This window comes from Canis lupus, chromosome 23, assembly GCF_011100685.1.
Source record: "Canis lupus familiaris isolate Mischka breed German Shepherd chromosome 23, alternate assembly UU_Cfam_GSD_1.0, whole genome shotgun sequence".
NCBI classification, from domain to species: Eukaryota; Metazoa; Chordata; class Mammalia; order Carnivora; family Canidae; genus Canis; species Canis lupus.
Window position 1 is genome coordinate 22853095 of NC_049244.1, and position 72089 is coordinate 22925183.

The 72089-nt window shown below is 34.7% G+C and overlaps 1 long non-coding RNA gene across 2 annotated transcripts; it reads right to left on the reverse strand.

Moving 5' to 3' along the window:
- Positions 1-21777: 21777 nt before the first annotated feature.
- On the reverse strand, positions 21778-47770 carry LOC119877420. Of its 2 annotated transcripts, none has more exons than XR_005376712.1 (3): positions 47419-47770; positions 26461-26511; positions 21778-22374 (listed from the first exon to the last, which is right to left on the reverse strand). It is a non-coding gene; the product is annotated as an uncharacterized LOC119877420 (long non-coding RNA). The 2 variants fall into 2 exon arrangements; XR_005376711.1 differs by lacking the exon at positions 21778-22374 and adding an exon at positions 22916-23271.
- Between the last annotated feature and the right edge of the window lie 24319 nt (positions 47771-72089).

Sequence of the window (72089 nt, forward strand, 5' to 3'; positions counted from 1 at the left end):
GCAGAGTTAGTTAAAAGAAACTCACATTTCAATTAATTATGCAAAGATTATAAGAACAAAGGTTAACTAGCAAAACTTCAGTGGTAACTCTGCAAGCAGATATATTCCCCAGAGTCCATTTAAAGTCTGGAAATACTTCAAATTTTATTTAACTAAAAGTCAAAATAGACAATTAGAGGTCCCAATTGCTCTCAGGCTGTGCTACATAATCACTTAGCTGTTGAGTACTTGAAATGTGACTAGTTCAAATTGAGATGTACTAGAAAGTCTAAAATACACATGAAATATTGAAGACAGCATAAAAAGAATGTAAAATACCTTGATAATAATTTTTACATTGATTATAAGTTCAAATTATATTTTGGACATATTAGGTTAAGTTAAATATAATAAAAATAATTTTATCTTTTTTTCCTTTTTAAAAACGTGGCTACTAAAACATTTAAATTAAATAGGAGGTTCATATGACATTCCTATTAAACAATACTCTGCTAAAAGATATACAGTGTGTTGCATTTGCTCTGGCAAATTTAGGGTTGGGGAAAGATATGTAATGACAAACACTTATGCAGGAAAGTCAACTTTGTCAAAAAATTATGAAAGAAAATAAGGGGTTGAGTTGGTTCAGTAGATTTCTAAGCATGTTATTTACAAATGAATAAAGAGTGCCCTCTCCAATCCATGTATCAGTGACTCTTGAATAAAAACAAACAAAACAAACTTTAAAAATACACACACATCCATATAACAGTTTGATATTCTCTCACCAATAGCACTCTTGGCCCTTACATACAGCGTTAAAGTCATTATGCTTCAGTTTCCTAGTATTTAAAATAGAAGAAATTGGGGCATCTAGGTGGCTCAGTTAGTGAAGCATCAGACTCTTGGTTCAGCCCAAGTCATGATCTCAAGGGTCATAAGATTGAGCCCTACATCAGGATCTGTGCTCAGTGGAGGAAGATTCTCTCCCTTTGGGCAATCCAGGTGGCTCAGCAGTTTAACGCTGCCTTTAGCTCAGGGCCTGAACCTGGAGACCTGGGATCGAGTCCCACCTCGGGCTCCCAGCATGGAGCTTGCTTGTGTCTCTGCCTCTCCGTGTGTCTCTCATGAATAAATAATTTAAAAAAAAAAAAAAAAGAAAATTCTCTCCCTTTGCACTCCCCTCAAATAAATAAACAAATCTTAATAAAACAAAGTAAAATAAAATGGAAAAAATTTGCTTTCCTTATATAATTATGGCAATCAAATGTGAAAACATGCATTAAAACATGTTAGGAAGTCATATGAGTGCTCTACAACTGTAAGAAAGAAAATATTTGCAAATTAGGAGATTTAATAACTGAACAGAAAATATTACAGCTCTTTCTAAATAATGTTTGAACCTACAGGTATTACATATAAATGATTTAATGGGCATTTAAGAAATTTTTTTCATTCTAAATCATGCCAAGGATTCAATTAGATTCTCATAATAATAATAAAATTACTACTTCTATCATAAATTTTTTTTAAATGTGATAACATATTTTTTGCATCAAATGTGTTCTATGTCCCTTCACACTCACTCTAAAGAGTGTAATACAGAGCCAGTCTCAGGAGCCAAGTCACTTACATTTGAGGTAAGCCTGGTATTTTAAAATTTATAAAACATACTGCCATATTCCATGAAAAATTGTTATATACATAAAATTTTGAATGGAAAACATGAAGTCATTAAAAATATATCTAAGGTCGGGATCCCTAGGTGGCGCAGCGGTTTAGCGCCTGCCTTTGGCCCAGGGCGTGATCCTGGAGACCCAGGATCGAATCCCACGTCAGGCTCCCAGTGCATGGAGCCTGCTTCTTCCTCTGCCTGTGTCTCTGCCTGTCTCTCTCACTGTGTGACTATCATAAATAAATTAAAAAAAAAAAAAAGCTTTAAAAAAAAATATATATATATATCTAAGGTCTTAGAGAATATATTCCACAACTTTTTTTGGGAAGCACAGTGGGTTTTATGTTTTTTTAAAATCTGTATATCTTCAAGGATTATTTCAGATTCTTGATTTCAAACAAATGTCAACTTATGTAACCTGTTTTTAATTTTGTCCTTAGTCACATTGGCATTATGTATATTCATTCAATGTAGACAATTACATTTCTGGTTATCTTATATTTTTGTTTCATATATCATTCTTTGGAAAAATTAAACCACTGTACATATATGAATGTGTCATTTTCCCCATCTGCTCTTCAAATTGCAAACAATTTTTAAAAAATAACCTTTGCTAACTGTGTAAGTTAAACTGGAATTTCATGAGACTTTTAATTGTGTTTTTTTAGCTATCAGAGGATCTAAACCTACTTTAATTGGCCACCTTAAACTTCTCTTTTCTCATTTTAGTCCATTTAATATATAAGGTGTCTATAATTTTATTATTGTTTTTAAATAGCTTTTATGTCAAAGATATCACTTCTTTTTCATCATATATGTTTAATATACTTATCCAAATATGTCCCATTTTGTAACTTATTTTAGCTATATCCTCAATTGTATATGTACTTTATATGTACTTTGCTGATGCTTAGCACTTCATCATGTAATTGAGAAATACATACCCCTTTGGTTTTGTTATGTCAGTCTGTATAATGCAGTGGTACAAAGAGGACTCTGCTGCTAAAATTCTTCAGTTTAAGTCCCATCCTTAATCTGCCGTATAATCATATATATATTGTTTAACTCATTTTAGCTTCAATTTTCTAATTTTAAAAGCAAGGGTAATGCTGATATCTCCACAATAGGTGCTAATATAGGCAAAAGTAGCATAACATTTTATACACAAAGATTACTCATCATGATAGTTATCATTATGATAACAATTGAATTCTTATGAACCCATGAATCAGTTTTTCATCTCTCCATTCTGTTGCATAGATATAATTGAGATTTAAAGTCTTGGGTTAATTTCACAATGAATGAAATCTTGCCATTTGCGGCAACGTAGATGGAGCTAAAGAGTATTATGCTAAGTGAAATAAGTCAAAGAAAGATAGATACTGTATGATTTTACTCGTGTGTGGATTTTTTTTTTATTTATTTATTTTATGATAGGCACGCAGAGAGAGAGAGAGGCAGAGACACAGGCAGAGGGAGAAGCAGGCTCCATGCACCGGGAGCCCAACGCGGGACTCGATCCCGCGTCTCCAGGATCGCGCCCTGGGCCAAAGGCAGGCGCCAAACCGCTGCGCCACCCAGGGATCCCTCTTGTGGGTGGATTTTAAGAAACAAAATAGATGAACATATGGGAAGGGGGGAGGGAAGAGAGAAGGAAAAGAACCATAAGAGACTCTTAACGATAGAGAACAAACTGAAGTTGATGGAGGAAGATGGGTGGCAGATGAGCTAAACTAGATGGGTGATAGGTATTAAGGAGGGCACTTGTTACGATGAGCACTAGGTGGTGTATGTAAGTGATGACTCACTGAATTCTACTCCTGAAACCAATATTGTATTGTTTGTTAACTAACTAGAATTTAAATGAAAATTTAAAAAGAGAAAAATATAATAAAGTTATGGGCTGGAAATCATTGCAGAAATGCAAGGGAAGACTACCAGCGTATCCTTGTCTCCACATCCAGAATATCTGACTCTATCTTACAGAGATGATATGATATTTTATAAATAAATAGATAAATATGCATATCTATAATTACAAGAACTTTCTGAGATTGAGGATTGGGTTTGCCCTTTTTATTCCAAGGAAATAGCAGTATATTAGGGGGAAGAAATTACAGTAGAACACATTATTGAGACCCATCTGCATTTCTGGAGACTGGTATTGCATTGGTGAACCTGTTGAAGGAAATGTTTTTGTTCTGTTTTGTTTCATTCTGATTTTCTTTAGATTCTAAAAGAGATTAATTGATTGGTACATTTTGGATCACATCCAAGTACTTTCTGGTATCTGAGAGGTATTCTTGTGGGATATAAATTTCTATCCGTGCTAAGTTTGAAATTCTCCATGTTGAACTTCCAAAATAGAGAGCATGTATTCTAAAAAAAATTGGACGATCATTCAATTAAGTCTTAACCTGAGTAACAGTACCTTGCCATTGTGTGCCAGTGATTCCCATTTATCACCTTTGATATCTCTCAAGTACTTTGTCTACAAAGTACTAAGGAGCTGTTCACAATGGAAAAAGCTTGAACCCTGGGATCAGATAGTGTGCAATTCATTTTCAGCTGAGTCATTTACTTACTGTGTGACTTTAGACAATATTTATGTTTTCTGACCTTTCATTTTTATATAAAAAGGAATCAAGGTACCTATATTATTGGACTGATGTGAGCACTAGAGAACATGCATGGCAAGAATGTAGCATGTTATTGCTAAATGAATGTTAGTAATATTAATATAAGGTTAATATTTTCATAAGTTAATTTTTCTCAATTGTTTTGAGAAATGTAATGGCTGTGGCAGAATAATCTGATTTTTTGGCTTTCAAATAAATCACGGTTCAATGATTTTAGAAGAGAATGGCATTTTTAAATTAATAACTCTAGGTTAAATTTTATCTATGGTACTGATTTTAGACAGGTTATTTAAACTTCCTAAATATTACTTTTATCATTTAAAAAATAATAGAAATATCTCATAAAGTTGTAAGATAACATGACACTCTTGATAGTGTTTTACATAGTAACTGTTTAAGGTCATCTGAACCTACTGTTTATATGAAGCAAAAATAACCATCGCAGGGCATTATTAATCCTATTGAGGACCTCAGTCATCATAAACTTGAATTTTTGAAAGATAGCCTAACGTTGTGCTTAACATAAGTATTGGATCTTTACTTAGTCTGCTAGATTTGGCTCTTAGGCAAATTAATATTTTCTTTCTCTCTCACTCTCTCATCATCTGCAAACTAAGAGTGAATGATAGAACAACCAGTTTCAGTGTATTAAAAACATTAAATCTAATAAAATATTGAGTCCCCGAGCACATTGCCAACCATGTAAGTATTCAAAAAATAAATAAAATTAAGCTGGAAATTGAGCTCTACATTATGAATTTTAAAAATATGTATATATTTATTTTTTATTTTTTAAGGATTTTATTTGAGAGAGAATGAGCACGAGAGACAGAGAGAGCATGAGTGGAATGAGGGACAGAGGGAGAAGCAGACTCTCCACAGAGCAAGAAGCCTAATTTGGGGCTCTATCCCAGGACTCTAGGATTATCACCTGAGCCAAAGGCAGATGCTTAACCAACTGAGCTACCCAGGTGCTCCACTAATTTGTTTTAATCATTCATGGTGACTTCAGTGAAAATAATGGATTAGAAGCTTTCAAAGTCTGTCCCTTTATAAATAAACAAAAACAAACCTAGGAACAAACCTAGGATTATCACCTGAGCCAAAGGCAGATGCTTAACCAACTGAGCTACCCAGGTGCTCCACTAATTTGTTTTAATCATTCATGGTGACTTCAGTGAAAATAATGGATTAGAAGCTTTCAAAGTCTGTCCCTTTATAAATAAACAAAAACAAACCTGTTTATTATTTTTAAAAATAAACAAAAACAAACCTCAATTTTTTAAAAATCTGGAAACTAACCAAAGGCTTACAGCAATATAAGAGCATTTAATCAAGAAAAATGGCTATCAGTAAGAGTATCAAGCTTCAGGGTATTTTAAATTGCACTAGCCCATCTCCCATTCCCCAGATAAGTGGTAGGTTTAAGAATAATGAATTGTGTTACCAGAACTATAGGAAAAAGAATGAATCTCATTTCCAATGAATTACCCCCATTTTTTTTTCTTTTTTTGCCTGATGGATACTTGGAAGATCCCACTCAAAAGGTTTCTCTTTACTTGACCTCACCCAAACTCACCTAGTGCTAAACATGCCTCCCTGGTGGGAACCACTAAGCAGATTGAGTGAACTTCAGTAGCCACCAATGAAAAAGATACAGACTTTATAGAATTTGCTTAGAAAATTACTAAATAAACAAGAACGACTACAACAAACAACAGCCATGGCAATCCTTGGAAAGAGATAGGATCTGTTTCCCAGAGTTGCCACATTATATTTGAAATATTCAATTTTCAAAAAAAAAAATTTTAATTTTCAACAAAAACTTATGATTTATACAGAGAAATAAAAATGTAAGGCCTATTCCCAGGGTGGCAGAGGGGAAGTCAATGGAAATTATCCCTGAGAAAACACAGACATTGGATTTAGATGAAGTCTTTAGATTAGCTATTTTAAATATTTCAAAGAGCTAAAGGAAATCACATCTAAAGAACTAAGGACAATATGAGAACATAAATAAAGAGACATAAAAAGAACCATCTAGATATTATGGAGCTGAAAAGTATTCAGAAATATGAAGCTGAAGTGAAAATTCACTAGAGCATTTCAACATCAGATTAGAGCATGCAGAAGAAAGAAGTGGTGAAGTTGAGACAGGTCAATTGAGGATCAAAAGAAGAAGAGGAAGAGGAAGAAGAAAACTAAGAACAACAAGAAGGACAAGAACAGGAGGAGAAGTAGAGGAAGAAGAGCAGGAGGAAGAAGGAGGAGGAGAGGGAGAAGAGTGAGGAAGAGGAGAATGAGGAAGAGGAGGAGGAGAAAGAGAGGAGGAAGAAGGAGAGGAAGAAGAAAAATCAACATAACCCTAGAAACCTGTTCAACATCATAAGCATAGAAACATATGCATATGGTCAAGAATTAGAAGAGATAATGGTTAAAATTTTCCCAAATTTGATGAAAGATATGAATCTACACGTCTAAAGAGTATAGTAACTCCAAGTAGGATAAACTCAAAGATCCTCTCTGAAACACATTATAATAATATTGGTAAAATAAAAAAGAGAATCTTGAAAGAACAGGAAAGAAGTGTCTTACTACATATAAGGGATCCTCAATAAACATAGCAGCTGATTTCATGTAAGAAATCACAAGGGCAAGAAGATTGTGAGATGACACAGTCAAAGTTTTAAAAGGAATGGTCAATTGAGAATCCTATTTCTGGCAAAACTGTTTTTCAAAAATAAAGGAAAATTTTTTAAATTGCAGATAAAAAAAACTAATATTTTTTGTTGCTAGCAGCTTTCCATTAGAATAAAATCTAAAGAAACCTTTCTGGCAGAAATGAATAACAACATTTAGACAGTAACCTGAATCCACATGAAAAGTTAGAGTATTGATAAAGATAACTACATAGGTAAATATAAAAGACAATGTAAATCTATTTTTGTTTATAACTTTAAAAAATATTTGATTATTTGATTTAAAAGGCAACTGCATAATGCAATATTTGTCAATCTAAGTTGACGTGCATGCAATATATAAAGATATAATTTGTGACAAAAGTATAAAGGAGGGAGGAAAGTAAAACTATATAGGAGCATGTTTTATACAATATTTAAATTATAGGATGCGGTAAAATCAGTGCTTAGAGGGAAATCTATAATTTTAAGTACCTACATTAGAAAAGAAACAAGACTTCAAATAAAAAACCTAACTCCTTAGGAAACCAGAAAAAGAAGAGCAAACTAAATTCAAAGCAAAGGAAGAAGAAAAAAATGATAAGAACAGAAAAAAACATCAGACAAGTAGCTGAAGAAAAAAAATAAGTGGCATATTTATTTTTGGCACAGTGTGGGCAAACAAGTGGTTGACTGAACATGATTTAATCTTCCACTTTTCACCTGTCTATTTTGGCACCATTCAGAGACATTCATAATGAATGTAAAGCAATAAGATTAAATGGGTCATGAAAGACAACAAAAGTCTTGCTTGCCTTTTTTCTTCTACTTAGAATATGTTTGCCTCTGAATATGTGTCATTTGCATTTCAGACTTAAGCACATCTGCCTCAAAGCCTTGGATAAATGGTTTATGATAGAGGTATACCTGAGACAGTTCCCTTGTATAAGATCAGAGAAATAATGTTGGTTAGTTTACTTCATTTACATTACTTAAAATAATTTCACTGAGAGTAACTGCTACTATATTTTCACAATTATTCTTATGTAAGTTCTAAATTTATATTAATAATCTGTTATAAAGCTTCTTTCATGTGTAAAGTATTTTTCACTTATTGAACACTCATAACCATATGATTTTACTAAAAGATGTCACACCCTTGGACTTCCACAAAGCATCAAAAGTAGTTCTCCAAAGTCCTCTAACTAGTATGAACTTTACCACAACCACGGAGAGCAAATATGCCACCTCTGTTCTTTAATTAATCATTCCAACTCTTCATGACTTATTAGCAGAGAGCTCACCTAGTCCCCATCAAGACTCATTTTCCTTGCCCTTTAATTATCCAGGATCCCAGGGTAAGCTTACCTAGTCCAAAGTTAAGTCAATTTTCTCCCGACAGTAAGAGTAGAAGGATCTGGAGACTGGCTTAAGTACTACTGCTGTTATTCTTGCAGCAGAATCCTACACAGTCCTTTGGAAATTTGTCCACAGGATAATACCAGGTCCATATGCTTACCATAGTTCCTAACGTGGTGCCACTTGTGTGCCCCAAATTATAGCTGTTATAGTTTGTACTCACATATATAGTTAGTATTCCCCAAAGCAAATTTCTTGTCAAGTATTTGGATTCAGATCAAGTGCCAGAGTAGCCACAGTTAAACCTACAGTAATTCAGGTTACTCAAGTTTAGATTTCTAAGATGATGTATTTCTAGGAAACTTATCATACGTGCTTGCCACCAACCTTGGCTGGAGCTCTGTACTTCACTAAAGTAAATCTCCCTAAAACTGAAATTACAAAACAAAAACTTATTCTTGATAGCTCTCAAATTCTTGGATTATATGTTTTGAAAGAGTAGAAACTAGCACTTGGGCTAGTATCATGCCTTTTAACAAAAGATCTGATTATTAAAATATTATTTTCATGTACCTTCTATGGCAAAAAATTTAAATAAAAATGCTCTCTTATATTAAATGAGAAAGAGGAAACATTGTTCATTTACTTCCAGGTAGAACCTGAGGTTCTTGGGCAAAGTCTTCCTTTTCATTCCCACTTAGCAAGTTTACATATGAGGGATCACAGGAGTTGTGACTGCGCATGCCACAGAAGGGTCCATCAAAAGCTAATCTCTATGCCTGAGGTTATTTAAAGGCTCCTAAACAAAAGTTACAATCTGTATAAACTGAAATCTCAACCTGCAAACATAAGAAATGCTGATATTTTAAAGACTTCCTTTGAAAGGAATCCTTCACTAAAAATTATTGCCTTGGCAGGTATAGTCTACCCCCTAGAAAAACATCATCCAAAAAACTAGAGAGCCATCAAAACAGTATTTTCATTCATAAGTCTTCAACATACCTCTCATTCCTTTGTTCTTTTAAATTGATTCATTTCCAATAAATGAATTTAGAGTGAGCTATATACCCAAGGATATAAAGAGGAATTGGACTTGTCCATAGATATGCACATTTCAGTAGATATGTCAACAAATGACTAGAAAACTATATAATACATGCTTTAATGGGACTATGAACCAAATACCAAGGAAACGCAGAGAGTGGCTGACTGCCTACAAGAAAGCATCAGAGCAGAAATAGAATTTGAGTTGCTCCTAAGCTAGGTGTGAGCCTGGCCAGACTCCACACCTGCCATGCTACTAATTAGCAGGATTGATTTATTTGATTATCTATGGTTTAGCACTGTCTCCTTACTTTCATACATCTCCCCTCTGGAAGGTAAAAGCTTTGCCAGAGAATAACTTTCTCAAATAATGATAAATTTATACTTGTGTTTTTATATTAGAACCTACAGATATGCTGTGAATATCCACTTACAAGGAGTACCAAATGATTCCTTAGGCAAAGATGAGGCAGTAAGTCACTCTAGGCAAAGGGCAATATATATATTTCTCTAAAAATACACATAAAGGCATTAAAAGAGGTAGAAGTTTCAGAAATAGATAAAATAATTCCACTGGATTTATTAATAGAGACACTGCCACTGCTCATTATAGAAGTTAAGGGTGGAGGAGAGGAGTTGTGAGCTGTCTAGAAAAATAGGTTGTGAGGTCCTTCTGTGTGTAGAGATAATAGAGACAAACATAAAAAAAGATTTTGTTCAAGAAAGATATATAGCCAAGTTTGAGTTTTAGAAAGATAATCATCTAGACGATAAGGGAACATTGAAGATGGACTAAAATGAGAAGGAATGATAACAGGAAGATCAGGTAGGACAGTCTCACAATGAGAAAGGTGGGAGGAAGAATTATTGATCAGATAAGAGCACTTGACCTACAAAGGCAACTGGATTTGAGATTCTATGATTGGACAACAAATGATTTGGGACTGATTCCCTGATATGGGGAGATGAAGGGAGAGTGTTTCATGAACAACTTGGAGGATAGTGGTTCCATAATCCAGGATAGGGAGCAAAAGATGGAGAGCAGATTGTGATGGATGGTGGAGAAGAAATTGTTGGATATGGTAAATGTTAAGTTCAGGGGCCAGAGTGAGACTTTGATGGTGCATAGTAGGCAACTAAAAATGTGAGTCTGGAGCTTTATGCAAAATTTGGAACTAAAAATCCAAACATAAATAGTTGCCAGTATAAATAGAGTAGTTACAGTCATGACTAAGAGAAAACAGAATTTGGAGTGAAATGCATAGTAGCCTAGGATGAATCTGGAGAACAATATTTAACTGGTGGCAGAGAAAGAAAACTCAAAGGAGGAAATTGGAGATATCTAGTTAGAGATGAAAGAAAACAAAATTCAAAATGAGTTTTCATTCATTAAGTCATTCTATAACATTTATTATATGCTTGCTACATGCCTGGTACCTCTAGAGTTGGAAATGAAAACATACACAAGGGAAACATATTTCCTGCTTGCATAGAGTTTACGTAAGAATGAAGAGATAAAAGTCATGAAATATTATAGAATTGAAAATAGTGAGATTTGCTAGTATGAAGGTCGTTGGTAACTTTAACTTTAGAGAGAATATCTATAATAAAGAGGAGGCCAAAATGCAGATTATATTGAGAGAGAGAAAAAAAGAAATGTGGCAATTGGATACAAGCACTTATTTCTATACCTTTCTGAAATGACATAACAAAAGTATAAACCCACTGGGACTGGAAGAAAAATGGGAGAATGATAGCAGTAGCATTTTTGTGGCTGAAAAGCATCCAAATGAGTAATTATGATTGAGATTGCTGAAGAGAACTGAAATCAAAGCTGATGGCTGCAGAGAGGCCAGTTACCTAGCCTCTAGATTCGACCAGATTTATAAGTTGCTCTAAATATATTGTAAAAGTCTTATCACTGGAAAAAATATAAAATAGTAAAAAGTATAGTTTCACTTGTTTATTCATATAATATTTACCAAGGACTAGGCAATATGCTTGGTAGGAAGAATACATAAAAGATACAATTTATGACAAAACATACAATCCAGAGAAATGTTTTCTTTTTTTTATAATAAATTTATTTTTTATTGGTGTTCAATTTACCAACATACAGAATAACACCCAGTGCTCATCCCGTCAAGTGCCCCCCTCAGTGCCCGTCACCCATTCACCCCCACCCCCTGCCCTCCTCCCCTTCCACCACCCCTAGTTCGTTTCCCAGAGTTAGGAGTCTTTATGTTCTGTCTCCCTTTCTGATATTTCCCACACATTTCTTCTCCCTTCCCTTATATTCCCTTTCACTATTATTTATATTCCCCAAATGAATGAGACCCTATAATATTTGTCCTTCTCCGATTGACTTACTTCACTCAGCATAATACCCTCCAGTTTCATCCACGTTGAAGCAAATGGTGGGTATTTGTCTAATGGCTGAGAAATGTTTTCTTTTTAAAATTATTATAATTAAGATGGGTCAGCCCAGGTGGCTCAGCGGTTTAGTGCCGCTTTCAGCTCAGGGCCTGATCTTGGAGACCCGGGATCAAGTCCCACATTCGGCTCCCTGCATGGAGCCTGCTTCTCCCTCTGCCTGTGTCTCTGCCTCTCTCTCTCTCTCTCTCTCTCTCTCTCTGTGTGTGTGTGTCTCTCATGAATAAATAAATAAAATCTTAAAAAAAGAATTCACTTTAAAAAAATTATTATAATTAAGAAATATAAGAAATCACTGAGAGTTAAACATTAAGAGATGTCACTGTAGCACATATAACTGTCTTATTCAATACAGTAGCCACTAGCCACATGTGGCCTTTGAATATTTGAATGTGGCTAGCAAATCTAAGAATGTAACTTTTAATTTAATTTAAATTTATTTATATTTAAAAACTTAATTGGCATAGAATATTTTTTGTTATACTACCTTATTATTTTGGTAGAGCTACATTTCATTTTAACTGTTGGATCATATAAGATATTACTGTTATATTATAATGCATATTTTGGAAACACTCATTAATTCTAGGATTATACATAAGTCTATCATCAATTTAGTTTGTATCTTGATTAAATCAATTTGAATATTTTTATGTATCAATGTAACACTGTAACGTATTTATTTTAATTTGAATATTTTATGAAGACAGCAAAAGTTGCAATGGTACCTGTGTAAACTGTAATTGACAATTAAGTTGAAATATTTGTTATTTTAATTATAACATAATTAAATTATTTTTAATTACAAAATACATATGGCTATTAAAATTAACTGCAGCAGAGCAAAATCTAAAGGTTGCTTCATTTGCAAAAACATTCTTAAGGATAATAAAGAGAGAACAGTGTTAAGTGGACATAATAAATTTGAAAAAAAATTTTATCTCAGTAGCCAAAAAAGAATTGAAGAAATTAGTCATTTAAAATAAAAATTAAGGTGCCCGAGAGACTCACAGTCAATTAAGCATCCAACTCTTGATTTTGGCTCAGTCACAATCTCAGGGTTATGAGATCAAGCCCCACATTGGGCTCCACACTGGGCATGGAGCCTGCTTAAAATTCTCTCTCCCTCTCTCTCATCCCTCCCCACTCTAAAAAACTGATAAAATAAAAATTAAATACTAAAAAAATTATAAATTATTTTTAACAGGTCTAAGATTATAACATTGACCGGCCATAAAACAACTTGGGTTCTTGTACACACACACACACACAAAGCTATTTTTAGATCAAGAGATGGTAAAATAAATTATTTCAGTTTTGAAAATTTACTGAGTCATGAGGAAAAGATTTTTATTTTTCAAACTTGAGAGATCTTTAGTGAAGCTACCAAACAATGGCCCATAGTACACTTTTCCAAGAACGTCAAAGATTGGTTGATTCAAAATTTGAAAAATTGCAATATCCTGGTTTTTTTTGTTTGTTTTTTTGTTTTTGTTTTTTTGCTTTAGATAAGTCATGCAAAACAAAACACTATCCAATTAAATATTTGGGCTCACATACTATCCAATTAAGTATTTGGGCTCAATGGACTTTCAAATTTATAAAGCAACATTGTCAATTTGCGATCTAAAATATCCACCTTAGGGCATCTTTACCTTTGAATATTTTGCATCTTTCAAAGAAGGATTTCAGCTGAATATAAAAAATAATTTTTTTAATCACAATGAACAGTACCCTATATTAGGTCAAAAACACGGATTTATTGAGATTTTTTTTTAAATTTTAAACCACATTTTGATTTTTTTAAAGATTTTATTTACTTATTCATGAGAAACGTAGAGATAAAGGCAGAGACATAGAGGTAGAAGTAGGCTCCTTGCAAGGAGCCATAAGTGGGACTCCATCCACAGACTAAGGATCATGCCCTGAGCTGAAGGCAGATTTTTAACCAACTGAGCCACCCAGGTGCCCCAATTTACTGAGATTTTAAAACATGACATTGATATTTCCCTTATTGCTTTATCCCACTATATAACACATGTTAAAAATATTTATGCTTTGGCTTTTGAAGTAGATGATCAAAAGTGTCATAAATACATGAACCATAGCCAATTTTTGGAAAATTTAAAGATATACAGACGATACATTTAATAATCTTTAGTGCTTTGTCAATGCTCATTGGTTAAGGCATGGAAGAGATTTAAAAATTTACTGCATTATAAAATCAAAATCAGAAGTTTCTGAAAACAAGAGAAATCCTTGATATTCAAGAATCAAAGATATATATAGCAATATGAATTAGTATTTATTTCACTGCCTATGAACAAATTAATGTATTAAATGTATTAGTATATTAATATTAATACACTATTAATATTAATTATGCATGTTTAGTTTTACTTTGTTAATGTAATATTAGAAAATGTTAAAATAAATAAGTGGCTCACATATTTCTATCAGATAGTTCAGATTCAAGAACCGCATATAATTAGAACACAAATAGCAAAATGATAATCATACTAATATTTAATATCTGATACCAAAAATTAGTTAAACACCATCTATGCCTAAAAGAATATTTTCATATGAGCAGAACTAAGAGAAAATTTTTTTAAAGTAGAAGAAAGACAAGTTGTTTCAAATAGAAAATAAACAGGAATTTTGAGGAAGGCTAGAGAGCAGAAAAGAGAAAGGAGAGGGGAGGCTCAAGACTATGTTGGCAGAAACTTTGAGACACTTTACGAAACAACCAAACTAATAATGAATATTTTGTTGTCTTCAATATGAACACTAAACATGAACACACACATGCCCAACATTACAAAAAATCTTCAGTGTTGTCTTTGGGAGAAATATTTTTGTGAGTGGTGTCTTTGGGAGAAATCAAATTTAACAATTTCACATCTAGACTTCAGCAAAGCATAGTGGGAAAGAAGATAATTCTTTCTCTATTCCAGTGGATACCACAGATCAGAGCAATAATTAGCTAGGAAAAACATAAACTACTCAGGATGCATAAAGAAAACAAAAAGGATATGGAGCCTCCATTACATGTAGTCACACAATTTTGTTTGCATCAAGAAAATCTTAATAACTCAGCTGACTTCTGTTACTCATTTCCAATTTATAATACTTTTCCATGTAAGAATTTCCACTTATTCACATGTTGACCTTCGTTACCATTATTTTTACTTACAATTGGCATATTTAACCAAAAGCAGAAGGTATTCGAGAAAAATATTTTCCCTGGAAACCAACTCCAGAAAACAATTTGAGTAAGAAGTTTGTAAAAAGTGAATGAGATTAGATTTATTTACTATAATAGAGATTGTTAGTTTTCACTGTAGAATATGCTTTTGTCTTCCATAGTAATAGCAGCCCTAATTTTATACAGGTATATGGCCTTCATGATAATGAGTGTATTTCTCAACCTCCCTTAGAGTCAGCTATGGTTGCCACTAGTTCTGACCAATGGGATCTGAGCCAATGTGATGTGTGCTCTTTTGAGAGCACACTCTCTCCTTCCCTTTGTGCCCTTCCCACGGGATGGCAAGTAGTACTGAATTAGAGAAGAACCCTGGAGATCGAAGGGCAGGGGTGAGATCTGGGTGAAAGATCTAATCTAGCTCCGAACCATTTATGCACATATTGTTACCTTTTTAAAAAATTGTTTTGTTGATTAAACTATTATTATTTTCACTCTTTGTTAGAAGAGCTCATCATAATCCTGCCATCCTACATTTCAGAAACAAGTGTAAAAGTTTGTTTTCTCATATATATTTCCACAATCTTTTCAGAAATTTCATATAATCAAATTTGTACATTTCTGTTAAGAATACAAATTGGGGGGTGGGAATAATCAGAGATAAGGCACTTATTTTAATATGGCTGGCAAAATAAGTACACAAGTGACTGATGTTTTTATAAGATAGTCTGCAAGGCTCTATCTAGGAGAATTTAATCAACTTGCCTAGTGTTTCCTCTCTAAACAGAAATTTTCTGTTGTGTAATTTACTTTATTAATATTTGCTTTTATTTATACTTATAATTCTGATAACTACCGCAATCAGCACTTGGTGTCTTCCATGAAAACACTCTATGACCACCCTAATTTCACCATATATACCTTCTCTCACCTAAAACCTCTCAGAGGCTTTCCTCAGGACTTTTAGTTTCCTGATATCATGGCTTCATATCAGCATACTACACGAAGAGATGAAAGCATGCACAGGCTTATTGTTTTATGTAACATATGAACATTACAGAATTAATTACTGATTAACTTGCCATTATACTTGCTAAGAGGAGGGAAATAATTCTTTATCACTCCTGAAAAAATGTCACCATAGTTATGATGCTCAAAATGTAACTCTCATATAGTTTAGAAGACTTTCATCAATATGCTATAAGGAGAAAGAAGAGAGAAGAAGGACAAAATCAGAGAGGTGTCAACTAGAATTTAATCTTCAGTCACTCATCCATCCATCCATTTTATCCATCCATCCATCCATCCATCCATTCATTCATAAATATTGGTGAACACCTAAAATGTGCAAAGAATTATTATATGGCCTCAATATTTGTATTCCTCCAAAATTCATACATTGAAAAAAAACAAAAAAAAACAAAAAAAACAAAATTCATACATTGAAACTCTAATTCCCAGTGTAATGTTGCTTGGAGATGGGATGTATGGAAGATACTTAGGTAATGAGGATGGAGCCCTTAAAAATGGGATTAGTGTTCTTTTAGAAGAGAGCTCACTTAGCCACCTCTATCATGTGAGGATACAGTTAGAAGTTGGTAGTTTGCAACCTGGAAAGGGACTTGGAAAGGGCCTCCACCAGAAAACAACCATGCTGGAACATGATCTTGGACTTCTGGCCTTAGAAACTGTGAGAAATAAATTTCTGTTGTATACAAGCTATCCATTCTGTCCTGTTCTGTTATAGCAGCCCAAATGGACTAATACAAACTGTTTAAGTGCTTGAGAAACAGCAGTGAAAAAAATAGTCTCTTCCCATATATAACTGATATTTTATCAGGGAGATATACATTTTTTAAAAAAGGACTATAAAAAGAAATGCATGATTTTATGAGAGCTTAACCATGACACTGACCAGATCTGGAGAGTTCTAAAACATTATCTAGAAAGATCAGTGTTTGAGCAGAGCTCTGAAGAAGGCAGTAAATTAGGAAAAAAATAGAAAAGGAGAGCATTTCAGGCAGAAGGAAGGTATGTATGAATGTCTGAAAATAGAAAGGACATAAAGTTTTTAAGGAACTTGAGTTGACTTTTATGACTGAAATTAGGAGAGCTAGGGAGAAGTTAGCACTAGATAAAGTTGGTAATGTAGGCAAAGGCCAGATCATACCTGGTCTTGGAGGCCATATTAATGATTTAGTATTTATTCTAAAGACAATAAAAAATATTTAAATCTTTGAGCACAGTGATGGTGGTATGTGTGTATTCACAGTGACAGAATTATATTTTGCTGTTTCAGCTTGGCTGTAGTGGGAAGAATGGATAAAAGAGAGGAGAGAAGATTTTAAGAATCAGTTAAGGACATCTGCCAGCTGAGAAATGATAGAAGTGTGAGCATGGATGTTGACAGTATAGGTGGAATAAAATGAAGAGATCCCATTTACTCAGAAGTGACAGAATTTTAGATATGGTAGAAAGGAGTGTTATAGATAACTCTGAAGTTCGAAGTTCTTCGTTTGCATAATCACATATAAAATATGGTCATTCACTAGAAAAGAACACATTAGAAGAGGTGTGGCCTTAGTAGGAAGATAATGAATCATACTTTGAATAAATTGAGTATGAAATTCCAGTAGGACACTGATGATGTAGTTATGAAGACAGAAATATATAGAGGTCTGAACTATTCAAAGAGGTCTAAGTAGAAGGAAAGAAAGAGATAAAGAGAGAGAACACTCCATGTGTAAATGGTAAACAGAGCCATTAATTTATCCATTTCACAAATATGTACTGAGGATCTATTATGTCTCAGGAACTATTCTACACACTGAGAATACATCAGTAAACAAAACTGACAAAAATTCCTGGGCTTATTAGCTCACATTCTATTATTAGCAGACATGTACATAATTGGTAAGTGTATTATATAATATGCTAAAGGCAGTATATACAATGGAGAAAAAATGCATGGAAGCTAAGCTTCAGAGTTCTGAGAGTGGGCACTACAATATTAAGTTGTCAGGGTGGAGATAACTGAGAAGATAGCATTTGAGCAATGACTTAAAATAAATGAGGTGCATATGTATTTAGAGAGTATTACAGAGGGAGCAACCAACACAAGATCTTAAGAGAAGACAGTTCAAGGAATAAAAGTCATTGTGGCTATTGCAAAATAATGAGTAGCAGAGTTGTAGCAAAGTCAGAACAGAGAAAGCAGTGGGTCTAAGCCATTGTAAGGATATTAGCATTTATTCTGAGTGAAGTAGGGAGTCACTGAAGGATCTGAATAGAAGATTCACTTGTATTTTTAAAAGACAACTCTGGGCATGATCTGGAGAATAAATGCTAAGGTGACCATTTGTCCCAGCTTCCTGCGACTGAGGGGTGTCCTGGGACATAAGACTTACCTTAAACCCAGCTAAGTCCCAGGAAAACCAGGGTGGTTGCTCAACTTAATAGTAGATGAGAAGATGAAGAATAGAAATGGGACAATGAGTTTTAAGGCTATTGCAGTAATATCAAGCAATTGTAGTGCTTAGAACCACAACGGTAGTCATAAAGATGACAAGATATGATCATTTCATACATTTATTCTGAAATTACTGTCAACTGGATTTGCTGACAGATTGAATAGCACGATATGAGAGGAGAAAAGTCAAGGATTACTCCAACTGAATAGAATGATGCTAGAAGGAGCAGTGACATGGGTGTGAGCATGGTGGTATAAGATGTTCCTCCTTTTGTCCCTATTTATTTTTTTAACACTGAATTAGATACCCACCTATTAACAAAAGCACCTTTGTGGGTGTTATGGCCATCTAGTGCCAGATGCCAAGGGACCTGGAAGGAGTCTTACCCATCTGTGTATCCAATAATAACCAGATAGACCTCCATAAAGGCTGCAGTATCAGCAGAGCCAGCAAACACGCCACAGCTCCTCACACAGTAGTACTGAAAAAACTTGGAGAGTGCCACCTGGGCAAATTATCATGGACAAAAGAAAATTTACAGAAATAACAGTTTTCCCCAAAAAATTTCAGCACACCATTGGAGCAGTAAAACAAATGGATAAGAAAACCAAAATCAAACCAAACAAAAAAACAAAACAAAACCCGAAGATAAGTTTAGTCACAGTGGTAAGAGGAACTTTCCCAGGGTCACTCCACCCTCACAAGGCAACATAGCATAGAGGTGAATTGTATTATGACAGCATTTTTCTATGTATTTATTGGCCGTTTGGATGTCTTCATTGAAAAAATATATTTTGTTCCTCTAGCCACTTTAAAATTAGGTTGCTTTTATTTTGGTCATTGCATTGTATGAATTCTTTATAAATTTTAGATATTAACCTCTTATCTAATATATAGTTTGCTTATATTTGCTCCCATTCCATATAGATTGCCTTTAAAAAAAAAATTTTTTTTTTTTTTTGGTGCAGAAGCTTTTTATTTTGATGTAGTTTTACTTACTGATTTTTGTTTTTGTTGCTTGAACTTTTGATGCCACATCCAATAAAAAAAAATAATTGCCCAGACCAGTTTCAGCTTATCCCCAGGTTTCTCCTAGGAGTTTTATGTTATCAGGTCTTCAATGCCAGATTTCAGGTTGTACTACAAAGCTGTGGTCATCAAGACAGTGTGGTACTGGCACAAAAGCAGACACATAGATCAATGGAACAGAATAGAGAACCCAGAAGTAGACCCTGAACTTTATGGTCAACTAATATTCGATAAAGGAGGACAGACTATCCACTGGAAGAAAGACAGTCTCTTCAATAAATGGTGCTGGGAAAATTGGACATCCACATGCAGAAGAATGAAACTTGACTTCTTTAATCTATGTTGTATTAATTTTTATGAGTGGTACAAAACAAGGGTCTAATTTCATTTTTCTGTGTGTGGTTATCCAGTTTTCCCAATCCCATTTGTTGAAGTAACTGTCTTTTCCTTATTGAGTGTGAATCTAAAAAAGCTGAACTTGTTAAAAACATAGAGTAGAATGGTGTTAATCAGAGGGTGAGGAGTGGGTAAATTAGAGAAATGCCTAAGGGTATAAACTTGGAAATAATAGATAGATAAGTCTTGGTGATCTAATGCATGCTATAATGATTATAAACATCAATAGTGTGCTATAAACTTCAAAGTTACTAAAAGACTAGATCTTAAGTGTTCCCACAACAAAAAAAGAAATGCTAATTAAGTGACATGATGGAGGTGTGTGTTAATGCTATGGTCCTAATCATACTATAATATATAATATATCAAATCAACATGTGCACCTTAAACATACATAATTTTATGTGTCGATTATATCTCAGTAAAAATAAAATGTGAAAAACAATGATTGAATTGCCATTAACTGAGATGAGCAAGGCTATCAACAGAAGTGAATATTTAGAGGGAAGTATTTATTTGGGCCATGTTGAGCTTGAAATGTGCATTGGACACCACATGAAGATATTAATTAGGTAGTCAGATATATAAATATGAAGTAGAGGGGTAAGGTCTCAGCTAGAAATCTACTTTGGGGACGTAGAAGCAAGAAAACCGTGTTTAAAGTCATAAGATTAGCTGAAATCTTATAGTTAAAGAAAATAAGGACTACCAGAGATCACTGGATTTATCGACATGGTGATTATTGGTAACTTTGCAAAGTCCTTTCAGTTCAGTGCTAAGTGAATCAGACTACAGTAGCTAGAGTAGGGAGTGGGATTTAATGAAACTAGAGACGGTGATGAATCAATACTTTTCAGTAAACTTTTCATTCATTCATTCATTCATTCATTCACTTAAAGTAGGCTCCACACCCAGCATGGAGCCCAACATGGGATTTGAACTCACAATCCCGAGATCAAGATCTGGATGCTTAACCAATAAAACCTTTTATTTTAGAATGTTTTTAGATTTACAGCAAAATTGCAAGATAGCAGAGTTCCAGAGTATTCCACACCTAATTTTTCTTATTGTTAACATTCTACATTAGAGAACACTGATCTCAGGCATCTCATTCTAAACAAAGAGACAATGGGTAGCCAGGCTTACATAGCTAGAGGGGAAACTGAGGTCAAAGGGTTTAGCTTTTTGAATCAATCGCTGATTCCTTTCACTGGTTTTGTCTCTCTGTCAGTTTGTTAAAGATGAAATGGACCTGATATATAAATGATTAGAATAATCCTGAAGACAGAGGATGACAAATGCTTTGAGATGTGACTTCTTAGAGTATAATTGACATTTTGATGGTTTTAGACAAACTGTTAAAAGCTATTTGGCTTAATGCACACCACATTGTCAAGATATTCTAGGGAAGTTCTAATGTGCCTTTCCTATTCTAAAAAATAAACACTGGCCTTATAACTGAAGTTATTATTACCAGCTTATGTCCACTATAATGGTACTTCTATGTACCAGGCTATACAGAGAAATTCAGTTTAAATCTTTTATCCCATATCTAAATGCTATATATTGACTGATAATCTCTTACGGCTTCCCACCAAAAGGTGACAGAACTTAAGGTGGAGGACTTCACAACTTTCTCTGATGACTTCACTTCAGCTCATCTTACTGTAGCACATTAAGAAGAGAGAAAAGTGAAATTCAGTATTTACTATAGTGACTAGAACATTTTGGCTCCTTCCAATGATGGAGAACATATCATTCAGTAACATTTGTGATTGCAAATATATGAAATGAATTAATATGTTAAAGAATTCAATTTGAATCAATATGATGTTTTAAGAAGTTTTCTCAAAGAGATTTGGAGCCAAAAAGTAAAGATTTTAAGAAAACTACCTGGGAGGAGAAATAAAAATGCACTAAAGTGCATTAGAAAAAGTTCAAACAAAAAAAAAAAAAAAAGAAAAAGTTCAAACAAATCTAGGAGGGCAGTTCATGGTCTGAGCTTTTGAGAGCAGTTGTCAAGGACAAAAGCAGAGTGCAAAGCAGAACTTGCTCTTGCTTCCTGCCTTACTCCATTTTTTTTCACATCAGGGAGCTGGGAGCATTCTCTCCTTCAAACTAATGCATAATTTCATTTTCTTTCTCTAAAACCAAGGCTGATGTACAACACAGCCAGGTTTCCCCCAGATAGAAGAACCATAGTGTAAGAAAAGGCACACTTAGGTAGATCAGGAGACTTCACATTGTTGTAATAAACAGCTTGTAAGGTACATGAAATCGGGGCCAAGCAACCTGGCAATGTCCTTATTTTCTGCTTCACTGCTCTTCTTTGATCGAACCCTTTTCCACATGTCTTGCCTCTTCTTTTATTCACCTTGTACCTGTATTACTGAATGCTGATGAGGTCTGACTTGGGTCAGCTCCAGCCTCTCATTTTCAGGTAATTTGCTTGGGCACTAAATACTGGCTGAAATTGCAAGAAAATTTGTAGGTTAAACATCACCCCCATGGATAGAGGAAAAAGATGCTACCCATGGGTGTAGAGTAGCTCTGCAAACCCTCTCAGTTGGAAAGAGCATACCTGGAATATCCAGAGGTTAGGAATGTAATGTGAGACTGACAAACACTCAAGTCAGATGTCACAGCTTTTGTCTTTCACTAACAGAACAAACTAAATTTAGAGAATAGCATGTACACTGTAGAAAAAAGCTCATGTCAACAAAAGGCTAAAAAATAAACAAACAGGCCTGCATGTTGCCTAGAATCTTGCTAAGTTTGCTCCATGTGATTCCACTTCAGGAGCATGAGTCATTTTATCTAGAAGAGGGGAGAATATTTCAGGACACAACATGGCAATATTACTCTTTGTTATTTCATGCAATTCCAAACACTTTAAGGACACCTGCACACTGGGGATATTTTTTCGATTTGCATTTTAGTTTATTTGCATGTTATCCTCTCTGCAGCCTCAGAGCATAGTCCCATCATTGACCTGTCCCATTGTAGCAGTGTCGGGCAATAGAGAGAGCCCTGGAGCAGGAGTCTACAGACTCCTGAGCAGGACACAGATGTTCCACTTAGCAGACACATACATCTGTGCAAGGCACACAATCATAGCTTGTAAACTGGGGATGAAACATTGGAAACATAACATTTCTTATGTTATTAGAAATCACCTGTTATTTTCACCTTCCATTTTGTTGAAAAGGAAGCTTCCTATAGAGATTATAATTTGTTGAAGGCTACACAAGGATGGAATGATTGGAAGAGTCTCAAAATCTGTTCCTTTTTCTTTAAAATGGGAATGATACCAGCTTCACTGGCTTCAAAAAATGTCACAGAGGAGGGATATAGGTGATAATATCTGTGAAGTATAAAACATGATACAAAAATAAGGAGGCGTTACATGTAGAGACCTGAGTGATTTTGAAAGAGGAAATGTCTCCACCAAGAAAAAGCACAAAACCTATCATTTACCCAGCTTCTCTACCCCAGGCCCCACCCCAAACTGTTCTGTCCTAGAGAGAGTTGCCTCTGTGAAGGTTAAAGCCTTCTTAGAGGCTTCCCACAACCAATGATTGATTGGTCAGTGTAGTGTATAAAGGTCTGACTCTCATCCCCAGCATGTAGAAAAAGTGAATAGCTATCTCAGTCATTTTCATCCATTAGGATGGTTAAAAATTTAATTGAGACTGCATCACAGCCCAAGCTTTCCTTATGCCCCATCTTTCCTCCTCCCCTTTCTGATCTAGGAGTATTGCTCTCAAGAGCATTCCCTAATAAATTTGCCATGCACTAACCTCTCTTCAAGTGACTGCCTGGGGAACCTGACCTGTAACACCAACATCTTTACCCAAAGACAAGGAGTATGTTTTATAAACATTGTTGCATTGGTTAAGGTGCATTTTTGTTCTGTGAATAAAACTAATTTTTATGATCCCACCATTGCAATTGGTATCTATAAAGGAGCTATGCACTCAAGGATGGTGACTAAATAGCTAAGTAGGCGAGCACCCCCTGATAAAATGTAGTTTGGAGAATGTGGCTCACTCCAGATGGTGTCAGTGTCCTTCTGCCTCCCATGTCTAAGGTCACCAGTCTAAGGTCACTGTTTCTAAGGACCTCTTGTGTCCTTCTGCCTCCCAAGTCTAAGGTCACCAGTCTAAGGTCACTGTGAAGTACACTTAAGTCTGGATTACAGGCTGGTCATAGGCTCAGGGTGCAATTCCAAATCCATTGCACTTTAATACTGTAAAAGTATCCAGATGAAACAGGACTTATTGTCCTCTCTCCCTATAATGGCCATTTTAAGAAAGAAGAAACTAAAACTTAAAAGAATTAAATAACACAAGGGCCTCCCCTTTTATTAAATAGCAGAGGTGGAACATGACTAAAGCTGTGTCTAAAATTCTTGGTGGAATATGAGTGAAATCATATGGTATTTGTCTTTCTCTGACTGATTTATTTTGTTTAGTATGGTACCCTCTAGTTCCATTCATGTTGCTGCAAATGGCAAGATTTCTTTCTTTTTGATGGCTGATTAGTATTCCATTGTGTCTATATCCCAGATGTTGTATTATTGCCCAATATTTTTTTTTTACTTTGCTTTTTGTGTTTTTGTGGTCCTGAATTGTTTTTAATGTCAAACATTGTTGTATATTTTTAATAATAAATTCTGATTCTATTGCATTAAAAAAATTCTTGGTGGATATTTCAATAAATATTCATGGGAAGACTTGTGTTTGGGGGCAGGGGCCTCATGTAGATGCAAGAAAGTGACCCCTCATGGTACAATGTGAGTGACATCATAACACCTATTGAGTGAGGACAACAGCTTTGAAAAAAAGAAGATTCTGGAGGAAACAGGTATATCCTGGACTATTCCAAAAAAAAAGAAAAGGAGCATAGCTATCTTAAAAAAAAAAAAAAAGGTTCCACTCCACCACTATCCCACCCCAGTGACCTCCTAGGTACCAGAGTAGAAAGAATTGAAGGAGGAACCGAAAAGTTTATTCAGGAATAAAGAAAAGAAGCCCCTGTATCTTGCTGAAGTTGAGGTGAAAGGACTCAGAAATAGCAAAATAAATGGTATCCCCAGAACTGTGTTTTTCTTCAAATTGAGTATGGGGTGGAAAAAGCTAGCTTTCTAGCTGATACCAATTGCTCTCACAATATCTTAGTCACATTTATCCATGCATCTTCAGTGAGCTGTGCCACATCAATATGCAGTCAAAAGCCCAGGACAAGGTCGGCTATGATAATAAATTGTTCTGCATAATGATGTTCCATGTCCATGCCCCCACTGACAGGACATCATATCACTGCTTTGTTAATCTGATTGCGAAGATTTTGTCAGGCTCTGCCAGGTGTGGAGAGCTGCTTCCTGAGCCTTGAGCCCTGATTAATCATATCCTGCACTGTCAGGTCTGGATCCTGAGCAGAGGAAAGACATGAATCTCTCCTTATAGGTTACAAACCCAAATGCCCAGCCTATTGTTGTTATACGGTAACACTGGCCCAGAGGCTCCAAATCTTTCAGTTTTTCAAGGAAATCCATATTGTCTGTAACCTATGGGTTGGATGCCATATGTTGGCCAAACAAAATAGATCTGCATATGGCACATAATCCTCAGATTACCTTATAATATATATAGTGCTCAGTTGTTATCAAACACTTCATTACTGTTGGTATCAGTAGAATCTTGGAAGGTAGGTAAGATAAATACCATTCCTATTTTATATGTGAGGAAAATGCGATTTATAGGAGTGAAGGGGCTTGCTTATAATTATATACCCAGGAAGAGGAAAGACTAAATGCTGGTTTGAGCCTGGACTCACGGTCTTTTCAGCAACCTGCCTTCTATATTAAATACACTGTTTCTCTATTAATGTCTTCTCCCTAGTAACTGCTTTCATTCTCTTGATCCCAGTCCCACTGATGCACTGCTTTGCTCAAATTAGTGGCTTCAATCTGTTAACATGGTGCTAGACTTACTGTTTGGCTTAACCTTCGGCTTCATTCTTGAAATCACAAGTCTTCTGGGTTTTGTCCTCTGGCCCTGTTCACTACTGCTCAAGCCTAGCCTAGCTGATGCCCAACTAAAAGTAATAGTTGATTACTGATTCTTGGTTTCAGCTCAGGTCATGATCTTGGGGTCCTGGGATTAAGCCCTGTGTGGGGCTCAGTGCAGAGTCTTCTTGTCCCTCTCCCTCTTCTCCTCCCTCTTGATTTCTCTCTCTCTAAAAATAAATAAAATCTTATTTTAAAAAGTAATATAGTGTGACACATGGCTTATTACATTGCTCATTATTTAAGTCAATGCCAGTGGAATACAGAAAAGTGAAATTTAAATGTGGGTTGACAATTCACTATTAGACAATTAAGGCTGGAATAGGGGATCAAAATTTATATATACTTTGACTCTTTACATGTTTATTTTCCTTTCCAGTTCTGATAAGCAGCCAAGTCTCACAAAGTAAATGCTAATTCTACCACTTCTGAGATGAGAAACGCTGAGCACTGCTATCAGAGAAAAATAATTTAAATGCCTACCTTGCACTTCACCTCTGTTGAAGAACCTTTATAGAAGTTTTCATGGGGTGCCTAAAGCAACAGAAGTACTATCATTAGAAATATACAAAAACCAGAAATGATATAGAAATGATTCATAATTTGTCCATCACCTATGCTTTGAAAATTGGAAGCTGAAAACCTCAAAACATTCTAGTAAGTGTCAAAGCTTAACCATAAGAGGTAGATGTTGACAAACAGCTGTGGTAATAACAAAAATATCTGCCATTTTCCTGAGCTTCTACATTGTGCAAGACTCTCTACTCAGAACTATGAAGATGATACCAACAATACTTATAACAGCCCTCCAAGTTAGGTTTTAGAATTTCAACATACTATGTTTGATAGAATTGTGATCTAGAGAGACCACACAATTAGAATGTAATGAATCCAGGATTTAAGCAAGGCCAACCGAGAAGGACCACATATAGCATAGAGGCTCTAAAGATGGTAACACTCATAAAAGCCACACGTGTTAAAAAAAAAAAAAAAAAAAAAAAAAAAAAAAAAAAAAAAGGACTCTGCAAGGGGCTTATTGATAGCCCAAGGCAAACACAGTTTTGAGATAAGTACAGACGTTTAAAGTAAATACAAATAAAGTAAGGGCTGTATTGTATGCCTCTGAAGCCAATCTATGGCTGCACTGAGCACCATGAATCTCTCTCCACAGTCTCCCTTTCCTCCATGTTTCACATTTTCTCTATTCTTTCAGGCAAGTGATTAATTTAATTTAGTTTTTTTTTTTTATTTCTCATCTTTTCTTTTCCTTAACACATTCCTTTTAGAAAACAAGTTTATTTGGCCAAATTTAGTAGGGATATGTCCCCATTCTACCCAGGGAGAGTAATGAACGCAATCAGGCAGAATGGAGACAGCATCAGTTCCAGAAGGAGAGCTGATGGCCCATAGGAAGATAGACACTGAAAAGACAAAATGAGAGACAGCTATGATTAGTTAAGAACTTCCTTCTGCAATTTTATTCTCTCCTTCATTTATTGTCCTTATAAAATCCCAAAGTTTCACTCAAATGTATACTCAAGAAATATCCACCTAACCTCTCAAATTGCTTAGATTTAGGAATTCAGAGGAAAGGGAAGAACTGTGTCATCTTTCTGTTACTATACTTTGAAGAGGTCCCACTTTATGTTTTTTTATGTATCCAAAAAATGTGCAGAGAAAGAACAAGCCTTCAATAAATTGTTATTTATTCCTAAAAGACAATTCTGATTTTACCCTATCTTAAATCAAGGTAGCCTACTACTTTGAAAATCAAATGGAACACATATACCCATAGGAACTTAAGAGCAACAAAACACAGAGATTGAGCCCCAGGCTCTCCACTCCTCAGAAACTAACACTTTCAAGCATGGGGAGGGGGGTGATCAGCATTTGTGTCAGGCTGGCTCTCTGTTATACCAATGTGTATAGAAAAACATGTGGCTTTACTTCAGCAGTTTTCTTGGCCAGAGAATTATTGCTTCCTTCACTTTGTAAATTTGCTGAGTCCTCAGGAAGGACAGCTTAAAAAAAAATCAATGCCAGGTGGTTCTAGAAGAAATGCTTACAAGGATTCTGATGTCATTTTACCTTGGGAGAGAGTGCAGGGGATGTAATATCATCACTGTTTATCAACAGAAATGAAACATCCTAATATCTACTCTTCTCCTTGAGATGACAATGAGAGGTTCCAGACAGAAATTAACACATCCCCCCCCCCCATTAGTAGTAACTTTTGTCATGAGAAGAACTTCCCTCAGTGGCTTCCCCAAATTACTCACACAAAGCAGACAACTCTGTTGTGAAGTACAGGTTGGCAAAATGAAATATACAATATAGGGACCCTAGTCTTTTTGTTATATATAAATTTATTTTTTATTGGTGTTCAATTTGCCAACATATAGAATAACACCCAGTGCTCATCCCCTCAAGTGCCCCCCTCAGTGCCCGTCACCCAGTCACCCCCACCCCCTGCCCACCTCCCCTTCCACCAACCCTAGGTTCGTTTCCCAGAGTTAAGAGTCTCTCATGTTATGTCTCCCTTTCTGATATTTCCTACTCATTTTTTCTCCTTTCCCCTTTATTCCCTTTCACTATTTTTATATTCCCCAAATGAATGAGACCCTATAATGTTTGTCCTTCTCCAATTGACTTATTTCACTCAGCATAATACCCTCCAGTTCCATCCACGTCGAAGCAAATGGTGGGTATTTGACATTTCTAATGGCTGAGGAATATTTCATTGTATACATAAACCACATCTTCTTTATCCATTCATCTTTCGATGGACACCAAGGCTCCTTCCACAGTTTGGCTATTGTGGACATTGCTGCTATAAACATTGGGTGCAGGTGTCCTGGAGTTTCATTGCATCTGTATCTTTGGGGTAAATCCTCAGCAGTGTAATTGCTGGGTTGTAGGGCAGGTCTATTTTTAACTCTTTGAGGAACCTCCACACAGTTTTCCAGAGTGGCTGCACTCACATTCCCACCAACAGTGCAGGAGGGTTTAGGGACTCTAGTCTTGAGATGCTCCTTAATTCATCTATTACTTTATTAGACAAATATTGGGGGGGGCAATTAATATGTAATAAGCACTGTGCTACATATTGGGATTCAAGTGATCATAACAATATAAATAATGACAACTTATTTATTAAATGCTTCATAACATTCAGTAAGCCATGAACCATGCCTTAAATTCACATTCATTTTCTTATTAACTGTCTCCAAAAAAAAGTACTGAGATACAAATATTACTTTATTGCATAGATTTAAAAACCTAAAGCTTAGAATAGGTAAACATCTTGCCAAAGGTCCCAAAGATAGAACTCGATGGTATCAGGATTCAAATCCATGACCTCATCTGGAGGTTTTCAAGAGATGTGGCATATCAGTAGATTCTGAATATTGTATTTTGTTAAAAAGGGAGAGTTGATCGGGCAGTTATCTTTAAAATAAACATATTAGTAAAGGTGATCACACATTAATTCAATTTATCTTTAGTTTTACTATAAGTAAAGGGAGTTGGGATCACTCACTTATCAAGAATACTCAGTGTGGCTATTAACCTAGTACTAGAAGTCCTAGCCTCAGCAATCAGGCAACAAAAAGAAATAAAAGGCATTCAAATTGGCAAAGAAGAAGTCAAATTCTCCTTCTTCGCAGATGACATGATACTGTACATAGAAAACCCAAAGACTCCACTCTAAGTTTTCTAGAACTCATACAGCAATTCAGCAGTGTGGCAGGACACAAAATCAATGCCCAGAAATCAGTAGTATTTCTATACATTAACAATGAGACTGAAGAAAGAGAAATTAAGGAGTCAATCCCATTTACAATTGCACCCAAAACCATAATATTCCTAGGAAGAAACCTAATCAGAGTGGTAAAGGATCTATACTCTAAAAACTACAGAACACTTCTGAAAGAAATTGAGGAAGACACAAAGAGACGGAAAGATATTCCATGCTCATGGATTGGAAGAATTAATATTGTGAAAATGTCAATGCTACCCAGGGCAATTTACACATTTCATGCAATCCCTATTAAAATATCATAGACTTTCTTCAGAGAGTTGGAACAAATCATCTTAAGATTTGTGTGGAATCAGAAAAGACCCCGAATAGCCAGGGGAATATTGAAAAAGAAAACCAGATTTGGGGGCATCACAATGCCGAATTTCAGGTTGTACTACAAAGTTGTGATCATCAAGACAGTGTGGTACTGGCACAAAAACAGATACATAGATCAATGGAACAGAAGAGAGAACCCAGAAGAAGGCCCTCAACTCTATGGTCAACTAATATTCGACAAAGCAGGAAAGACTATCCACTGGAAAAAGGACAGTCTCTTCAATAAATGGTGCTGGGAAAATTGGACAGCCACATGCAGAAGAATGAAACTGGACCATTCTCTTACACCATACCCAAAGAGAAACTCAAAATGGATGAAAGATCTAAATAGGAGACAAGAATCCATCAAAATCCTAGAGGAGAACACAGGCAACACCCTTTTTGAACTTGGCCACAGCAACTTCTCACAAGATACATCTATGAAGGCAAGGGAAACAAAAGCAAAAATGAACTATTGGGACTTAAGATAAAAAGCTTCTACACAGCCAAAGAAACAGTCAACAAAACTAAAAGACGACCTACAGAATGGGAGAAGATATTTGCAAATGACATATCAGATAAAGGGCTAGTATCCAAGATCTATAAAGAACTTATTAAACTCAACAGCAAAGAAACAAACAATCCAATCATTAAATGGGCAAAATACATGAACAGAAATTTCACAGAGGAAGACATACACATGGCCAACAAGCACATGAGAAAATGCTCCGTATCACTTGCCATCAGGGAAATACAAATCAAAACCACAATGAGATACCACCTCACACCAGTGAGAATGGTGAAAATTAGCAAGACAGAAAACAACACATATTGGAGAGGATGTGAGAAAGGGGAACCCTCTTGCACTGTTGGTGGGAATGTGAACTGGTACAGCCACTCTGGAAAACTGTGTGGAGGTTCCTCAAAGAGTTAAAAAGGGAACTGCCCTACGACCCAGCAATTGCACTGGTGGGTATTACCCCAAAGATACAGATGCAGTGAAACACTGGAACACCTGCACTGCAATGTTTATAGCAGCAATGTCCACAATAGCCAAACTGTGGAAGGAGCTTCAGTATCCATCAAAAGGTGAATGGATAAAGATGTGGTCTATATATACAATGGAATATTACTCAGCCATTAGAAATGACAAATACCACCATTTGCTTCGATGTGGATGGAACTGGAGGCTATTATGGTGAGTGAAGTCAGTCAACCGGAAAGGGACAAACATTATAGGGTCTCATTCATTTGGGGAATATAAAAAATAGTGAAAGAGAATAAAGGGGAAAGGAGTGAAAATGAGAGGCAAATATCAGAGAGGGTGATAGAACATGAAAGACTCCTAACTCTGGGAAACGAATAAGGGATAGTGGAAAGGGAGGTGGGCGGGGGGATGGGATGACTGGGCGATGGGCACTGAGGTAGGCACTTGATGGGATGAGCTCTGGGTGTTATGCTGTATGTTGGCATATTGAACTCCAATAAAAATATATATATACAAAAAAAAGAATACTCAGTGGGAATTGCTGGTTATAGAAAAGATAGAGATTCAAAGAATAACTGATATGGAGCAGACTTAGAAATCTTCATGTCACTAGTATAGAAGTTATTATTTTTAATATAGAACAAATATATTTATTTAAATTTAGTATAGCATAAAAATGTATTTATTTCAAATAAAAATTTGATTATAAATACATGTTTTAAAAAAGCTTACAAGTGAAATAATTTTCAGGTATAAAAAGAAATGAAATATGGATACATGTTACAACATGTGAAAACATTAAGCTAAATGAAAGAAGCCAATCACAAAAGACTAACAATTATGTGATTCCATTCATAAGAAATTTCCATAAAAGAAAAATCTGTAGAGAAAGAAAGTAGTTTAGTGGTTCTCTAAAACTGGGGTGACAAGTGAGGTGTTAGAGTACTAGGTAGAGAATTCAGAGTTTCTTCTAAGATGAAAATATTATAAAATTGACTGTGGTAATAGTTGCACATATCTGTGAATATGCTAAAAATCATGAAATTGTATGCTTTAAATAAATGAGTGACTTGTATATAAATTATATCTCGATAAAGCTATTTTTTAAAAAAAAGGCCAGTGTTGAAGCATAGAGCCCCATTCCTATCCTTTCCTTCTACAATGAGACCTCTGAGTCAATTCTACAGAGCTTTATGTTAAAAACAAAACAAAACCCAAAAAATTCACAACACTATTTTAAGCAATTTTATGAAAGACAGAACAGAAACCACTTCTCAAAATTTGTGAGGTAGAGCAGGAAAAACCTTATTTCTCTTCCTTATTCACTCTAGACCTAAAGAAGATTATTGATGAGTTAGTCATGCCATTAAATTAAATATACAATGGAATATTACTCAGTCATTAGAAATGACAACATGTAAACCATGTTGCTAAAGTTTGGAGCTTTCCCACTCATGATGGAAGGCATTAAAGTTCAGAGCTGATATGGAATATTCTCTTTATCCACTGTTCCCTTCAGTCATTTGAAGAGCAAAACGGGCTTGGAATTGTTTCCACGTAGGAGGTAATCCTTTTCTAGAAAGACTTAAAACAGCTCAATTTAACTCAAAGGCCTAAGAAAAAGTATTCTCTCCCCTCCTTTTCTTGGCTTGGTGTTTCATGGAATTATTTTTTTTACCTTTAAAGTAGTATGATATCATGTTATCTCCTTTTCACTTCTCAAAGATTTTAAAGATGGGGCTATGCCAATCTCTTTCAGTAGCCTGTTTCAATGTTATGTGTAAGACAAGCAAGGAAGTCTCTACAATGGTTAGTCAAGTCATCCCTACTGTGCTTATGCCAAATTGTTCTTTTTGTCATCCCCCAAAATAGAGAAATACATCTTACCTGCTCTAAGAGATCTTTATTTTCTACATTTCATATTAGAATGAAAGTGAAAAATAGAATCTTGCTAATGGGCCATGAAGCTTCCAACCTCCAATTTTATTCTGATGAAGCATAAGTAAAAGTAAAAACTCTTGGTACACTGAAAAACAAAACTACCATATAACCAAACGTCAGACTCTTGGCTGCATCACCATTAATTTAACACTAATTAATCACTGGGGTGTTAGGAAGGTTGCTTCATGTCAAATGAAGATTTCATCTCTTGATACAATTACTGTTTTACAAAAGAGAGGTGGTAATAAGATACTTTTTGCCTCACTACTGTCCATACCTGAGCCAAATCTGCATCAATAAGAATATTAAGTAGTTGTTCCTCATCTCCGGTGATGCTGATTTTGGAAAAAGAAAAACCCACTTTAAGATGAAGGAAGCTACTGAACTTCCAGGGAGATGTGTATATCCAGTCCTTCCAGATGGAAGAATGGGGTTACACTCTCTTAGGCAGCTGACTGCCACAAAACCAGATGAGCTCTTGGATCCTATCCAGAACATACTGTCCATTGCCCACATTCTGCAACATGTATTCAAGCCTTCTGCCCACTTTTAAGTTGGTCTTTTGGGGATAGTGATGTCTGCAAATGGTGGTAAAAGAATTTTAGTGGACATTCCCTCCCAAAATAATCAATTTGAACAATTATCTGCATGAAAATGCCATTACAAAGGTTAAGAATTCCCATGAGAGATTACAACACCTAAATCAAGTACAGAAATAAGAAGACACAAAGAGGAAAGTAGGAAAAATGGATTTACAGTACTCCCATCACACTTCCACTAAGCCTGAGCAGACCTACACGTGGAGACATTCTCCCTATGGGAGAAAGAGTGAAATGAGTACCTAATTTCATCATAGACCTCCTCCCCCATGAATGCTCCAGCACCAGGCCAACTCCTGTGGTTCTAGGTAGTTCCCAGTGGATTTAGGCCTCTGGATTACCCAGTAATCTGCTGGCTCCATTGGTCCTAGGTGGCTTCCATGGCCCGAGATGACTTCTATGACACCAGGTTCCTAGTTGGTCACCATGAACTCAGGCCCTTGGCCTACCTTGGCATCATCCCTGGGTGGTTCCTGGGGCAACAAGCTCAAAATCAGCCCCTGTGGATCCAGATCCCAGCTAGGCTCACTACCATAGGCCTTTGGCCCAACCTGGCAAGTTAACAGCCTAAAATTCAGTTACATGTATGGGGTTTTTTATATAAGAATCATGGTAACCAGAATACAAAAACCTAAAATAGATACAGAAAAAATAAAGAGAAGAGAATCAAAGAATACCACTATATGAAAAGGATCAATACGTAAAGAAAAACAGCAAAAAGGAAGAAAGGAACAATGGAACTACAAAACAGCCAAAAAAATTAAGATGGCATTAGTAAGTCCTTACCTATTAATAATTACTTTAGATGTAAATGGAATACATTCTCCTATCAAAAGGCATGAAGTGGCTGAATGGATTAAACAACAAGACCCAATCATATGCCAATATGATCAACAACAATGCCAATCAACAAAAGACTTCAACTACAAGGGACACACACAAATTGAAAGTGAAGAGATGGTAAAAAATATTCTGTGCAAATGGAAACTAATAGAACGCAGGGATAGCTATATGTTCAGGCAAACAGAAGACAAAAACTGTAACAAGAGACAAATAAGGTCATTATATAATGAAAATTGGGTCAATTCATCAAGAATATATAACAATTGTAAATAAATATGCATTGATTATTGGAACATCTAAAAAATATAAGAAAATACTCAAAGATCTGGAGGGAAATATAGACAACAACACAACAGTAGTTGGAAAGCTTTCAATATCTCAATTCCAGCAATGCAGAGATTAGCAAAAAATCAATAAACAAACATTGAATTTGAAGTATACTTTATGCAAAATTGATCTAGCAAATATAGAACATTTCATCTCCAAAGTATCTGAATACAATTTTTTTTTCAAGTAGACATGAAACATCCTCCAGGATATGGAGATTAAACAATATGTTATTGAATAACCAATAGATAAAAAAAAACCAAAATTTATTTATTTATTTATTTATTTATTTATTTATTTATTTAAATTTGAAAACAGTTATGTGCTTTATTTTTTTTTAATTTTTTATTGGAGTTCAATTTTCCAACATATAGCATAACAGCCAGTGCTCATCCCTCCAAGTGCCCCCCTCAGTGCCCATCACCCAGTCACCCCAACCCCCCACCCACCTCCTCTTCCACTACCCCTTGTTCATTTCCCAGAGTTAGGTGTCTCTCATGTTTTATCACCCTCACTAATATTTTCATTCATTTTCTCTCCTTTCCCTTAATTCCCTTTCACTCAAAAATTTTTTAATCTTGAGATAAAAATGAAAACAAAGCATATAAAACATAAAAGATGCAGCAAAAGCAGTTCTAAGAGGGAATTTTTATAGTGATAAACTTCTACCTTAAGAAAATGATGAAGATCTCAAATAAGCAACCGAACATTATGCCTAAATTTAGTAACTAAACCCAAATTTAGCAGAAGGAAGGAAATAAACAAAGAGCAAAAGTAAATGAAACAGAGACCAGAAAAGTAATGGAAAAGTTCAGTGAAAATAGAGATGGTTTTGTGAAAAGATTGTTGACAAACCTTTAACTAGACTAAGAATAAAAAAGACTCAAAATCAGAAATGAAAGAGAAGACATTATAATTGACACCACAAAATCAGAGGATCATAAAAAACTGTTATTGATTATAACACAACAAATTGGATAATGGAAGGAATGGATAAATCCTTAAAAAATACCATCTACCAAGACTGAATCATGAAAATGATCAGGCTAGTTACTAAAATGGAGATTAAATCAGTAATCAAAAATTCCCCAGGGGGAAAAAAAAATCCCAGAAGCAGATGGTTTCACTGGTAAATCTTGCTAAATATTTGAAGAAGAATTAACAGCAATCCTCCTGAAACTAACGTTTGAAGAAATGAAATTGAAAAAAAAAATTGAAGATGAAGCAATACTCCTAAACTTATTTTATGAGACCAATGTTATCCTGATGCCAAAACCAGACTAGGACACTATAAGAAAACTAAAGGCCAATATCGCTGATGATTATGCAAAAATTCTCGACAAAATACCAGCAAACCAAATTCAATAGCACATTAAAAGATCACACACCATGGTCAAGTGTGATTTATCCCTGGGTTGTAGGGATGGTTCCACATAAGCAAATCATTAAATGTGATTAAATTTAATTAATAGATTGTAAGAGAAAAATGATATGATCATCTCAATAGATGCAGAAAAAAGCAGTTGAAAAAAATTCAATATCATTTTATTATAAAAACTCAAGAATTTTGATGTAGACGAAGCACACTTAAGAATACAGTCCATGCATAACAAATCTATAGCTAACATGATACTCAACGGTGAAAGTTTGAAAGCTTTTCCTGTAATACCAGCAATAAGACAAGGATGCCACTTTCACCACTCTTATTCAATGTAGTACTCAAAGTCCTAGCTGGTATAGTCAAGATAAAGAAATAAAAGGCATCCAAATTGGAAGGGAATAATTAAAATTGTCTGTTTTCAGATGATATTATCTTTTATATAGGAAAGCCCACATACATATGTTAGTAGTAATAAATAAATTCAACAAAATTACAGGATATAAAATCAATATACAAAAATTGGTTCTGTACACTAACAATGAGCTGAGAAAAATAAAAAGACCAATTCATTTATGATAATATCACAAATAATAATATACTTAGGAATATTTTTTTAAATATTTATTTATTTATTTTTTATGATAGTCACAGAGAGAGAGAGAGGCAGAGACACAGGCAGAGGGAGAAGCAGGCTCCATGCACCGGGAGCCTGATGTGGGATTCGATCCTGGGTCTCCAGGATCACGCCCTGGGCCAAAGGCAGGCGCCAAACCACTGCGCCACCCAGGGATCCCACTTAGGAATAAATTTAACCAAAGAAGTAAAATATCTGTATACTAAAAATAACAAGATATTGATGAAAGGAATTGAAGGAGACACAGATAATTAGAAAGATATCTCATGTTCCTAGATCAGAATAATCAGTATTATTAAAATGTCCATACCACCCAAGGTAATCTACATATTCAGTGCAATCCCTATCAAAATTCGAATGGTATTTTCACAGAAATAGAAAAAAAATAATCCTGAAGTTTGTATAGAACCACAAAAAACCTGAATAGCCAAAGGAGTCATAAGAAGGAAGAACAAAGTTACAAGCATCTCAATTCCTTATTTCAAATTTATTGCAAAGTTATAGTGATCAAAACAGTATGGCACTGGTATAAAACCTGACATAGATCTATTAAATGGAATTCAGAGTCCAGAAGTAAACTCACAGATAAATGGTCAACAAATAAATATTTGATGAAGGTGCCAAGAATACTGAATGGGGAAAGGATAGTCTTTTCAAATAAATGGTGGTGAGAAAACTGGATATTAACATGCAAAAAAGTGAAATTAGACCTCTATCTAATACCACTCAGACAACTCAAAATTAAAGTCTTAAATGAAAAAAAAAAAAAGTCTTAAATGTAAGATCCCAAACTATAACAGTATTAGATGAAAACATAGGTTAAAAAAAGCTCCTTGATAGTGGTCTTGGCAATTATTATTTGGATATGCCCCAAAACATAAGCAACATTAGTAAAAAAAAAAAAAAAAAAAAAAAACAAGTAGAACTTCATCAAATTAAAAAGCTTCAGCAAAGCAAAAGGAACAATCAGCAAAATGAAAAGGCAACCCATGAATGTAGGAAATACTGGCAAAGCATATATCTGATAAATAGTTAATATCCAACATATATAAGGAGCTCATAAAACTCAATAGCAAAACAAGAGCAACAACAACAAAACCCAATCTGATTAAAAAATAGTCAGAGGACTTGAATAGATATTTTCCCGAAGACATCTAAATGGTCACTAGGTACATGAAATATACCCAAAGTTAAATGAAATCACTATCTGGAAAATATATCTTCACTCCCATGTTCATTGTCACATTATTCACAATAGTCAAAACATGGGAACCACCTACATGTCCACCGAAGGATGAATGTGTAAAGAAACCAGGGCATGAAACACACAGAGGATTATTACTCAGCCATTTAAATAAAGAAGGAAATCCTGCCTTTTGTAACAACATAGATGTATCTTAAGGGCATTATGGTAAGAGAAACAGTTTATATATAAACTTTATGCATACATAAAGGCCGAATTCATAGAAAAAACAGAGTAGAATGGGGGTTGTCAAGGAATAGAGGATGGGGGAAATAGAGAAATGCTGGTCAAAGAGTACAAACTTCCTATATAAGATAAATAAGTTCTGGAGATTTAATGTACAGTATAATGACTATGATTAACAATAAGTAATTATATACTTGAAAGTTGTCCGAAAGATCTTACATGCTTTTTCCACAAAAGCAATTTTAATTATGTGAACAGATGGAGGTGTTAACTAACTTTGTTGTAGTAATCGTTTTTGTAGTATATACACGTGTCTAATTATCACATTGTACACCTTAAAGTCACATTTCATATGTCAAATAGTATCTCAATAAAGCTGGAAAAATAAACATATAAGTAAAATGTCTTTTTTTTTCCTATTGATTTATAGAAGTTCTTAAATATCTAGATGCTTGGTACTTGCTTGATTTATACTTTTTCATTATTTTACTTTCAACCTTCCCATGTGTTTGTTTTATAAATGTCCCTTTTTTAAAGCATAAAGCTTGACTTTTTGTCCTCCCTTAATGTCCAGCCTATCAGCAATTCCTGTAAATTCCCCTTCATTAATATTCTTTGACTTGATCCCATTGTCTACACTCAGTGCTACAATACTTGCTCAATTTACTGTCTTGTCACTTGGACCACTATTTTTTAATATATCTTTTTTATTCAGATATATTCTCCTTCAACCCAGTCTCCATTTTCAAGCACATCTGAGATTCTTGAAATGTAAAGCTGATTACATCACTCTTGAAGTTAAGAACTCTTTAATTATTGCTAATATAATCTCCAAATCCCAGCATGGATTACAACACCCCTCAGGATCTTAATTCTGCTAATCTCACCATCCTTACCCTATGTCATTCTTTTCATTGATCTCTATGCTGTAGCCATACATTTGTTCTGTTCCTCAAATATGCCTTCTGACCTGTGAGCTTTCACATATCCTGCTTCCTGCATCTCTGATATTTTTGTCTAACAGATGTTAATCTTCCATTTATTTAAGGAAACCTCAACTGCTCCCATCCACAAACATACATATTTCAGATAAAGTTAGCTATAACAAGCTCCAAAAATTTACTAATAACGTCTGCTTTTAATACTTTTATTTTGGTGCTTTATGAAATGTATAATATTTATAAAAAATATATACATAAATAATAATAAATAATGCATAGCCACATTTTCAATATTAAAAAGTAAACCAATCTGTACCAGTTCATACTCTGTACAAATATACAGAGTAAAAATGCAAAAATTTCTCACATAATTGCTCTATTTGTCCTTCTCCAAGAACATTATTTCTTGTCCCAGAGATAAGTATTGCTATTGATTTGATATATAGCCAATGGACCTTCATTTATATGCACTTAAGTATAGAAAGGTTTTTTATTTCATTTTCATAAAAAAGTATCGTATCTATTATTTGATGATTTTTCCCACTGGATGATATGTCTTGGAATCCTTATTTTTAAATTAAATATGTCATCATTTACCTGTTCACCTATTGAAAAACATTTGAGTGATTTCTAAATGTGAATTATTAGAAACAACGCTTCAGTAAGTTCCTCTATACAAATGTCATTTTGCGAAAGTGCTAACATTTCTATAAAATATATATCATAGAAATAGTATTGCTAAGTTATAAAATATGCACGTTTTTGTTGCTATTTTCTTTTTTTTTCAAAATATTCTTAAGTATTCTTACACTTTCCCCCTTCCATTGAACTTTACAATTTGTCAGTTCTATTAAGAAACTATGCACACAAAAGAATCCATTAAAAATGATATGCTAGAAGAATGACATTGAAAGGCATTTAGAATATATATTATTACATTTTAAAAAGTAGATAATAAAACTTTTTAAAGTGTGGTCCCATTGGAAGAGAAATAAATCTATTTATCTAGACAGTCCAAAAAATAAATAAACTAAAACATTACTAGTGATTATCACTGGTGGATAGGAACACTGATTTTTATTTTCTTATATTTTTAACTGACTCTTACATTTTACATAATGAACATTATGACATATAATATAAAACAGTATTTCTTCTCAAAACACAAAATGAAAGTCTGCTAACATGGGTATCTCTAGAAGAAGCAATGTATCTGAAAAACTCTTCAACTGAAACAAAGAAATTAGTTTAAGTACAGTCTATTTGCTTCCAGAAGGAAGAGTGGATGTGGGCTGCCTAATTTTATCGTCGAATTTTCATGTAAATAAAATCCTTTCCTCATTGCCTGAAGATATTATGTTGGGTGGCAGTAAACAAGAAAAGATGAAGTGGAAATTCAATAAAAAATTTTTATTTCGACAGAAAACCCTAATATTGTAGTACACATAAATGTGCTAGCTGGTCTCACTTTAAATTTATGACCACAAACTTCAAGTAGGCCCTCAGGGCTGCCTAGCAATCCTCCTCCATTTCCCCACCCAATTTGCTCTCCCTTCTTTGGAGCTCTTGCTACTCATTTCACAGAGAAAAAAATGCAATCAGAAAATAACTGCCATATTTTCATGCTTTTTCCAAGTTTACCAATTTGCCTCTATTGACATATACTCCACCTTCCATTTAACAGAAGGAACAGATTAATTTGTATAATCCTGAACTCATTTACCCACCTGTGTCCTGGAGCCTACATACAGCCTTTACAGTTACACCTTCTCTTCTCTCTCTCTCTATTGCATAAATACAATGAGCATAAACAACTTCTAAATAGGAAAAAAATTATAGTTATATTTAGGTTTTATTCTACATACTTTTTTCTGCATGTTCATTATGACAACAGAAAACAGAATTAACACTTGTCTTCTTAGGATCAATGAATTGTCAACATACAAGGAAGCAATATCCTCATTTTTCTCAGCCCTTGGATCTCGTCTATTAACAGGACCTCAAAGTCAAGCATCCCACTGTCTTACCTCTCACAGTTCCAACTTACTCTTTCCAGTAACATGTATCCAATGAATTTTAAGCTGACAAGAACTTTTAATCTGTGAGCAATATACATTTTTACTGCCTGTCACCCCTGTCAATCCCTTGTCCCCTTGCCTGACAGCCCTTCTTGATTACATTATTCCCAACAGCCTTCAAACATGATGTGCTATCTCATACATTAAAAAATTATTTATTCATCACTATCCAATCACTGTCCCATTTCTCTAATCTTTTCTTTAGGCTATCTAAAAATAATTTTTTTTGCATCTTTTTCCAATATCTGTCTTCTAACTCGCTCTTGAATACTCTCTGAGAAGGCTTTCATTCCTACCTCTCTACTAAAACCATTTTGGTTCAAGTCACCAAGGACCTCACCACCAAAGTCCACATTACCCAGTTCAACAGTCACTTATCAGTCCTTTTTTTTTTTTTAATCAGTCCTTTTTAAATCCAGTTTCTTAGTGGCATTTGACAAAGGTAATCATGCTTGCTTTTGAAATACTCTTTACCTGTTCCTTGAGATCCCATACTCACCTAGCTTTTCCTTCTACTTAGTTTACTATTAGGATCTTTCTTTACTTCCAAACATCTAAATATTGCAGTACCCCAGGGCTAATATCTAGGTGTGAACTTGACCAGATCTGTGGTTTTAAATATCTACATACAAATTTCTCCAAAAATATGTGAAGTTTCAACTTCTCTGAAATAAACACTCACAAATCCTACTGTCTACTGAATAGCTTCTCTTAAGTTTCAAGTAAACATCTCAAGTTTAATTTGTCCAAAATTAAAATTTTACATCCTTCCCCATTTTTTTCCCCATTTGTGTTCTCTAGCTCAATAAATTATATCACCGCTTAGGTACTAAGGCCAAAAAACTTGGAATCACCCGACTCATTGACCCTTTTATTCTTTTATACTCTGCATCCAATCTATTAGAAAATAAATTGTCTTCATCTTCAAAATAGATCCAATCTCCAAACTTGATCCATCACATCTACAACAACCAAACCCTACGATTTCTCACCTCAGCTACTGCAATGCTGTCTGAACTGTCTCTTCTCTCAGTTATACTCACTATGGTCCATTCTCTACAGTGCCATTGGAATGGAAATATAGTATATAAATTACAGCATGGTAGTGCTCTGCCTCAAACCTTCCAATGCATTCCCTCCTCAATGAGAATAAAATTCAAGGTTCTTATCCTGGCCTTGGAGCCAACAGCTTCCTCTACAACATGATCTTCTGACGCTACTCCTTACTAAGCATGCTCCATCCCTACTAGCTTGGTTGCTATTCCATAAACCTGCCAAGCATGTGGTAGCTCCAGGCTTTGGGGCACACTAAGTCTTCCAGCTACTTTTTTTTTCCAGCCGGGCCTCTAACTTTATTTAGGCTTCTTCTCAAATGTTACCTCCCCAGAAAGGACTTCCCTGACATTTGTATATAAAAACTGCAAACTCTCTACCACCCTCTCCAAAATAAATAAAATAAAAATAAAAATAGCAAACTCTCTGAATACTGCCTATTCTCATTTCCTAAGCTGATTTTCTGATTCTCCATTATATTTGTTAATACTAATTTTATATAATACATTTTCTTATTTTCTCACCAGACTGAAATGTCCATTAACAGAGGACTTTGTTTTGTGGCTATATTCTTAATGTCTAGATCAGTGCTTGATAGGTAGTTGCCACTCAATAAATATTTGTTGGATAAGTGAATGAAATAAATCATGATTTATATGCCACCTACATTTTTAATCAGCAGTTTTAAATTCACTAACCTCATTGCTAGGGCATGACTTCAAGCTTAGACATTTTATCCAAGAATTACAAAGCCATGTTAACAAGGTGTCTGGAAACTTAAGGACATTTTTAATATAAAAATCATCATAAGGATTGAGATAATATACTAATGTGTAAGAAATAAATGGCTCCTCAGGAGCCCACCCTGCTCAGTGCTTTTGGGTAGCAATGTAAAACCTCCGGTCTTTTCAGAGGAATGTCTTTCCCCAAGGCTCCTAGTCCATTGGCAGGCTGTGGTTATAATTTTGTTTGAAAAAAATCCCAGGACTTGGAATGCTGAATTCTATTCCCAGCTCTGCTAATTACTAACTGTGTGACTTTAGCCATGTGGCTCCACCTTCTCTGGGTTTCAGATTTCTCACCTGTAAAACTAAGACAATTATACTGACATTGCTTCCCAGGGATGTTATGAGGAACAGTTAATGATAATAATCATTAAAGAATTATTTCCATCTCCATTGGCTATTAATTAAGTTCCACTATGTGCAGGACTCTATTAACTCTTTAACAGGCAGAGTGGATGTGTAACATAAAACAATTCAGACATCTTTTTCTGCCTAAAGAAATATCTGCTAGAAAATATAAGAAAGCAATAGCATTATGCTGAAAAAAATAACTGCTCTCTTTATGGCCATAATTTCCTGTCATGTTTCCTCTTTACCCCAAACTTCACTCTCTCAGCTGTTAATTGGTAGGAGGATATTATGACATCATTTCACAGAATTTCAGAGCCTTGAAGACCCCAGCAGTTCTCTGCCTCTAGCTATACACTTTAACTTAGAGATAAAGTAATTGACAACTAGAGAGATTTGAGAGTTTTCCAAACTCACCAGGCTGGGTCTCTAATCTCTGATCCCCAATTCATTGTGCTTATTGATATATTAGGCTGCACTTTATTGTCCCAAACAATAACATGGTGGACAGATAATATTTCAGGCAGCATGAATGGCCAGCTCTTTTTTGATGAGAAGCCCAGTAATTTAAGGCTATTGGCTTACAGTTAGTTTTGGCCCTAAGGATGAATTCTAATAGAAAATAATGAATAAAAATTCACATTTTTTGAACTCCATAATGTTTTGTATTGAAAAATTCTACTAGCTCTTTATATCTACTATTTCAGTTCACCCTCATGATAACCATACAAGAGAGGTATTGTCATACTTAATTAACAAAGAATAATGTTTGTATATTTATTCAGTAACTGAAATTCCAGAAGTTTAAAAGAATGCATTCATTAAGCAATAGGGTTAAGATTTGAATCCAGATTTATCTAGTTCCCAAATTCTTATTTTACCATTACACAATATAGAGGAAAATTTGTTTTTTAATGGAAACTTAGACATTATCAATAGCAAGGGTCAGCATACGTTTCCTTAAAGGACCTAACAGTAAACATTTTAGTTAGGCTAGAGACCATTAGGTTGCATCTATTCAATTATGCCATTTAGCATCATAAGCAGTACATAAACAAATAGGCATGGTTGTATTCCAATAAAACTTTATTTACTAAACAGATGGTTGGCCCTCAGCTATACTTTGCCAACTCTTACTCTAGAGCTTACTTTTGAGTTATGGGACTGACTCTGTGGGAGCTATCTCACAACTAGCACTGTTACTTATAGATAACTGATAGCAGTGCTAAATAATTCATGTCTATAGACATGTACACTTTGTTTCTCAGAGGTTCATTTGACTTTCTTTTCCCACTGTAGAAGCCAATTTTTCCTTCCATTTTTACATTCATTCCAATAAGCTTCATTTACACATATGCCTGTTCTTTTGATTTGCCTTTGAACTGGCTTGATACATGCTGATCCCCTTATTTTATTAATGAATTAAATAAAATCTTTAATACACATTCAATTTATACCTGTCTGAGAGTCATTATATTGCCTTTTTTGAAAGTGATCCTTTAACAACAGTACAGTAAAAAGCATTAGCACACTCCCTCTACTACATCCTATCTTGTAAAAGTGTATCCATGTTTAAAATGACTTCATCTTTTTTTCCTCTTCTTCTTCTTAGCTTGAGGAGAAATGAGAACACAAATGTTTCTGGACCCCCGCAGAGATTTAGAGAGCTTCTCTGTGCCAGACACCCTCCATTGGCTGCAAGGTGCCATTATTTTCCTCCTCCTATGCAATATGAAGGTTGCTTCATATCAATCATGTCAGTACAAGTCATAACAGAGAACATCAACTCAATTTACTTGTCTTTTACAATCCAAAGTTGATAAGAAGGAAAAAAGTTGCCAATGTGATAAAGCAGTTTCCTCCACAGATTTGACAGAAGTATTCTCCATTTTATGCTTAGCTGGTGCACTGAAAACAAAGCACATTGATTCTGGAAATAAACATATTTCTTCACATTTACCATCTACCTCTCCCTCTCTCAGCTCCTTCTTGAAATGCACTGTTCAGTAATGGATTCACCAGGGCTAGCAAATGACAGCTATTTATTAGCAAACCTTAGAATCTCAGAGTTGGGAAGAAACCTTAAGGGTCATCTCTTTCATGACAACAACTAAAACAATAGTAATATCACAACAATAATAAGATCTAAAATCTCTTTATCATTTGTGTCAGGTAATTTCTTAAATGTTTTCTTTATAAAATTCCTATGGTAGAACACCTGTTATCTTGAAAAAATTATTTATAATCCTCTCTTCACTCTGAAAAGTAACTCAGTTTTGAAGATAAATTATATGATTACTCATTTATGTATAATATCTTATTTGACCTTCACATAATTTTATGAAGTAGGTATGATGGTGATAAATACAGAAAAGTAATATGTCTAATGTGCCTGAGTGGCTCAGTTGGTTAAGGGTCTGACTTGGAATTTCAGCTCAGGTCATGATCTCACCAGTCATGAGATTGAGCTCTGCATGGGGCACCACACTCAGTGAGTGTCTGCCTCAGATTCTCACCTTCTGCCCTTCCCCCAACTTGCGTTTGCTCTCTCGCTCTCTCCCTCTCCTTCAGATAAATAAATAAATCTTTAACAAAAGTAATGTGCCTAAGTGCATGAAACTAGTGAGTAAAATTGTGATTTGAACCTTGGAAGTCTGAGCATTCATTAACTACTATGTTTTTTTCCATTTATATACCCATCACATCTGGAACAGTATACCCAAGTGGTTGTTCACGGAGAGTGAAATCATTATCTGTGATAAGAACCAGTTCTATCTTTGGATAATGCTGTTGAAGTTCACTTGCTTATTAGGCTGAAATCTATTCTCTCATAGTTTCAGAAACCTGGGCAAAAAAAAAATTAGAACCAAATCATAAAAGGTCTTATTCCATGTGAAGAACATTATATTGTATTTGAACCTGAAAGCAAGAAGAGGCAAGAAAGTTGCATTTTCTTTTTTAAAGAATGTTAAGGTCAGAGGCATTGATTATGAATTATACAGGAGGAGAAAGAGAGTTTCACTAATCCTGAGGACAATCATTAGCATTTTTTGCTCTTTCACAGCAATTTAGAGCTTTATATTTGCTTTTACACTTAGAGCCAAAGTTCATAAAAAAATGTGGATGAACAGCTATGTTGTAGAATGATGGATGTTAAGGGCTGTTGAGATCTTTATCTTCACTAATACATAGACACAATTTAGTAGATACTAGATAGATTGCAATGATCTCCTGAACTTGACCAGCAAGTAGAAGCTCTAATATCATTAAGATAATGAAAACATACACACAAAATGTGTTTTCTCTCCCTTTTCAGAGGTTTATGTGGCAGACCTGTCAAATTCATCCTATAAAACATTATGTCTTGGAGATAGTTTTGTTTTAGAGAGGTTTAGCCAACTGCATAAAACCATGAAGTTGAGATTCAACCAATGGAGGATACACAAACATATGAACATGTGTGGGAAATGGGAAAATTCATTGGCCAATAGGGGAAAATTTTCAAAATATCTTGAATAGCTGTAGCTTTGTGTGATGAAGCTAAAGGAAATATGTGTGAAGAGAGCCAAGTCCTCATTTTGAAAAAACATTTCCCAGATGCATTTTCCTTTTTCTTCCTGGGTTTTGTGATCAGATTATCCAGCTCTAAAGTAGCCAAAACATCCACTTGAGTATATTTACTACTTTTAAGAGCATTACATTAAATTCACTGTTTTTCATTTAAGAATGGGAGAAGTTTGATTGCCAACTTTAGAACCCTCTCAAAAACAACAGCTTTGGAGTTCAGCGTAGCACGGAAGCTTTTTAACTTCACGTTCCATTTGCCTGTGGCAACATCTGACCTCTTTCCTCAAGCCTGCCATTTAAATTTCTTCTTTATTCCCCTCGCAGCCTTGGAAACAAGTCAACAATTACTTTTAAACAGGAATCTTTATAGTTTAAATATCACACGCTCTTACTTGGTTATGAAAACATTTTACCTTTAATTAAGCTTTTTTCAAAAATCCATGTTTTCAATCAAAGAGAAAATGTGCTGTGAAGTTCAAAAATGATTCACCATTGGAAAAGGTGATGTGTTTTAGAATGTTTCCGAGGGATTTTGTGGAACTTGGAACAATAATTTGTTCCATTTAAGGGGAGCTATCTCAGTCCATTCAGCTTCTCTAATGCAATACCACAGACTAGGTGGCTTATAAACAACTGTTTCACAGTTCTGGAAGTCCAAGATCAAGTTGTTGGCAGATTTGGTGTCTGATAAGGAATTTTCTCCTGGTTCACAGATGGCCATCTTCTCATTGTGTCTTCACAGAGTGAAAGGGAGAACTTTGGGCAGTAACTCCATTCATAATGGCTCTACCACCACATTGGGGGTCAGGGTTTCAAGGTATGAATCTGAGGACACAAAGATCCAGTCTACTGCAAGAGCTATTTGTTTCTATACATTCTAAATATCAGTGCCACCACTTTGCACAATCTAAGGAGCATCATTCTCATCAGATTCATTACACAATGTCATGTGGCCTCCTGGACTTAGTAACTCCATGTAACAATTTTGATGACATGGGCTATGATCACAATTGCCAAGGTTGTCAGATAAAAGGAACATGATAAAATTATTAAAGGGATCAACTGTAAGGAAGTGTGCATCTCAAGTTAGAAGACAATGATTAACTTCAGGATGCATAAGTGGTATGGAAGTGGAAATCAAATTTTCTGTGTTCTTGGATCTTCAAGTTGAATCATCTTGGCAAAAAAAAAAATATTTGTAATGGTGTAAAACTGAACAAAATTCTTGCTATTAAAGAACCAAAGTGCTTCTGATACCTAAGGAAAACATACCTTTGTTTATACTTTTGTTTACAAACATTTTTTACCTTTGTTTATAAACTTAATAAATTATGGCACTAGCTTCTCCATTTCCTAGAATTTAAATTGTTAATTTAACCTATCCACTTGTCCTAGTAGAACTGAGTTCATATTCAGTACAGATTATTACACGATTTCAGTTTATTGCCAAATAAGTTAACTTTTCTTTTTAAATTCTCTGAAGTTCCATGATTACAGAGGTCTTAAAATGACCATCATTTATAGCCTAGTGACAAGGTTGTCTATTAGAAACACCTGGCAGACATATCTGAAGTTTGGATGGGATGACCACTCAAAAGCAGGTGTTTACCAGAACAGGGCAATAAGTGGTATTGCAATTAGGGATGTCAAGGGTATATTTAAAACCCAGTGCATGGCTAGTGCCAATTAAAATACACCGACCTAACCAAAAGCCCATAACGAATTGATCTCACAATGTTCAAATAAATAAATTTGACAGAACTTGGCCATGAAATAAATGTCTATTTTAGCCCAGGAGTATGCTCACAACCACCTCGGGGCTGGTAGGGATTGAGAGAAATGTTATTAAGGAACAGAACTCCAGATGGTCCCACAGACAGAGTTTGTTTTGTTATAATAAACACAATGGAAGGCTGACAAGCTCTATGAATGACAGATAAATACAACAGGCAATAAATGAGATGCTAACACTGATGCCTTACAGAAAGAAGCTGAGCAGCTTCAAGTAAATATGGCATATAAAAAGGAAAGAAATTTGCTGGAGAATGAGGAATAAAAATATTCCCAGTGAAGGCCCAGGAAGAAAGAGGAGACAGCCTATTTCCATGTATGTCATTTGTGCATACTGCTGTCCCCAGGATCAGCATACACTTATTATTATTTTAAGTTTTAATTATGAAATACTTCAAGCATATACAAAACTAGACAGAATGATAAAATGAACTCTCTTGTACCACCAATGAGCTGTTCTCAATTCATGGTTGAACTTGTTTTATTCTGATTCCCACCCACTTTCCACATCTCTTATTTTTTTAAATCAAATATTAAACATCATATAATTTCATGTGTTATGTACTTGTTATGTTTGTAAAATATGAGGTTTTTCTAACATCTAAAAATTTTCAGAATATCTAAAAATGTAACAACAGTTTCTTAGTATCATCAAACATGCAGACAATTCAAATTTTCAGTTACATCTCTCTCCTTCTCCTTGGGATTTATCTACTCAGGAAATGTGGTCCTATAGAATAGCCACGATTTCGATTTTGCTGACTGAATCTTCATGTTTTTTTAACATGGTCCTCTATGTTCTACATGTCCTATAATTTGATAGCTGGATTTAGAAGCTTAATCAAATTTAGTATTGCTTTGGTTTTGGTATTGTTACCTCAGAGATAATATTGAGTTCTTTCATTAGGAGCATAAATGTCTAGTTGCTTCTCATTTTGTGATATTAGCAGCTGCTGATCTTTAGGGCAGAAAGCCATTAAGTGTTTAAAGGTTGTAAAATGACATATAAAGTGCATATACATTGAAATATACAAATGAGATGGCATATCACTGCAAAATTACAATATCATATTTCTATTTTTTTTCATTTACTAGCAGAATATTTCTTTAAAAAGACACTTATCCTCAATGTGTTTCCCCATGACACAGTTAATATTAAAGGGGAAGAATAAATGATTCTTTTAAGTCTTAAAAATAGGGTTTTGAGTTGATTGGAGCACCTGGGTGGCTCAGCAGTTGAGTATCTGCCTTTGGCTCAGGTTGTTATCCTGGGGTCCTCAGATCGAGTCCCTCATTGGGCTCCCCATAGGGAGCCTGCTTCTACCTCTGCCTGTGTCTCTGACTCTCTCTCTGTGTCTCTCATGAATAAATAAATGTTTTTTTAAAAAATAGTGAGTTGATTAATTATCATTCTTTGCTGGTGATCAATCTTTTTAAAAATGATTTTTAAATCATTGATTCAATGTACTTGAAGTTCTAAATCTTACTTGTAATTGTTACTTTGATTGATTTAAAAATTATCTTAATTTTGGCCATGAGAGCCATTTCAAATTCGTCTTTTTAATTATTTTGACCCAACTCTAGGGCCCAAAGATAACTTCCTTGCCATCAGATCTGTAAAGTTGTTACAGACTTACACACCTATTGTCCTAGATCTGAAATCAGCAATTTCTCCAAATGCCCTGGTTATTTATGATGTGGCCACAATATAGAAACTAAGGATACTCATGTCTTCTAATTTGTTTTTAGTCCTCTTCATTGGATAAATCAAGACATATTTTTGTGATATAATAAGTAACAAAATCATGAAGATACTTTAAAGTCAAAGTCCGTATTACAAGATTTTTATATAACTTCTTCTGTCTTACATTTTCATCTACTCTCTTTAATGTTGAAAAAGTCTAGATGTCAAGAAAAGTGGAGATGCTAATATTAAAATATCATGTGATTACCCATTAATTTTATTCCACTTACACATAGTGAAACAAAATTATAATACTGATAACTACACTAAAAATATTACCATAAATTGTATAAATTTTTATTTTGTAGTTCTTGCAATTCAATATAATTTTTAGTATTATCAGATTAATGTGTTCCAAATGACTTAAACTAATCTTTTTCTGTGTCACCAGGGACATGCCTTGGTTTGGCCACTTAGTGAATCATTTGAAATTTTAGAAGCTTAAAAAATATTTAACATTTCATTTTTACAGTAGATATTTACATAGTTCCATATTAAATCTACCAAGTAAGTCACATTTTAAAAAGCATAAACTCTATCCCTGTTTCTCTCTTTCCTCCCTCTCTTACAGGTTAATTAATTAGTTATTTGATAGTTTATCCTTCCATCATTTTTTAGGAAGAACAAATATCTATAAAGTACCACCTTTTATGTAGAGGGTAGCATATCATATTTTAACATATGTTTCTTTTAGAAAAGTTTGCATTTTGTTCCCATGTTTACTTTCATATTAACACTATCTTATGATATATTTTCAAGAATTATTTTCAATTAGTACTTTACTAAGAAAAAACTGAAAGTAGCTAATGAACTTTTCTTCTTTTACTTCAACATCATTAGGCTTCAACTATAGCATATAATTTGAAGTAGTATCATTTTATCTACAGGTAATAACTGGTATAGTATATTTTAATGTGCTCTTCTTATTGTCCTCTTTTTTTTATTTTTTGGGAAGATTTTATTTTTAAGTAATCTCTACAACCCACTTGAGGCTTGAACTTACAATCACAAAATCAAGAGTTGTATGCTCCACTGACTGAGCCCACCAAGCACCAGTGTCCTTTACTTTTTTTAAATAATTGAACTGTATCTTCGTCAAAGCATATACATAATATACTATACTTTCTCCCTTTTAATCATAATTTATTCTTAGTTCCAAATACACTATTTTTATATATTTAGTCTTTTTATATCTATCTTCCTAATAATTTTCGTAAAGTTCATTCTATAGCAAATGCCTTAGAAGTCTCAAGGGAATAAAATTCTCTGGGTTTTTTTTAAGATTTTATTTATTTATTCATGAGAGAGAGAGAGACAGATAGAGAGAGAGAGAGGCAGGGACATAGGTAGAGGGAGAAGCAGGCTCCATGCAGGAAGCCTGATGTGGGACTCGATCCCAGGTCTCCAGGATCATGTCCTGAGCTGAAGGTGGCGCTAAACTGCTGAGCCACACTGATTGGAGAAGCCTCCCAATCCTTCTCTGGGATTTTGCTAACTTTAGTTCTACTTTTATTTTGAAAATGAGTTTTTAGGGATGCCTGGGTGGCTCAGCAGTTGAGAGTCTGCCTTTCTCTCAGGGGTGGTCCTGGGGTTCAGGATCCAGTCTGCATTGGGATCTCTGAGGGCTAAAATAGACTAAGGAAAATAATAAAGACTATGCTTCTCCCTCTGCCTATGTCTCTCACTCTCTGTGTCTCTCATAAATAAATCTTTTTTAAAAAATAGTTTGTAAAAATATAATATACTTGATTCATATATTCTTTCCCTGAATATCTTTCCTTTAGTAAGCATTGTCATCTGAAAACAAAGGTTGCTATTAAAAAATTCTGATGACATGATCATTCTTTAATAAATGACTTGCTCTTTTTGTTTAGATTGCTAAAGAGTATTTTTAAGGTTTATTGTATTTTTACCAGACTAAGTCTTAGTGTTTATCATTCTAATGAATTTTCAATTTCTTTAATTTCTATTATTAGTATGTGGGTTCTTTGAATTTTCTTCTTTGGGAATTATACAAATATTGTATCCTCTTGGCATATCTTCTACATTTACCATTTCCCCCTCTTCATCTTTTATTTATCTTGAAGAATTATCTGTTGTTTTAATTACCATTTATGCTTTTTTTAGTTTAATATTAATTTCTGAAATATTTTTCTTTTATTTCAATTCTGTCTTGATTTCTATAATTTCACTTCTGATTTTTCATAATTGTAGTTTGCATTTTTATTTCATAGTCTTTGTTATTTTCCTTAGTCTATTTTAGCTCATTTTGAAATATTGGGTTATAGTTTCATCAGTTTGGCATGCTATTTTTACTTTTTGGTCTCTAGGTATGTTATGTGGTTCTTCCCCCAACCCCCCTGCCTTTTTTCTTATAATACCATTGTATGGGATTCAAACACAGTATTTTCCTATTCCTAATTTTTCTGTAATTTTAATTTTCCTAAATTTTAAGGAGGAGGTTTGGATCAAAGAAATCATTTCAGCTTCACAGTGTATAGCACCAGTTTCTCTTGCTTTTGTAAAGTGGCTAAAAATATGGTGTCATACTTGCAAAGATCTCCAGGCACTGATTCTCTTGCCCATATCTATCTGCTCTTCTCTTTCCTTCACCCTGTCTTCAATATAGATCCACATCTCAATATTCTCTCCTTAGTGTTTGGTCTTGTTGGAGAAGGTAATTTTGTCTTGTTGGTTTTCAGACTTCATAGGGAAAGCACAGACTCTTCTGCTCCTTCAGATCTTACCATGAACGACTTCTAGTGTGCAATAGTCTTTTATTTTCAACTACTATGTTCAAATTGCCTCCAGATCTTTGCAGTATCTGTTAGCTATTTGGGTTCTATTATTCTTAGTTCTTCCAGATGTTCTATTCATTATTTTTATTTTACACTTTACAGAGACTGATAGTACTTGTTTAGCTGTTACTGGTTTGTCTCCAATCATTCATATTTAGAAGTTCATTAAGATGTATTTTACCCCAATTTTGTTCTACATGTTTTATGTTGGCTTCTCCACCATTTTTCTAGGGATTTTAAGTACACCACCATCATCCATCCAGCAGTCCCAATGACTATACTTTCAAAATAAACTAGAAAACACCTAAACCTGAAAAGTATTTTTTAAATACTTTTACATGGATCTCATATTAGGCTTTTTTGATTATAGCTCATAAGTCATCAAAATGTATTTTATATATGTAAATCTTTAAAAATAATCATTTCACTCTAAAACATGGTTTTCTTAATTAGATCTATGCTTCCAGATAGGAAGTTAAATCTCATTAGTAGTTCCCTGGACAATGTTTTGTTGTCGAAAGAAAAACAAAACCAAAAATGTACAATTATTTTGCTTCGTCTGAGTGAAATTGATAAAAATTGATAAAACCGAATTTTTTACATAATGACTGGGGTCTTTTTACATAATAAAAGAGGCATATCAAGGATCAGGAGTCATTGCTTTGCAGAACATTTAATCTTATCAGGTAGGCATCAAAGTCTTTATTTGTAAGTAAATAAATTACAGTAAAAGTATTTGACAGGTTTCAATACCTATTTATGACTGCAGTCATCACAAAACAAGAATGGAAAAATCTTTTTGTTCCATAAATTCCTTATAACTAAAATTACCACATGGAGGTATTTGCTCTAGCAAAATCAAAACTATATTTTATAAAGTTTTAGGAATTAAGGGAGTATAAAGGATGAGAAATATTGGTACAAATTAAAAAAAAATAGTCTATTGAAATAAAACCAAAGCCCAGAAAGAGAACCAAATAGACACAAAGACTGAAGTATAGGGGCACCTGGGTAGCTCAGTGGTTGAGTGTCTGCCTTTGGCTCAGGTCATGATCCAAGGGTCCTGGGGTAGAGTCCTGCATCAGGCTCCCCACAGGGAACCTGCTTCTCCCTCTGCCTGTGTCGTCTGCCTCTCTATCTCTGTGTGTGTATCTCATGAATAAATAAATAAAATCTTAAAAAAAAAGACTAAAATATTTGAGATGCATTTGCATAGAAGTCAATGAAGAATGGACTAATCAATAAATGTGACAATTGGTTAACTACATGGAAAATAAATAAGCACAACTGGAGCCTTACCAAATATCATAAAGAAAAGCCAATTTCAATTTCAGGTAGACTCAAAGCTTATATGTATAAAACAAGTTTTAATAAAATATAAAAGTAAAATTAGTATTCTTAAAGATGATACAATCACAAAGACATGGACTATTAGAAACTTTGTATATTAAAATATATAACCTTTTATAAGTTGAAGAATGCACAGACAAGGCACACACTGGAAAAAGTATATAAAACACTTAAAAATGATACAGGGTTATTATCTAGAACAGGTAAAGAGCTATTTTGTATCAACACATAAAAGAAGGAAAGAAAAATTTATGTAAGAACAGATTAATGAGTTTTCTGTCAATATAAGAAAAAAGCTCAACCTTAAAGTAATCAGAAAAATAAAAATTAAAATAATGTGTTATCATTTTTCAACAATTAGATTGGCAAAATAGGCCAGGTAATTTAAAAGATGCAGTAAAAAAGGCATATGCTACAAAACATCAAGGTGTATTTATAAAGACGTAGCAATTAAGAGGTATGGTATGAACTCGAGGATATACAAACTAACCAATAAAATAGAATAGAGAGCATATAAAAGGGCCTATGCATATAGTGTCATCTGATTTTTGACAACAGCAAAACTAATTTTGTGAGTATAATTTTTTGAATGAAAATAGTCATGTGAAAATATGACTCTTACCCCATACCTTCAACAAAATAATCAGTTCTGGATGATCAAATATTAATTGTGACATGTAAAACAATAAACTCTTTGGAGAAAAACAGAAAATCTTTATTCCCTGAGTGTAGTTAGAGATTTCTTAACAGGGTCCCCAAAATGCTATGTATATGTATTTTTAAAAAGGCAAATGGCTATATTTTAAGAATTCATAATTACCTGGACACCTGGGTGCTCAGTCAGTTACACAGCTGACTCTTGACTTTGGCTCAAGTCATGATCTCAGAATCCTGGGATCCAGCCCTGTGTCAGGCTCCATGCTCAGCAGAGTTTGTTTCAGGATTTTCTCATCTGTCCCTCCTGCTGCTTGCTTGCTCTCTCTGTCTATCTAAAATAAATAAACATTAAAAGTATTTATATTTATCAAGATACTGCCACCAGCTAGCCCCCAAGACCTGGTCTTCACTGCCTACCTGCTTATACTCTCTAACCTTTGTCTTACTTTTTCCTTACATTCTTCTTTCTAGCTTTCCTCTTAACTCAGGGAAATGAAACCCAAAGCAACACCCTAGTTGATGGCAACTGCCCTGAGAAGACCCCTGGCCAGCCCAGACCAACCCAGGCCATTTGAACCAAGCCTGACTTGTGTCTCCACAGACCTTTAGAATGACCTACAATCATCTTTATCTCATTATAGCACTAAAATCTTCACCCAAGGAGGAGCCTCAGTCTCATTTACATAATATACAATATGTGTCTAGGCATGTTTCTTTAAGGCACATGCACGACTTTAGGCTCCCCTCACTATGACAGGGCTTCCCTATCTAAATATTCATCTTAACCATAAACAAAGGGAACCACATTCACCCTCTCTCGGAAGGGTTGGGGGCCACAGGGGGTCACAGCTTTGGAAGCTATTCCTTATGAGCTTCGTATCTGCTGCAAATAAAAGTTTTCTTTGTGCAACAACTCGAATTGGAACAGTTTCCAACTCACCAATGAGTCAATGGACCTTCTGGTTATAACATGATTAGTAGAATGAAAAAGCAACACATAAAATGGGAGAATATATTCACTCTTCTTGTATATTTTTTAAAGATTTTATTCATTTGTTTGAGAGAAAGAGAGAGAACACAAGCTGGAGGGAAAGGGAGAGAGAATCTGCAGCAGACTCTGCACTGAGCCCTAAGCCTCACATGAGATCATAAAACCAAGAGCTGGCCACTCAACCGACTGAGCCACCCAGGCACCCAGCACTCTTCATACATTTAACATTCTTAACGTTTTATTCTGAGTATGGATCCATACTCAGAATAAAAAAACTCTTGCATCAATAAGAAAACTCTGACAACACAGTAGATAATGGGTTAAGGACTGACCAGACACACCACAAAAAAGAATCTAAACATAGGAATTGGTGTTAAACTTTCCAAGAAATGCAAATTAAGTCCTCAATGAGAACCACTACACACCTGCCAGAATAGCTAAAGTAAAAAGTCAGAAAATAACCACTATTTTGAGCACAGCAGAATAACCAAAACTCTAATGCAATGCTGAGAATGTAAACTGGCACAGCCACTCTGCATCATTGTTCGGTGGCACCTACTGAAGCTGAAGACATGCAAACCCCAGGACTTTCTACACGTGTTCACCAGAGGGCTAACACTGAACTATTTACTGCAGTACTACTAGAAAGAGCTTCCACCTGGAAATATTCCAACTGCCCATCAACAGTAGAATGGATATATAAATATTAGTATATTCACAAGTAGAATTCTATACAATAATAATGAATATTGGTAACAACCTATAATGTCACGGTTTAACCTCAGAGCATAATGTTCAACCAAAGAAGCCATATGCAAAGAAATACATAGCATGTTCCATTAAAAAAGATAATTAAGACACGTGAAATGTTGGTATGCTGTAAGGAAGCATGATCGTTAACCATTATGAGATAATAACTAGAGGAGAGAACAACGTTAACTTCCTGAGTGATGGTATTTCATTCTTGATCTGGGAGCTGAGCACATGAGAAGGTGTAACTTATGAACACCTACTAAGACGGACATTTATTATATGTTTACTTCTTTGTATATGTATGTACTCAGGAAACAAATATTTAAGCAAAAATGACAGAACTAGGAAAAGAAATAGTCAAATTCAAAATTACAGTTGGAAATCTACCATACTTCTCTCAATAATTAATGGACAAAACTATGTTCAAAACAAACAAAACCTCTGTGTGAATGTAGAAGCTTTGAACAATGTGACTGGGAAACATAACTTAATTGAAGAATATAAAGCACAGCAAGAAAATTACAGAATAAACTGTTATTTGCCAAGTATATATCAAACATTAAACAAAAATGATATGGGCTGAGTCAAAAAGCCAGACTCGACAAACTTTAAAGGTTTGAAGTCATTCAGAAACTATTTTCTGCCACATTAATGTTAAGCTAAAAATCAATAATAATAAAATAATTTTAAAAGTCTCCAAATAATTGGAAATTAAGCAATATACTTTAAAATACCCCACGTGTCAAGGAAAATTAGAATGAATTTTAAACGGAATGAATGAGAAAAAAGATATGCCAAAACATTGGATACAACTAAACCTCTGCTTAAGACGGAACTTGTATTAGAAAAGAAGAAAAACTGAAAATCAGAAATCTAAATATATATCTTTAGAAGTTAAGAAAGAACAGCAAATTAATTCTCCTTCCTCCAGTGTAGATGGTAGAAAATAATAAAGACTAAAGATTCATCAAAATGTATACAGATATGCAACAAAGAAATTTTTTCTTAAAAATGGTTTTTGAAAAGACTAACAAAATACACAAATCTGTAGTAAGAGAGGCCAAAAAAAGAGAAAGACAAAAATATTAGTATTTAGACAGGAAAGGGGGGTAAAAATAAAGATCCTACAAATAATAAAATATTAGTAAACTACTACCCAAAATTTATGCCAACAAACTTGAAAAAGGATATTAAATATTCAAATTCCAAGTGGAATATAACTTTTCAAAACCAGCATAAAAATAAGTAGAAAGTTTGTATTGACCAAGATCTCTTAAATAATTAAAATCTGTAGTAAGTACCTACATATTCAATACATACCTACATATTCAAAATATCTCTAGAGTTTTTAGGGTTTCAGAGCTGATTTCTTCCACATGTATAATAAAGAAATAATACTAATTTTATATCACATCTTCCAGATAGTAAAAAAATAGTATATAATCCCCAACTCATTTTATGATGATGGCAGAACTTTGATACCAAAAGCAAGTAACATTATTGACCAGAATACATCACTGTACAAGTACAGAATCACCTGATTTATAACCAAAGTGACACTATAATACATTGGGTTAAATAAAGCCTTTTCAGGAAACAGTGCTAAATCAAAGGGAGTATTTGATCCCTAACCTTACAGTAAACAAAACAATCAATTCTAGATTGATAATAGGTATCAGTGTGACAGATAAACCAGTAATATATTTAGAAGCAAATACTTTCTAAAAAAGAATTCATTGATTTATTTGAGAGAGCATGTGTACTGTATGAATAGAGGGAATAGCAGAGGGAGAGAGAGAAGCAGACTCCTCCTCATCATGCAAAGAGCCCAACTTGGGGTGATCTCAGGGACCCTAAGATCATGACCTGAGCCAAAGGCAGACACTTTACCATATAAGCCCCTAGGCGCCCCAGAGGTAAACACTTTAAACTGGATCTTGAATCCTTTTCTTTAGAGGAAAAACTAAGTCTGACTACATTAAAGTAGTAGTATCATCCATCAACTTGTCATTACAGAACGTGAAAAATCAAGCTACAGTGTTAGAGATAATATTTGTTATACATTTGTTCAAAAAAGCAATTCATATTTATAATATACAAATAACTACTACAAATTAGTAAGGAGGGGCAAACAATCAAATTTTAAAAAGGGCAGAATACTTGAAGAATTACTTCACAAGATATCCAGATCCCCAGTAACATATAGGAAGTGTTCAGCTTTATTAGTCATCATGGGAATGGCAATTAGAAGAACAATTAGATACCTTTACACATCTACCAGAATGGAAAAATGGAAAAGTGAGACAAAGTTGTCGACAAGAATGTGGAGCAACTAAGACTCTTATACACTAATTCTGAGAATAGAAATTATATAACCATTTTGATAATATCTGTGAAAGATAAACAAACTCACTCAATATGACTCATCAATTCTGATAACCAGATTTGGACCCATTAAAAATGCATATATATGTTCAGCAAAGGTCATCTACCAGTATTTCTATCATAGCACAATTTATTTTTTTCAGTTGTAGTGTTCGATAAATTTATCAGTTGTGTATAACAGCCAGTGCTCATCATATCACATGTCCTCCTTAATGCTCATCACCCAATTACCCCATCCCCCTACCTACACCCTCTCCAGTAACCCTCAGTTAGTTTTCCACAGTTAAGAGTCTCTCAAGGTTTTTCTCCCTCTCTGATGACTTCACATTCAGTTTTCTCTATTTTACCTATGATCATCTGTGTTGTTCCTTATATTCCACATATGAGTAAAACCATATGATAATTGCCTTTTTCTGCTTGACTTATTTAGCTCAGCATAATACCCTCCAGTTGCATCCACATCAATGTAAATAATAAGTATTCGTCCCTTCTGATGGCTAATACTCCGTTGTATATGTGTATCACATTTTCCTTATCTATTCACCTGTTGAGGAACATCTTGGCTCTTTCCACATTGTAGCTATTTTAGACATTGCTGCTATGAATATTGGGGTGCAGGTATCTCTTCGGTTCACTACATTTGTATCTTTGGGATAAAAATGTAGTAGATCATAGCATAATTCATAATATGTTAAAGAAACAAATGTACATCTATAGTAAAATAAATAAATTACACTATAAATTTGTAGGAGTTTAATACCACAGATAAGTTATTTCAGGCAACAGGAACAACAGTTCATGTGAGTTAACAGTACCTGATGCGGAGGCTGAACTACACGGAATGAATACACATGCTGGCAGGGTCTGAACTAACCCGCCAATGAATTTGAACTTTTAAATGAAAGCAGTTTGTCTAAGAGCCCCATTTCAGGGGCTGCATATCTAGGGGCTAATAGAGAAAGGAATTGGGAAACACAGGAGCTCACAGAAGCAACAGCTGCTGCTTATTGTGTGTTCACCATGTTTTAGAAACACAAACCCTATGAGAATGAACAACTACATAAATCTGTGCAAAAATCTCCATGGGTGAAAGAAGCCAAGTGACAAACAAAAATATACTATGTGATTTCATTTAGATTACATAAAAACTGGTTCATAGAGGTAGAAATCTGAATAATTACTACACTTGGAGGAGATAATAACCTAAAGGGGGAGGTTGTGGAGGCTTGTGTTTTGGGGGAGTTGGCTGCACAAGTATGTTTAATTTGTGGTAATTGAGCTTATGACCTGTACCATGCTCTGTATATGTGTTACACTGAAATGAAGAGTATTAAAACATGTATTAAAAACCAGATGGTATCTATGACATTGACAAAAAAATTATAAAATCAAATAACAGGAAGTGTTTGCAATTGGTTGTAATATTCTACCCAATAATTTTTTTCCTGAATATATATATACTCCAGAAATCTTCCATGCTGATTACCAAGGCATATGCATGAGGTTGTTTGTAATAGCTTTGTTGGCAGTAGAAAGTGTTGGCAACTACACTGTAAACAGGGAAATGGATAAGTAAAATACAGTGGATATACAAGAAGGAACACCAGATAGCATTTAGAAGTAATTCACTAAATTAACACACAATAAAATATAGAGTTCTTAAATATAGGTTAAGTGAAAGAGAAAGAAAACAAAGGGCAACTATTTCACAGAATTGTCCCTCAAGTATATCCACATGATAATCCCTGGAATCTGTAAATACATTATGTTACATTGCAAAAGAAACTTTGCAAAGATGATTAAGTTATGAGCTTTGAGACTGGGATATTTAAGTTATGAACTTTGAGACTGGGATATTATCCTGAATTATCTGGATAGGCAAAATATAATCTTACAAGTCCTTAAAAGTAGAACAAGAAAACAGAAGTCACAGTGTTGCTATATGAGGACTCCACTCACCCTTGCTGGCTTTGAAGATGGATAAAGAGGGTCATGAGCCAAGGGGATGCAGACAGTCTCTAGAACCTGAGAAAGGTGAGGAACAAAATCTTTTCTTGCTACTGGTGCTTCCAGAATCAAATATAGACTTGAAAACACCTTTATTTTAGCTCAGTGAGACCTGTATCAGACTTCTAACCTACAAAAATAAGATAATAAATTTGTGCTATTTTAACACACTGTTTGTGGTGCTCTGTTTAAGCAACAATAAAGAACTATTATAAACGTCAAAGATCATGAGGATATAGGCTAAATGGGAAAAAATAAGAAACCAAATTAAACAAAAGATGAAACCTGCATAGATGTTTAGTAAATTTGATTTTTTAAGGGATTACATTACTACTAACCTAATTAATTATTTATAAGATTAGAATAGAGAAAGCTCTGTCACCTAAAAATTCAGAAGTTCATTTTTCTTAATGTTATATAGAAAAGGGTTCTTCCTCAAAGCATGAAGCTAAAAGGAAATACATTAATCACATTTTATACCTTTTGAATAGAAATCATATTTCATAAAACAAATGTCAAGAAATATTCAGACAGGCATTGAAGGGAGTATCACAGCTCTTGCACAATGTGAGAATTCCAGGAAGTCAGGCAAGGTACAGCCGACTGGCAGTCATTTCTACTTTATATGTGACCAAAGGGGCTCTTGTTCTCACTACTGTTTCTCCATTATATGAGAAAACCTAAAATGTGGTTCTACATTTTTATTCTCCCTTCCAGTAAAAAGGGGCTCCTCTCTCATCTACTTGCCCTGATCTGGATTTTTCTTTTTTTTTTTTTTTTACCTGTCATCACTTTCTTAGAAAACAACATGAAAAGCAAATTTATTTTAATCAGGTATTGCTCTGACCTAGAGCTTTGCTTCTGTTTTTTTTTATTATTATTTATTTAATCCTTTCAAAAATCTAATAGGCTTAAAAAAAAAATCTTCCCTTTGTTGATTGCTAACTCTAACCCTTCTTTAATGCCCATCACACTTTACTTAGTCAAGTAAAGTAACATACTCAAATCATACAGTTATTAAGTAATGGAGCCCGGTTATGTTTGTTCTGATTCTAGAGCTGATTCTAAAGCTCTTTTCATTGCATAAAATTACATTGATTTTAATTTGTATAGGGCAACATATCTTTGCTACCAAGGCACTGAATGAAATAACTATTGATTATCAAGATTGCTTTGCAAACATACAACAATGATATACAAATACTCTGAATTACTTTAAACAAGAATAGGGCTGAAATAAAAAATTTAAGATCAAATAAAAAAAAAATCCCAACCTCTTGTTCATTGTTTCCCTCAAATTCTAAGAAGTATTAATAGATAAAAACTGTTTCAGAGTGTTTCAGAGTAAAACTAAATAAAAAAAATTGGTTGTCCCATGGTATTATAATTAAACTATTGCTCATGCTGTCTATTGAACAAAGAAGCTAGTTCAAATTGGGATTCCATTTTTGAATGTAAAATTCATAGAAACATTATATAAGAAGTGGACCTAGCAACTTTGTTAATATGATTGTTCTGTATTTTAAGGGAAATTTCTATTGATTCACTCTGCTCAATAACACAGAAACCCCCATTTATAGAACCTTGGTCTCAATGAAGCAAAATCAGACACATGAAATCAATAAAACCCTCTTAAATGTTATACAAATTAGTGTAAAACGAAGTTCCATATCATCTCACCACATTACCCATGGTCTCTTAGAAATCTATGCCTAGACTAAGCTATTTTTTTCTACCTGGCTCTTATAGTTCATAAATGGTTTGAGTTTGCTTAGAGAGCTTTCAACTCTCTAAGATGGTTAGAGAATTGTTAGAAGAATTGTTTATTCGAGTAATAAATCTCCGTGTGTTCTGACATCATCTCAGGGTAGTTTGGGTGACTAGTTGTGTATTGACTAGGTGGTCACTCACAGTAACATGGAACGTTTCCTGATGTCTTCTATCAAGCTCTTCTAATAAATTTCTGTGTTGAAACTACATTGCCAAACCAGAGCCTTTTTCCTTTTTTAAAAAATTTTTGTATTTAAATTCAATATAATTAACAAATACTGTATTATTAGTTTCAGAGGTAGAGATCAGTGGTTCATCAGTTGCATACAACACCCAGTACTCATTACTTCAAGTGCCTTTCTTAATGCCCATCACACAGTTCATCCCCTAACTTACCTCCTCTCCAGGAACCCTCAGTTTGTTTCCTATAGTTAAGTCTCTTATGGTTTGCCTCCCTCTTTGTTTTCATCTTATTTTATTTTTTCTTTGCTTCCCTTATGTTCATCTGTTTTGTTTCTTGAATTCCACATATGAGTGAAATCATGTGGTATTTTTCTTTCTCTGACTGACTTGTTTTACTTACCATAATACCCTTTAATTCCATCCATGTCATTGCAAATGGCAAGATTTCATTCTTTTCGATGACTGAGTAATATTCCATTGTAGGCATCAGGGAAATACAAATCAAAACCATAGTGAGATACCACCTTGCACCAGTCAGAATGGCTAAAATTACCTATCCAGGAAATGACAGATGTTAGTGAGCATGTGGAGAAATGGGAATCCTCTTACATTGTTGGTAGTAATGTAAGCTGGTGTAACTACTCTGGAAAACAGTATGGAAGTTCCTCAAAAAGTTAAAAATAGAGCTATCCTATGATCCAACAATTACACCATAGGCATCTACCTCAAAGATACAAATGTAGTGATCTGAAGGGCCACCTGCACCCCAATGTTTATAGCAGCAATGTCCATATAGCCAAACTCTCGGAAAGAACCGAGATGCCCACTGAAAGAGGAATGGATAAAGAACTGGTATAAAAAAAAAAAAATTAAAAATTAAAAAAAAAAAAAAAGTGGTATATATATATAATGGAATACTACTCAGCCATCAAAAAAATGAAATCTTTCCATTTGCAATAACATGGATGGAACTAGAGGATATTATGCTAAGTGAAATAAGTCAATCAGAGAAAGACAATTATTTTTTTAAATATTTTACTTAAGTTCAATTTGCCAACATATAGTATAAAACCCAGTGCTCATCTCATCATGTGCCCTCCTTAGTGCCTGTCACCCAGTTACTCCATCCTCCCCACTCCCCTCCCCTTGTCTAATCCTTTGTATGATTCCCAGAGTTAAGAGTCTCTCATGGTTTCTCTTCCTCTCTAATTTTTTCCCACTTAGTTTCCCTCCTTTCCTTTATAGTCCCTTTCACTATTTCTTATATTCCATATATGAGTGAAACCATATGATAATTGAGAGACAATTATGATATGATCTTACTCATATGTGGAATTTAAGAAACAAAACAAGATTATAGAGGAAGAGAGGAAAAAATAAAACAAGCAAAGTCAGTGAGGGAGACAAACTATAACAGACTCTTAATCACAGGAAATAGACATTAAGGAGGGTATGTGATATAATGAGCACTGGGTATCATATTAAGACCGATGAATCACTGACCTTTACCTCTGAAACCAATAAAACATATGTTAATTAATTGGATTTAAATTAAAAAAATAAAGAGGACCTACAAGATTTTTAAAAATGCTATGAGCATACAAGGCAAAGTACAGAAAAAAAATCGCTCTTTGGGAACAAAGAAGTGGATGGACACTGGGAAATGGTTTCATAGAAAAGAAAGACTTATAATGAATACTACCTGGGCTATACAGACTATACCTAACCCTGGGAAATATTCTACTGCCAAGAGATATTAAATCCAGAGAAATAGCCTTCTAATAAGTTTGTCCTAATTAGATTTGTGTCTATGAGTGCTATATACCTTACATTCCTCTAAACGACATCTCATACTGCTCATAATTTAATTACATAACTGTTCTGTGAGCTAGATAGGGTAAAAATTGCATTATTTTATAAATAAAGACTCTGAGGCCCAGAGAGACTAATGACTTGCCCAGGGTAAACAGCTACTTAGTGGTGTCTCTAATTTTGACTATTGATTTTAAAAAAAGAGAGAGAAAGTATGAGAGAATAAGATGTAATCATGTTTCAGGGTAAAGAGCCTGGGAAACAAGAAAATGCATCAGACATTTTGATCCTAAGTATTGAAAATGAAATGGACTAATTTAAGTGGAGACACAATTTACTGAAAGGCTATTGGGTGGGAAGCTTACAAATTCCTAGAAAGAGTTAAATGTAAGATCTCAGCAAGAACAGAATTAAAAACCACAAAGACTAACTGGGGCATATAATGGGGAGTTTCCTCAGGGTACCACAAGGCCTGAGCTTCAACTGTTTGCAACCTTGTATTGCCCTCTTAAGAGTTCCATTTTCAGGTGTCTTTTCCCTACCTGGTTGGCCTCACTTGCTTCATGTGCCAGAGGATTGCAAATCCTGCAGGGACCTCATGAAACAAAGAATGTGTGGTCCTGAAAAAAAAGAAGAAAGAAATATGTTATTACTAAAAAAAGAGGAAGTAATACTAGGTAAACAAACACTCATCCTCATCCCCAAAGAAACCTCCACAGGACTGTACAGTTTTTGCACATGACTCCAACAACTGGTTCTGCGGTTGATGTCTGTCTCTCTTCTAATTTCAACACTATTCCATTTTGTTACTTTGCAATCTACAAGTGACATGAAAAAATGTAACTACCACCCAAAGACTGGGATAGGATAGTAGTCAAATGTAAAAAAAAAAAAAAAAAAAAAAAAAAAAAGAAACGTAACATTACGGCAAGCAGGAATACACTAGTATAACTTGATCTTTGTTTGATCAACCTCTTTTTGGTCAACTGCTCACAAGGTTGCAGTGAATTTTTTTTTTTACCTTTTTTTTTCTTTGCAACATATTTTATATGTATCTATCCTTTAGTCAGTCCTTTAGTTATTCAGGTGTTTTTGCATATAGGTCTGACCCAAATATTCATCATGCCTCAGGGATGGTGCTTGTGATACTACCCACATGAAGTTGTAGTAGAATCCCCTGGGATTCAAAGTACAAGGAGAAGCATAAAGAATATCTGGGTTCCAACCATATTCTCTTAACCTTTGTATCTGGAAGCAATTATGTTTTCTCTTTACAGTAAATCACCACTCCCAATGCCTTAGCCCTCTTTTGTGCACAATGACCAAATAGTAGCCTCAGCTTCCAATCCTGTGGTCACAAGAATATAGCACCTGGTAGAACCATTCAACCTCCACTACTAAGACCTCTGACCCAACAGACACCAAATTCATGAAGACAGGATTAAATGTTTAAAATGTGGGTCATTTTGTATAAATCTGAAAGCACCAACCATCTCTAATCAATGATTACTAGATCTATATATTTTGGCTAGGGGAAATATAGCAACAAATTTCATTTTGCTGTTTCAGGTATATATGACCTTCCTTACTTGACAAAATAACATCTCCCAGCTGGTACTGGAATTAAGCTTTCATTGAGCCATTTTATGAGGTCAGCTATCTGTGGGTGATGATGTACATGAGTACTGAAACTCACAAAGATCTTCTATCTACTGTACATCTTTCAGTTTGCTAGGTATTTTCTGGAAGACACTGATTTCATCATTGTAATGCAGTAAGTGCTAAGTCCAGAAAAATGGGAGATGAACAAAAAAAAGACCTAACAGAAAAATAGAAAACCTATTACTCTAGAAAAAAAAAGAATCTAAGAAAAAAAAATCTATACTGTCCTTCCTGTGACAATAGAGGTTCAGTTTAATCAACCTGCCACTGGGGTGTAAGCTGGTTCCTTTCAGGTATTTGCACCATTCCACAACTTCAGGGTTGACTGCTTCTGCTGACAATTTAGGAACTTAATAGTTGCATTCACCAGGCCAGCATTGATAAGTAAAAATTTGGTTTTGGATCATTGTACTTTTTTATTACGGCCACACTAAATGAAGTTTTCATGAGGGCACTAAGCAGGTAGTGGGGTGACTATAGAAATGGAGATCTTGTCCATTGGATTGCTAGTCTCAACTAGACATTAGAGATATTTGGTTAAGCATTCACATGGGGTACAGATACTTTTCAGGCCTTTAGTTCATTTTGAAAGGTTTATAACTTTTCCCAAAAATAGTCCTTTTCACCAATTCACCATTATTTCTCTTTCCAGACTGCAGTTTAACAGAAATGTTTATAAATCCTGACTTCAGCTATCACACTTTCTAGCGTAAATGATTAGAATGTAATCATCTAGATAAAAGTCCATATTTTCTTTTTAGAAATTCTAAAAAGAATTTTTATAGTATTAAATAACATGGGTTCTGGAATCTATCTTAAACTGGATTCAAGTCCGAGTTGTACCAGATATCAGGGAGATGATACTGGGCAAATCATTTTTCCTTATCTGGACTATGGGAAAAATAACAATGCCAATGCCATGAGAGATGTTTTGGTGATTATATACATTGTTACTTGGATAAGAAACTTGAGAAAAGGTTTGGGAAACTGCAAGCCCTCATTAAATATTAGATATTATTGGGTATTATTATACTCCACATATTTATTCAACAAACATTTACTGAGCAACTTCTATATGCCAGCACTTTGTTGAACTGGTGTACAGAGTAAATGTGAACAACGCCAATGAGATCAGAGTGCTATACCTCCTGACTATGTATTATGAAATCTATGTCTTCTTGGTATCTGTAGCTGTTTTGACCCAGATTATTCCATCATGTATTGTTCCCAGGATGCCCAGCAGTGGAAAGCCCACTTTAGACAAACTATAGGTAAAGTTTTCTGGGCCCAGTTGCAGTTCATACTGGATGGACAGAAATAAAATATTTTACTATTGATTATGCTATTACATATTTCTGGCTCTCAAAGGTCATTTGGGATAGGCTAATGCTGGATACAGGTTGGCATTACCCATCTTAACAAACAAGTTTATAACAGTAGTTAATCCATATTCAAGCATTGAGTGCAGACTTTGGCCAACTTTTTCTTCAATAAATCCACTTGTGGACAATTTGTTCTAATGGTATAACAACCTCAACATTAAATCCCAAAATAAAACCTGTTTTTTTAAGTTTTTCTTTTGAAATAACTATACTTTTTATGGGTTAAAAATATTAAAAATTATGTCCCAACAGTTTATATGTTGAAACCCTAACTAGTAGTACTTGAGAATGTGACTATATTTGAAGATCAGGCCTTTGAAGAGATGATATAGTTAAAATGAGACATCTGAATGGGCCTTATTTAATTTAAATGGTATCCTCATAAAAGGGGGAAATTAAGAACAACCATAATAAACAATAACAAACATAAAGGCCTACCAAAAAGCTAAAAATAGAACTACCTTATGATCCTGCAATTATACTACTAGGTATTTACCCAGAGATTCAAAAATACTAATTCAAAGGGATGCATACACCCTGTTTATAGCAGCATTACCTACAATAGCCAAATTATGGAAATAGCCCAAGTGTCTCTTAATTGATAAATGGATAAAGAAGATGTGGTATATACCTATAATGGAGTATTACTTAGCCACAAAAAAGAATGAAATCTTGCCATTTGCAATGCTGTGGATGGAGCTAGGGAGTATGATGCTAAGCAAAAAAGTCAGAGAAAGATAAATTCCATATGATTTCACTCACATGTGAAATTTAATAAACAAAAAAATGAGCAAAGTATAAAAAAAGAGAGAAGGGGCAGACTCTTAATCATAGAGAACAATCTGATGGTTACCAGAGGGAGGTGGGGGGAGCTGTTAAAATAAGTGATGGGGGATTAAGGAGTACACTTGTGACGAGCACCAGGTGATGTATGGAAGTACTGCGTCAATATATTGTACACCTACAAATAATATTACACTGTATGTTGACTATAATTTAAATAAAAACTTTATTTTTTAAAAGATTATTTATTTATTTATAATAAACACGGAAATAGAGGCAGAGACATAGGCAGAGGGAGAAGCAGGTTCCCCGCAGAAAGCCCAATGCAGGACTCAATTCCTGGACCAGGGGTCACAACCTAAGCCAAAGGCCGATGCCCAACTGCTGAGCCACACAGGTATCTGTAAATAAAAAATTTTGAAAAGAGAGAAGGAAATGTGGACATGGAAAAACACTAAGAATACACACAAAGGAAAGACCCTGTGAAGACACAAAGAAAGTAGCCATCTATAAGCCAAGGAGAGAAGCCCCAAAAGAAATCCAGCTTGCCAACAAATCTAATCTTGGACTTGCAGCCTCCAGAATTTTGAGAAATACATTTTTGTTGTTTAAGCCACTCAGCCTGTGGCATTTTGTTATGACAGTCTGAGCAGACTAATACGGTTTTACAGAGACTTCCTATATACCCTCCAATCCAGCTTCATCTAATGCTACTATCTTATATAACCCTGTCCAATTCTCATAACCATTACTAGATTTCTAACTTCTAATCTAGGATTTTTTTCCCTAAATCATTCCCATCAAATTATCTCCTAGTAGCATGTACCTGGCATCCTAGAGCTACAGGCAAGATCTCAGATGATGACAGACCATAACACAATTAGCTGATAGTGAAGTGTGTACTGTAGGATGCTAATTTACTTCCTTAAGAATGAATGAAAGTCTTAATGTCTTTCATTTTATCTCTGCCCAAAAAAACATCGCACATGTCTCTGAGGATCTGTTTCCTGCAGTCAACTCATATAAAATTTTATCAGAATATTTTCCTCTCCGAGAGACTACAATAAATTTTGACTTCTATAGGCTAAGAAAAAAAGGGAAATTTAGTGGAAGGACAGTGGGTAGTTCATAGATTAAAGATAATTTATACAAACAGGGCTTAAAAGGACAGGAACAAGGCCCTCTCCAAAATTCTTCAACAACTTTCAATTCTTTCACCAATTTGTTCAAGATTCAAATTCCCAGGAGATAATTTCATTATCCTAGATTTGGTCTGAGACAGTGTTCAAGCCCTACGTGAAGTAGGCTGGGCTGGAGTGAAAGGGAGATATATCTATTAATTACCATTATTATAGCATATGGAGAAAGAGTATTCCACCAAAAGAAAAGGTGGCAGAAATGTGCTTGGGAAGAAAAAGACAGCAGCTATCCAGATAATGCATGAAAAGAATCTAGAAGAAAGTGAATATAAGTCTGAGGTAAAGGTATTTTAAGAGTTCCAGACTCTTGTGGTAAAATGCTAGCATTGCCTGATTTTATCCTTTTCCATATCCCTACAAACTTACTCATAAAAATCCCCAAATAAATTAAAAATTTAAACAGGACCAGACTTTAGAAATATTAGTCAATAACCTTCCAGATCACAGATGGAATTGCTTTTCATTAAGCAAAGTTAGAATAAGGCCCTTCGGCAGGATAGGGGAACAATACAGAGGATAACACTGGAAAATTCCTACCACCCAAAATCAACCAATGCTCATAACAAATTTTCCATATAGGAGTGGCTTTTTTTTTTGTATATTTTTTATTGGAGTTCGATTTGTCAACATATAGCATATCACCCAGTGCTCATCCTGTCAAGTGCTCCCCTCAGTGCCCATCACCCAGTCTCCCCATCCCCCCACCCACCTCCCTTTCCACTTCCCCTTGTTTGTTTCCCAGAGTTAGGAGTCTCTCATGTTCTGTCACCCTCTCTGATTTTTCCCACTCACTTTCTCTCCTTTCCCTTTATTCCCTTTCACTATTTTTTATATTCCCTGTATGAGTGAAACCATATAATGTTTGTCCTTCTCTGATTGACTTACTTCACTCAGCATAATAACCTCCAGTTCCATCCATGTCGAAGCAAATGGTGGGTATTTGTCGTTTCTAATGGCTGACTAATATTCCATTGTATATATGTGTGTGTGTAGATATATATATGTATATATACCACATCTTCTTTATCCATTCACGTTTAGATGCACAACAAGGCTCCTTCCACAGTTTGGCTATTGTGGACATTGCTGCTATGTACATTGGGGTGCAGGTGTCTCAGTTTTTCACTGCATCTGTATCTTTGGGGTAAATCCTGAGTAGTGCAATTGCTAGGTCGTAGGGTAACTCTATTTTTAACTCTTTGAGGAACCTACACAGAGTTTTCCACAATGGCTGTACCAGTTCACATTTCCACCAACAGTACAAGAGGGTTCCCCTTTCTAGGAGTGGCTTTTAATGAGACCAAGGCAGTATCATTCTCACCTGTTGCAGAGTGAGGGAAAACTCAAATTAATCCACTCCATTAGTATCTGTTTTGCCTTCAGTACTTCAGAAGGTATCTTTTGACTCAATATTTCTATGTTTATTTGAAGGAAATAATCACTGATGTAAGTGTTTTTATAGAAAAATATACGACTATATTGGACAGCCCTGTTGGCTCACAGTTTAGTGCTGCCTTTGGCCTAGGGTGCCATCCTGAAGACCTGGGATCGAATCCCATGTCAGGCTTACTGCATAGAGCCTGCTCTCCCTCTGCCTGTGTCTGTGCCTCTCTCTGTGTCTCTAAATAAATAAAATCTTTTTAAAAAAAGAAAAGAAAGAAAAATATACAACTATAGAATGAAAGGGTTAGTGGAATGCTGCACTAAACAGATTTTTAAAGGCCATTCTTGGACACTATACAGTTTAAAAGAAAAATCAAATACAAAGACAAAATACCATAAATGTTGGTGAAGTAATAATGTAATACCTATCACAG